This window comes from Balaenoptera ricei, chromosome 1 (genome assembly GCF_028023285.1).
Source record: "Balaenoptera ricei isolate mBalRic1 chromosome 1, mBalRic1.hap2, whole genome shotgun sequence".
In the NCBI taxonomy this organism is placed as follows: Eukaryota; Metazoa; Chordata; class Mammalia; order Artiodactyla; family Balaenopteridae; genus Balaenoptera; species Balaenoptera ricei.
In genome coordinates, this window is record NC_082639.1 from 8,823,628 (window position 1) to 8,894,152 (window position 70,525).

The following is a 70,525-nucleotide window of genomic DNA, read 5'->3' on the forward strand; positions in this document are numbered from 1 at the left end:
GCCCCATCACCTTTCCCCAGACCTCTTTTTCTTCTCTTCGATTATTGGCCCCTCTATCCTCTTCCCCCCATAAACTCACACTCACCTCCTGAACAGAACTTCAGGGAGAAGGGGGCTGGGGAGAGGAAAGACGCTGTCTTGGCAGAAGCTCGAGACTGAAGGAGGCCTGGGTCCAACCCAAACTATTCCACTGACTTGCTACACGACCTGGAGTCAGAAATTCATTCACCATGAACTTGGGCAAGTTTCCTGAGCTCTTTTGCATCCATTATATCCCATGATGAGCAATCGACCTTGAAAGTCATGGAAACAGGGATTGTTCATTCTATCTAGCATATGGCTCTCCAACTATATATAACTATATATATGACTAATTACCTAACTGTTACTTATAAATCGGTGCTCCACCTCAGCTGAAAAGATAATTGCAGGCGTATTATAGGCAGAGTTCATTATTACTCCCATTTTGCAGTTGAGGAAACTGAGTCTCAGAGAAATGAAGTGACTTGCCCAAGGTCATACAGTTAATAAACGACACATAGAAAAATCAAACTCAGTTTCGTAAATCTAGAACTCTTTACAGCACGCCCCAGTTCACTGGCCTCTGGGCATCCTGGAGAAGGTGAGATTAGAGGGAAACCTCTAATCTCTTTGGGTTGGGGCCAAACTCAGTGTGTTAGCAGACTGAAGAGGGAAGCACCTATAAATATAGTTACTCTATTCCTTGATGTGGGAACAATGGAGAAATTGCTTTAATCTACTGCACTGTTAAAAATAAACACCCCATCCATCACCATATACTCTTTCCCTTAGCTGCTCAAACATTTAGTGGGAGGACTTGATCTGCACACAGTACCCCCACCAGGGGTGGGGCAAAGAAGTGAGAGGTATTATGGTCACCTGTAGGTCACTCTTGCCCAACAGGCAAGAAGAAGAAGGAGGCGGAGGAGGGGGAGGGGAGGAGGAGGAGGGGGAGGGGAGGAGGAGGAGGGGGAGGGGAGGGGGAGGGGGAGAAGGAGACGAAGAAGCAGCAGCTAATATTTATTTAGAGCTTGGTTTGTGCCAGGCACTGTGCTAAATACTATTTTTTCACTGAGATTATCTCATTTAGTAAACTCTTTATAGCCACTACTGTGAGATAGGTACTTTTACCATCCCCATTTTATAGATGAGATGATTAAGGCTCAGCCAGGTGAAGTGACTTTCCCATGGTCACATAGCTGGTAAGGAATGGAACAGAAATATGGCTTTACTGGGAGTAGTGGAATCAGATGCTGGGCGCAGAGGCTCTGCTTCAGACATGGTTGAAGAGAAACTAGAAATAAAGGGATAAGAGCTAAGGACAAAGCAGCCCTTTATAGCTCCAACTTCTTTCAAAAGAAGGCCTTACAATTAGTCATGAAGACAGAACAGGGCAAGCAGCTTATCGGCACCAAGAGGCATTTAAATCAGACCTGGAAGAACTTCCAACAGACATCACTAGAGTGGGGGGGCCAGGGGAACGTAGAATCTCATTCTCTGCGGCCCTGCAGTTGGGTGGATCATTTGACTATCGGAGTCATCTTTAATTAACACCTGGAGGGAAAGAAGGCTTCAGGGAGGTGCCCCGAGGTTGGGCAGGGATCTCTGAGTCCAGCATTCCCAGGCCCCTGTAAGCAGGCATTCTCTCCTGCGGGCAAAACGTGGAGTAGAGGGCAGAGAGTCTGAGGCTGAGGCTCCAGGAGGGGGATTCTTGTGACTTCCCACACCGGCGCCAGCTTCCGCGGCCACCACCAGTTCCACTTTATGGCAGGCATATTTCAAAGGCCCAGTTCCATTTGCATTTTTAAAACCCCGCTGATGGCCTGAGAAAATTGCATGCTTCCAGTGTCCCTGGGTACCACACTCCCACCTCCTCCTTTACTCCATTGGGCCTCTGCCTCTGTACCTTCTGTTCCCAGAAGATCCCACATCAAGGGCTGACCAAACCCAGCCCCCACTGGAGATCATCTGGAGGCCCCAGGAGGCCAGGGAGGACTCCAAGGAGTGTGTGGGTGAGGTGGCCACAGCTATGACCAGCTAGACAGCATGAAGCTAGCACCCAAATGCGCTAAAACTAGTTCCCAGGGAAGTGAGGGCTGTGTCCCCAGGCATGGGCTGAGGGTGGCACATGGAGCACATCAATATCGCTCCCTGTGGATTTGTCCGACTGGGAGGAACAGGGAATGAGCCTTGGAGAACTTTGAGGAGGCTCCTGGAAGCAGCCTTCAAACCAACGGAAAAGAGTAAGCCATTCGCCTGCAAAAGAAAACCCTTTGCTCTCAGCTGGGCTTGGGAACACACTTTGTGTCTCCCTTATAAACAAATCTTCTCCTGGTTCTCCTTCCTCCCACCCTCTCCCATGGTGCCACGTTCTCTGCCCTCCCTCTGGGATGTGGCAAGAGAGACTAGACATTTGCAGGGCCAATCTGAGTCTGTCCCTCCGTGCGCATGTGTCAGATTCGGCCTCTGATCTGGGGGCAGTCACACACGCGCTCTCCACTTCTCGGGAAAGGTCTCCTGTCTCTCTCTCCGCTCACAGCTCAGGGAGACACCCTTCACACAGGAGCTGTCCTAAACCCTAACGTCTTCGAGGCCAGATGGGACCACTGGGAGTTCCCTGATAGATTTGGCCAGCCTGGCAATGGTTCCCACGACGATCTTGAGTACATAGGGAGTGAGTGCCAGGGTAGGGACATCGGCTCGGGCCATTTGCTTCTGCATAGATGAGCTCTCAGGGCATCCAGAATCATAAACGTCCATGTGTCCGGTTGGCAGCCAGCCACTGGGAACAGCTCCCAGGGGCTGCACACCAGAGAGACAGAGCAGGGATGCAAGGTGAGGAACAAACAGAAGCTCCACTCAGCCCTTCGATGTTAGAGGTGCTCCCAACTCAGTTCTCCTCTTTTAAAAAGAAGGGCTGCGGTACGGATTGAGCATCTGTGTGTGGGTATGGGGCCTGGTGCTTCATTTTAGAATTCAACCATGTTTCTATCTGCCCTATAAGCTGGGAACCTCCTAGAGACAGGGGTTGCATTTCGACCCCCTCTCTATTTCCTCTGTTCTGCTCTCAGCACACACTGAGGATGTATCATAAACTCCTGGCTCACCCCTTACACAACAGTAGCAATGGCCTCCCTTCGTTCTGGCTTCTATAAGTAAAACCCCTCCATCCGGCTGCTAGGGGCTGGCAACCGGTCCTCTTTCAAGACATCCCCCTTGGCTCTCCCTGGGTGACACCAATGCCAATGTCCTCTGAGTCTTTCTCTCCTGATGGAGAGAAATGAGCCAGGCAATAGCCTTGGCTCCCCGGCCCCTTCTCCTTGTGGCCCGCGAACCAGGGATATAGGCAGACCGTGTACTAAGGCTGGAGGGATGCCCGGTCCCAGGAGCTGGCATGGCTCTGGGCTCTGGTGCCAGAGAGATGAATGGAGATGGGAGGAAGGGACGGCGCCAGGAGCCTGGGCTTGGCAGCTCCCTCCGGAGGAGACCTGAGGATGCCCTCCAGTGTCCAGGAGGCTGGTGACCTGCCAAGGCTGGGCGGACGGGGAGAGGAGCGCGGGCTAGGAGAGAGGTGGGAATCTAGGAAAGGGGGGGCGGGGCAGGGGACCCTGTCAGGGCCGTTTGCAGAAGCGGGGACTGACCCACAGGGGTCGCTGCGCCCCTCGCAGTCCCCGCCCGCAGGCTTAGAGAGTCCGGCTATACCACAGCGCAGCTCTCGCAGGGGGTGCGGCGGCCGCCGTGGCGCCTGGCGGCGGGCTTTGGAGACAGCAGGGAGCGGCGGAGCGCCAGCCTTCGCCGGCTACTGACTCAAAGCCCGGCGGCGCGGAGGCCGGCGGCGCCAGGGTCTGGGGGGCGGTGTGGCCCCAGAGCCTGCCCTGCACACCCCCACGCCCCGTGGTAGGAGCCCGGACCCAAACAAAGGCGGGCGGCGAATAAAAGGCGGCGGCGGCGCAGCGAGCTCTCGGTGCGCGCTGGGGAGCGAGACACACACTTGGTCGAGCACTGTCTGTGCGCTCTGGAGCGGAGCGGGAACCCCGGCCTCCTGCAGCTCCGAACAGCTTCTCCCTGCGACTCCCGCGAGGGGACAAGTCCGCGCGGCAGGGTGGCCGCAGCCCTCGGCCCCTACGACGCGCCTCCCTCCCGCGCCCGCGGCTCAGCCAGCTCAGCTTGGCCAGCCGAGGTGAGTGCGACGGCCGCTGGGCGCCGTCCGGGTCGGGGCAGGGGGATGCATTGCTCGGAGGAGGGGGGCAAGTCCTCCGCGCCGCCCCCACCCCGGCCTGCGCGGCTCTGTATGTGAAGTTCTCCCGCTGTCCAGCCAGCCCGGGATGCGGGCCTCGGACCCTCCGGGAAAGCCGGCTGGTGGGGGGCAGAGCCCAGAGCTAGCCCCCCGCGGCCGAGCTCCAGCTCCGCACCAACTCCCCGCGGGGCCCGAGCAGCCTGGGTCTGCACCAGCCTGTTTGATGCCCACAAACGGCGAGGCTTCCGACCTCTAGTCCCCTGCTGGTCCCTGCGGATGGATGACTGATTCCGTAAAAGTTGAGCATCAGTGTGAAGCCGCCCGGGATCAGTCTCTCACCCCAGCTGGAGCTCAGGGAGGGGACTGGAAAAGATTAATGACCTCCTCTCCATCCACTTTCTACCTTAGCGCGCTCATGCTCTCGAAGGGACCTTCCCGGAGTGCTGGGGCCCAATTAACCTGGCAACCGGTCCAACCGGGCGCGCGGGAGCTCTGGGGCAGACCGGGTAGGCTTTGGAAGCTGAGCACGCACGAGAGGGTCTCCGGGCCCTGCTGAGAACGCTAGTGAGGGTGGAGATGGGGTGGGCAGCCAGCAGTGGTGGCGCTGAGGGTGTGGGGAAGATTCTCGGCGCGAGTGGCGCTGACTCCTGGGAGCAACCCCGCCACTGGGAGAACTTTTCCAAACTCCCTGGGGGGCCCGCAGCTGGGCTAGGAAGGCGCCTCCTAGGAGGCGTCCTTTCCTCGGCCCCTCTTTGCTCCACAGTTGGCCCCAGGTTCCTCTTGAGACTGGGCGCAGGTGCCCGCCCGTCCACGCCCGGGGTCAGTTCCGCGGACAGCACCTGGAGGCGGCCTTGGAGACTCACAACCCCCGCGCACGTGCCCACGGACCCAAGAACACACAGACCCCCAGTCCATGCACACGCTCACACAGGTCTACCCGCAAACCACAGACCCACAAACAATCCCCACGCAGATTCATAGTGCACTCACGCGATATACATCCACCCACACTCCACACAATCGGCACACGGAGGGAAGATCCACACGCACGTGAACAAACACAGATCTTCCCACAAGCACCAGCAAGCCGAGCAATACCTTCACTCAGGTCCTGCTGTCTCTGGACGTCTGACTGAGCCTCAGACTTCAGAGCTCACCTCCGGGTGCTCACAGGGATGCCCGGTGACTCACAGAACTGCTCAGGCTCCGTCCCTCAGCCTCAGCCCTCCTCGCCCCCCACCCCCCGCCCCCATGCACACACACCCTTTGAGGGAAGCAGCGGGTCACAAAGAAAACCCTCCCCCCACCCCAGTGCAGACTTGGTCAGGAACCAGGGTATCTGCCAGATGGAAGGAGTAGCCTGGCCCAGTGGAAGCGGCAAACAGAAGCCCAGCCTTACAGAATCTTGGTATTGGGCTCAAGAGTCCATTTTTCTCGGCTCACCACCCTCATGCCTGCTCCCCTTTCTTACTTCAGACAAAGCTCCTGCAACCAAGGTCCACATCCGTCTCTCTGCATCATTCTTTGCTTGCACTTTCTGTCTCTTTGTTTCCCTGCTCGGTTCCCCTCCCCCATGTTTATCTTTCACACACACACACACACACACACACCCCTTTTGTCTTTCCCAATTCCTCTTTCCCAGCTGCCTTCACTCTCTCCCCAACTTTCCTGCAGCCTGGGTCTGATCCAGTCGGTGTTTGCTCCAATGCGGCCACAGCTGACCCTTAGGGGGAGCTGACTTCATTCTCCCAGCAGAATCTACGCCCCCATACCTCTCTCTTTGGAAGTCTGACCTTCCTCCCCATGGGGAGCTTCTGCCCCCTCCCCGGGAAAACCTCCAGGGCCAGATGACACAGATCCCTCACAGTCTCTCCAAGGGGCCAGGATTCCTCAGTTCTGGAATCGCAGCAAGCCCCTTAAAATCCAGAAACTGAGCTGAGGAAGAGTCACAGAGTGATGTAGTGGGAGGAACACTGGAGTGGAAGTGGGGAGTGGGGAGGCAGGTCCTAGATTCAGCGTGGCCACAGGCTCCCAGTGTGTCCATGGGCAAATTCCCTTCTCTGAGCCTTAGGCTTCCCCATCCGTACAAGGACAGGGCTGGTTGAGGTGACCTTCAAGGGTCCCAGTTTGGCCCTAATAATGTGGGACATTGGCTTTCTCCTGAGTCTCTTGAGTGTGGGTGGGATTGAAAATTGTGATTCTAACCCCAGAGTTTATGGTACCTTTCCCCTTCCTCAGAGCACCCACCACCGGTGAAGGCATCCTGTCCCCTGAGCAACGGATGTTCAGATGATTTCCTTTATGGGACCAGAGATGTCAAGTAATTTCCTTGAGGTCGCACCACTGAAGTGCCATCTCCACTGGGGCAGGCACTGATTCTACTGTCAGTATATCCTCTGCATGAACCACTGGTTGTGCTGGTGGAAGCTTGGTGGATGAATGAATGAGTGAATGAATGAATGAGAGGAAGGGTCAGGACTAAAACCTGGATCCCCTGACCCTCGGAATCTTGGAATTATGGTTTAAGCCCTTTTCTCTGATAGTTTAGGCATGTTTCCCTTGTCTCCTCATTTCCCCTTCCACTCACCTGGTCATTCAAAGGCAGATGGAATTGTCTGAGTCCCTTCCTCCCTTAAGGCAGACTCTGGGCTGGTTGCAAATGACCACAGAGAAGGGACTAGCTGAGAGCAGCTTTAGAGGCCGTGCCTGGTGGGTAGAGGCTTGGCAGTCAACTCCAAGTCCCGAAGACTCTACCAAGTAGGCTGTCCACGGGCAGCTGGCCAGGATCTGCAGCCGGGTGGGAAGACAGTCATCGCTACCATTTGGCTAAGCAACCACTTCTCACAGCCCCATGAGCTGGGTACTGCGAAAATCACCTCTACAGATGAGCGAAGCGAGATGCTGAAAGATGAGGTGGCTTCCCTAAGGGCAAGCAGCCAGCCCACTCTCAGTCATAAAAATAGGTGCCCCCAAACGGTGGTGGTGGTGGTGGCAGCAGTGGTTGATAAAGATGTTATTGGTATTGATAATGATGTGAGCATCATGGTGCTTGGAAACTCAATGATTTGCCTCTTTGGTTCCCTTCCCCCTCTTTGAAATTGCTCCCCACCCAAACCTCTTGTATTCTTCCCCCCCCCCCATACTTGGAGAAACTGAGAGCTTGGATAGTGAGGCAGGGGTGTCTGATCATCTGTCACTCTTAGCCAAGGAAGAGGGCTTGTCATCTGAAAGCTTCCTTCTCTTGCCCACCCTTCCCACACCTGAGCATGTCTCCTGCCAGAGAAGCCTGGAGCAGTGTCAAAGTCTGTCAGAACACCCTTGCAAGCTGGGTTCCAAATGCAAAGCCCAGGGAAAATAAGTAAAGAGGGCAGTGCTGGCCCGAAATAGAAACATGCACCAACTCACAAATATGCATGTTTTCCAAAAGTCGCATTTCACGGCCAAGACAGCGTGGCTCACGTTCCAGCTGCTCGACTAAGGCCGGAAGCAGGTATGCTGCCAGGACTGGTCCAGGGAAGGTGGCAGAGCCTCCCCCGCCAGCTCACTCCCTGCCTGGCCCTGAGAGACCAGACGGCGCTCCGCTCCTCACCAGCTGGAAGGTACACAGTTGGGAGGACTGAGGTAACGTGTCTCTGGTAGTCAGAGCTCTTTGGAAATGGGCACCAAACAAGGCTGATGGCCTTGGTTCCTCTGCCTTACAATGGCAGCAGCAGGCTTGTAATAACAATCCTGATAATAATAGCTGCCATTTGTTGAGTACCTGCTATGTGCCAGGTACCAAGCATTTACACGCGTAAATGGAAGGGGTCACTTAACCTCGCAACCATCTCATGGCACATGGATTGTTATCCCCATTTAATATGAGGGGAAACCAAGGTTTGGAGAAGTCAAGAGGTCTGCCCAAGGCCACACAGCTAGAAGGGGCCAAGTTGGGGTCAGATTTCCACCTGAATGAAGCAGGAGCCCCTATTTTGCCCAGTACTCTGCATTGTTTCTGCCATTCATTCATTCAATACATTTTTTTTGGTCAAGAAACTCACTTATGTGATGGTTTTCAAAAGAATGTAAATTCATCTGCCGGCTGGGCCAGGGGTAAAGGGCAGACTTTAGCTCTGGCCATCCCAGGATCGGTACTCGAGGCTTCCAGGCTGGGGCTGGAACTGGGTGTCTTACCTCTGCATCTTGGGCTCTGTCCCCAACCATGAGAGCCCAGACCTGTCTGCCTGGCGGGGTGGGCTCAGGCGGGAGTCCCGCTGTGAAGCCTGGACTATGAAAAACAATTTAACTCCATGAGAGGTTAGGGCTGCGAGAGGCCTCTGCAGATGGGGAAGTTACTTCAGAGAGGGCAAGTGAGCTGCCCAGCATCACCCAGCATGTTGGTGGCAGAGCCTGAATCTCAGAATCCCAGGCTGGCGTGCCATGTGGCCAGGCTGGCCTCCTTGAGTATGTGGGAAGCGTCCACATGGCCCCAGTGAAGGGGATTGAACGGGTGCAGGCAGTAAACCTAACACTTCCCTTCCAAGCACAGAGGTGAGATGCAGCTGGTTTTCACTGCCAAGTCCTCTCTTCCGCATCCCCCCTTATATCAAGACTGACCCTGCTGACCTGCCCAGGTCCCCCCTTCGTCACCGTGAACAACAGCATTAACAGATACAGAACATTTGCCATGTGCCAGGCACAGTGCTAAAAGCTTGACGTGGCCTAATTGATGTAATCCCCACAACGACCCTGGAAGGTAAGTGTACTTATTCCACTTTGCAATTGAAGGACCCGGGCTTGAGAGGTTGACTCGCTTGCCCAAGGCCACACAGCTAGGAAAGAGGCATGTGGAGACCTGCAGAGCCCCTGCCAGCAGGTTTACTCTGGGGGTGAGGAGGGAGAAGGTTTGGAACCAAAGCCAAGGGGAAGGAGGAGCCGATGGGCAGCAGCAGGCTATTTATATCACACCTCTAGGCCTCGTCATGCTTGCTGGCATTGGTGCCAGCAGCGGCTGACCCTCTGCCAAAACCTGGAAGGAAGAAGCCCAGCGCAGGGTCCTGGGACCAGCCCCTGGGGGACACTAGCGAAGCGTAGGGTCTGGGTATGTTTCTCCCTGAACTCAAGGGAAAGAACCCGCTAGGCATGTGGGACTCCCAGAGATGCCCTTAGTCCTGGCATCCTGCTTTCTCTCTTTGCTCCTCCCTCTGAGGGAACTAGACTGGCAATCTGGGCAATTTGGAAAGGGCCGTTGGGTGGAAGATTAGGGTCTTGCTGTATCAGTGAACCTGACCACTGGGAATGAGGAAGTAGTGGTGACAATGGGAAGGACTGGCTTGGATTTAGGTACCAGCAGGTGCCATCCAGGTCTCTTATAGGGGGCACTCCCTGGAACTAGGGAATGGTGTCCTGGGATACAGCGTCCAGAGGCTTAAATCTCCTCTACCAGAAAAAGCCTTCTCCTTAATCCCGCATCCCACGAGTGTCTGCCTGAGCAGCCCCACTGTGTGCCAGGCATGAAGAAGTGGAAACGCCTCCGTCTCTGTCCTTGTAGAGCTCACCAGAGTCTCCCATCCCTGCCCCAGCACCCCCTACCTGGACCAGAGGTGATGGATGATAAGTAATAGCTCATCCAGCTCCCCCACCAGAAGTAGAAGAGGGACCCAGGTGCCCTCTGGGGCTCAGAGAACATGATCCAGGCCAGTGGTCATTTCACAGTGGGAAGGAAATTTCCTGTGGGTGGTGCCTGCAGTACACTTGGGTACCCTCCGCAGCTTGATGTCTTGGTGGGAGAGGGGGTACGGTAGGGAAGGCTCATCCCCGCTCAGCCATCTGCTTGAGCCATCCAACACACATACTGGCACCTGGACGATGCGTCCTTTGCCAAACCTTGTTAATAGAGGAGACATGACTGCCAGCTGGAAGCCACTCCTGTCATGAAGGAGAATGTGGCGATCGTGTCTCGGGGGAAGGCAGCTTAAATGGGGTCGGAGTTGGAACAGTTGTGGCAAACTGGAGTTCCTGGGATGTTTGGGGAGGAGCATGTGTTTCCCCCCCACCCCCTTCCCACTGGATTGGCCTTTGCACGGTCCTGGAGGATTTCTCTTGTTCTTAGTCAGGAAGGTTCTGCAGGGTGATCACCCCGATGATAACGATGATTATCATAACGGCCAACATATTTTGACTGTTTACTACCTGCTAGGCACTGGGCTTAGGGCTTTATAGGTATTATCTTATTGCATCCTCATACCTACTCTATGAGAGAGTTACCATTATTGTTCCATTTTAGAGATGAGAAATGTGAAACACAGACTAAACAGCTTGCCAGTAAGCCACAGAAACAGGGCTCAAACCCAGGCAAGCTGGCCTCAGTGCACGATCGTGACCACCATATGATGACTGCAGCTCGTGCTTTGGCCTTTATATCAACTTGATTTGGGTCCTTACAGATGAGTATGATTGAAATCAAACGACCTTTTGGATCCTTCAGTCATCTGGGTGATTTGTACATATGGGCTCGGTCTGCGTCCTGGTTGACAGGGTGACGTGGATTGACCATTTGCTCCTTGACTACCAAGCCACCGAACAGATCACTTTTTGGATATCCAGATGTGGGCAACATCTGGCAGACTGGCAGGGCTTTTCTGGCTTTCATCCAGAAGTTTCCCCTTTTCATCCCATGTAGATACAGCTGAGACTTGCATCCCTCTGGACATAATCATATGTGAGAACTTTCTGTTTGAAATATTATTTGCTGGTTTTATAATATCATCTTGTGACTTCACAAAGGCAGGATGCTGGTTTTGGTTCCTCTCTGCAATCCAGGCCTGGGAGACATTCAGCTAAGCTAGAGAGAAATCAGGCTTTGATCTCTCAGCAGCCAGAAGAAAAACAACCCCCTTCCCTTCTCCAACCAGAGAAGCTGGGAAGAGGCTGGCTGGTGAAGAGCATTGTAGGTTAGTAGCTGCTGCATGTTCCCTGCAAGGGTTCCTGACTTGGTGACCTGGTCTTCCAGAGGCTTTGAGTGGAAGATCCCAGAGTAACAGAGCCAGGAATCTGTGATGAACAGGGACGAGTCAGCCAGGAGGCACTCTTGGGCATTAATGCTCATGAGAATAGACCTGGGATGCGAAGGTTCATGGAGCCTTACAGAGGAAAGGAGTTCAAGACACCACAAAGTTAAGATAATGATGATTTAACAGAAAGTCCTTATTTTATATAGCAAGCACCAACAAGTGAATGAATGAAGACGATGAATGAATGAATGAGTGAATGAATGCATGAAAATAGAATTGTTGAATGGGGCCGAGAGACTTTGACAGCCAGGGCCTGGATTTGGCCGCACCTGACCCCAAGTACTGACAAGGCAAAGGATTCTTTTCTTGTCCGCTGGAACACCCTTCAGCTCAGAGGCAGGGAGACAGAGTCTGAATCCTTGAACCTTGCCCTCTCACTGCATATCCCATCCCCACCCCATTGTGCAGGGCCCTCTGGTCACCGGGCTCCTCTGGCTCTTGGCCGTGGCAGGGATTGGAACCCAGGAGACTGCCAAGCTGATGGAGACTGCAGCCCCAGTACCCTGAAAAATCTGCAACCCTCTTCACCTTCCCAGCTGCTTCCCTAGCCCTAAGCCACCCCGTCTTCTCTGTTATCACACTTCTGTGTCCTGGCTTTTTGAGGACTCCAAATGACAGAGCTAGGAAATACCTGAAATCTCATTGAGTCCAGCCCTCCCATTTTACAGAAGGGCAAACTGAGGCCGAGGAAGGAAGAAAGACTAGCCCAAGGTCATGAGCAAATAGGAGACTGAGCCCTATCATTGTGGGAGGATTTGAGGGAAGTTCCTATGATGCCTCGGATAACACTGCATCAGAGAGCAGGGTGGGGGTGGGACGGAAGGGGCCCGACATTCTGGAGCCCAGGTGGCTTCATTGGGTCTTTCCTGGCCTCTGAAGCAGGGCCAGGAGCAACAGTTCTGAGTTCCTGGGGCCTTGAATCTCCCAAGCATTTCATGGGAAAGGCAGCAGAGTTGGGGAGGGGTGCTACTTGGGGTCTGTTCTTCATCTTGGACCCTCTGCTCCAGCAGCTGAGCTCCAACCCTCTGTTCCTGTCTCTGTAGGCAGCTACACCATCATGGAGGGTGGGCTGAGGGCCAGGGTCAGACTCCCCACCCTGCCAGGGCCCTCTCTGCTGGCCCCGGCTGTGGAAGGGCTCTGAGTGCACCTCCTGGACTGACCCCTCCCTCCCCACTGTACACACCTGCACTGCCAATCAGCAGGGTAGCCAGGAAGCACTTCCCCGTGCAGGCGCAGGCACGGAAGGTGCATTTCCACCCGGCCAACCAAGATGATGAAGTTGGATGTCACCCCCTGGTGCTTTTTCTCTCCTCCTTTCCCAGGAGCCAGGGTTGTGCCTGTGGCCAGAATGACTCCTGGGGGCAGTGGCTGGGCGGGGGGATGGGGGGCAACATGTGCGAACACCAGTGGGGATTGGGAAGGCAGACTCTAGCACTGTGAGAGTTTTCCAACAGTGAGACTCAAAACCTAATATAATGAGACGAGTACTGAGCTTATCAGAAGTCAGGTTCAAATAAATCCCTTTACTTCTTTTAGCCTCAGTTTTCTTGCTTGCAAATTGGAAATAATTCCTAAGACTAGAAAACCTGTATGAAAATCACCTACAGGCTGTAAGTTGCTGCAGTGATGAAGCACCTTTCAATCCCTCAGGATGAGACGATCAAGGACAGGATCAAGGCTATGGCTTAGGGACACGAGAGCCCCAGCAGTCACCAACATCTCCTTGCTGTGCTGCTTTCATCTGGGGCTGGCCTCCTTGGCCTTCCACGAGTCCAGGCAGCAGGGGCTGGGGGAGTCCCAGGTTCTCAGAAGGGGAGATTTGTCCTAAGACTTCTCACTTTCTTTCTGGGCAGTGAGGCTGGGGATACAGCCTCTTTCTACAGCTCCATCCCAAACCAGCCGTGGTGGCCGGTCGGTGGGTTTGAGTACTTTGAGTGTCTGCTTTCTATCTTTCAGCTTCCAATTAGCCCTCAAGCTTCGCTTTTGTGGTATGGGGCCAAGAAGAGTCTTGGAACGTCCCCAGACCCACAGATGTGGTCTGGGTATGTGGGGGGAGAGGAGGGGTAGTGGTCTCCAAAGCGTTCCTCAGAGCTAAGGACTGGCAGGTTACCACCTGCTATGTCCCAGCGAAGCCGATGGCATCCAGCCAGCACACTTTATTTGGCTGTTCCTGCTTCTTGGCTTGATGATACATCAGGACCCAGCCTGGGTGTCCCCACCCCCACCCAGTTATATGTTAGCTTCTGAATAGGGATGAAGGGGAACACCTCCCCTTCTTCTGCCTCCCCCTCTTGGGCAGCAGCTAAGAATCAGAGGTGGAGAGTTTAGAGAGCATCTCTCACAACCCACCATCTGACAGATGGGGAACCACCCAACCAGAGATGTTAAGTGACTTGTTCTAAGTAACACAGCAGGCTGGTGGCAGGGCAGGTCCCTACTCCCAGCCTCCAGGGCCACTGCTGCTGCCCCCGGACCCCTCCCCCACTGACGCCTCCTCTCTTGTCCCTGAGCTTGAGCTCGCAGAAAGAGCCAGCTGGAGCCGGAGAGGAGATGCAAGGGGAATTGTTTTACATATTTGTTAATTGGGTCTCAGAGAGAGAGAAGGGCTCTGAGCTCATCAGCCAGGAAGGAATCCAATTTGGCTTTTATGGCCATTGTTATTGGTTGTATTTTGTGGGGATCTTTTTATTTTTTATTAATCCAGCGGTCTGGGGGCTGGGGAGCCGACCAGCTGCTGGGTCCCGTGGGCCCTCCTGCTCCCACGAATTCCAGGCAGCTCAGGACTTGGGACTGGGGGTGGGGGAGAGGTGGTGGGAAGGGGCGGCCTGGACAGGTTGACCAAGGTATGCAGTGAGGGTTTTCAGGAACCTTCTGATCCTTCGGGCGAGGGGTGTCAGGGGCCCTGGCTGTATTTCACAGGCTCTGCAAGTATCGCTGGGTTTATTAAGCTTTTTTTTTTTTTAAATTTATTTATTTATTTTTGGCTGCGTTGGGTCTTCATTGCTGAGTGCGGGCTTTCTCTAGTTGCGGCAAGCGGGGGCTACTCTTCGTTGCAGTGCGCAGGCTTCTCACTGCGGTGGCTTCTCTTGTTGTGGAGCATGGGCTCTAGGCGTGTGGGCTTCGGTAGTTGTGGCTCATGGGCTCTAGAGCGCAGGTTCAGTAGTTGTGGTGCACGGGCTTAGGTTGCTCCGTGGCATGTGGGGTCTTCCCGGACCAGGGCTCGAACCCGTGTTCCCTGCATTGGCAGGCAGATTCTTAACCACTGCGCCACCAGGGAAGCCCTTAATTTATTTTTATTTATTTATTTTTGGCTGTGTTGGGTCTTCGTTTCTGTGCGAGGGCTTTCTCTAGTTGCGGCAAGCGGGGGCCACTCTTCATTGCGGTGCGCGGGCCTCTCACTATCGTGGCCTCTCGTTGCGGAGCGCAGGCTCAGTAGTTGTGGTGCACAGGCTTAGGTTGCTCCGTGGCATGTGGGATCTTCCCAGACCAGGGCTCGAACCCGTGTCCCCTGCATTAGCAGGCAGATTCTCAACCACTGCGCCACCAGGGAAGCCCCCCTATTAAGCTTTTATTGCCTTTTTCTCAGAAATGCAAGACTGCTTGGAGGGCAGGCCTGATGGGTCTGGGCCGTGAGGCCTGAGTTGTGCATGCGGAACAGGGTGGGGAGGGGGGGACAAGAGTGGGTCAGTGAGTGGAATTCCCTTGGGCAGTGGAGCACAGTGGCTAAAAGGATGGGCTCTGATTCAGGCCTGCAGAGGCTCAGATCCCAGCCCCACTCCTGCTGCCTTGTAGAGCTGAGGCTGGATCAGACAAGGTGTAAACAAGTAAAGCACCAGTGACAGCACGCAGCAGTGCTCGGTGGATGGGAAGCCCCTTGCGTAGGGCCTTCTATTTTCTTTCGCTGCCTGCCCCACGAGAAAGAGCTGGATGGCAGATCTGGACGGCCTGTGTGTGTCCTTTCTCTGGACATAAAGTACTATTCCTGGCCCAAATGGCATCATTTCTCCCCTCCCCATGGCTGAAGGAAGAGGTGCTTGGAGGAGTGGGCCCTGGCCAGAGATCCAGGAGCCTGAGTCCATCCCTAGAGCTGGCGGGGGGGGGGGGGGCGTAGGACAAGCCTGAGGAGAGGCTAGTGTGAGCCCCAGCAAGGGGAAGGCCAAAGGCAAGGTCACCTGCTGGAGGAAGCCACTGGGAATAGGGGAGGGTGGCCAGGGCAGCAGGGTCTTTCACAGAATAGTCCTGGAGTACCTGCAAAAGAGTCACCTGGGGAGGTGGTGTAAATACAGATTCCTGGGCCCCATCCCCTGAGCATCTGATTGACGGGATCTAGTGTCTGGCCCAGGAGTTTGCCTTTTAACAAGTGCACCTGGTGACTGATCCATATTAAAGTCTGAGGGCTGATGTAGCAGAGAATAGAAAAGTCAGCTCCAGCCGACTTGTAGACCTGGCCACGAGCAGGGGCCAGGTTTGGGGCTCTTCCCATCTTTGAAGCTCATCATGACAGTACTAGCTGCTGTGACTTAGCCAGCAGGGTGTCACCACCCCATTTTTCAGATCAGGAAACTGAGACTTGCCCAAGGCACCCCGTTAGTGGCAGAGCCAGGGTTTGAACCCAGGGCTGTCTCTCCTCCTTCCCCCCAAAATCAGGCCCTGGTGCTCTTAATACCTGACATCCCTCTTAGTGTTGGGGGACCAGTTCTGTTCCACTGAGCCCACCAGAGAGAGAACACACAGAATGGGGGAAGCTTAGGCCGTTGTGACCATTAATGTTGGGTTCCTCTGGTGCTGGCTGGGATGTTTCCCCGGGTGATATATTGATGAGATCAAAGCTTGTTTGCCTGATACATATCGAGCTGTTGGGCTTCTGAGTCAGTGCCCACAGTTTCCTCACCAGCTGTCAACCTGGGGAGGCCAGCCGTCCTTCATGTGCTCCATCTCCGCAGCCTGCCCTTCTCTGAGAAATGGGGCGCCTGGACGGGCTCACCACAGAGCCCCTCTCCCAGATCCCTTCCCTCTCCCACCACACCTGGGCTCCCAATAAATAAGCCCAGACTTTCTTTGGGGGGAGAAGTGGTCGTGTACATCCCTCTTCCTGCCCTCTGTTGGCAAATTTAGCCGATAGAATGGTATTTCTTAGGGGGCAGGAGGTCTAATGGGGGGTAGGTGCAGGTGTTTGCTTCAGCTGCAGCTGTGAAGCCAGATTTCTGCAGGGCTGGGGCAGGGAGGATGGGGGTGATAGATTTAGGGTCTTCTTGTTGAGGAGAAGGCTCAGAAAGCCACCCAGCCACACTCCTTCCTCCGTGGATTTGAAGGGCATTCCCTGTCTCTGTTGCCATTTTCATCTGAGATTCTGGATAGGACTTGGAGCTTCTTGAGAGAAGAGTCCAGGAGGATCCTTGGATCCAGCTGCTGGGATGGGGCTCCCTGCTTCACCCCCACTTTCCCTCTGGGGAAATTATATTAGTGGGGGTCCTCCAGAGAAACAGAACCAATAGGATGTTTATTAGGTAGAGAGAGAGAGAGAGAGAGAGAGATTGAGAAGAGTTGAGGCATCCCGATATCTGCAGTTGGCAAGCTGGGACCCAGGAGAGCTAATGGTGTAGCTCCAGTCTGTGTCCAAAGGCCTGAGATTCAGGAGAGCTGATTATGTAAGTTCCCGTCTGAAAGCCAGCAGACTCGAGACCCAGGAAGAGCCAATGTTTCAGTCCGAGTCTGAAGACTGGAAAAGACCAATGTCCCAGCTCAGGCAGTCAGCAGAAAGCGTTCCCTCTTACTCAGCCTTTTTATTCCATTCAGGTCTTCAACTGATTGGATGAGGCCCACCCACACTAGGGGAGGCCATATGCTTTACTCAGTCTGCACATCCAGAATCATGTTTGGTCAAATGTCTGGCATCCCATGGGCCAGTCAAGCTGACACATACTATTAACCGTCACATCCATGCTTTCCTTGAAGGGAAGGCCAAGCATCCAAGGCTGGTGGAGACTTCCTTTGCATCATGCCCTGAGCTGCGTGTCACCTACTAAAAGCAGAATTGCTGAGACTTGCGTGCTTTCAGATCTTACGGGGAGGCTACAGGCTTGCTAAAGGGCAGTGGGTTTCCTCAGTGAGTATTTACATCTCAGCTCTCAAGGAACTCAAAGGCTGCTTGGAATGGTGAAAAGAACATAGGCTTCGGGATTAGTAGACCTGAGGTTCAAATGCTAGTTCCATGCCTTATTAGCTGTGTGACCACAAGAGAGTCCCTTAACCTCTCTGACTGTTTATTACTCTGTAAGATGGGGATGCTTATATAACTCCCTTGCAGAGCTGATATATGAGAGAGGGTGCTTGCACATGGTAGGTGCACAGCTAATTATTATGTTATGATTCTCTTCCTGGGTGTCAGTTTCTGCATTGAGCTAGCTGGGTTTCCGGCTTCATCCCATCTGCGTGATTTTGACCCAGTTTTATCACCATGTCTCCAATGTATCTGCAGCCTCCTGGCCTGAGATGGAGTACTCAGGTATCCAAGAAGAATTTGGAATTCTGGATAGCAGGCACATAGTTGGGGCATATGGAGGCTGGCAGACTCTTAGAAGATGGGGTATTAGGATTTAGGACAGTGACGCCTGGTAGGGACCAAGCCCTCATCTTTCCTTTCCTCTCTTCTCCACCTCTGATGAGCTAAATTCACCAAAGGGGTAGATCCATAACCAGAGAGTGGAGAAGGGCACAATGTCCCCACTGCAGCACATCAGGAGGAGATGGAGCTGTTTGACTCAAAATATCTCATTTTGAATTTCTGCCCAAATCTCTTAGCCCAAGAGTAGGAAAATCAAAGACCCCAAGATGTTTCCAAGAACTAGAGCTGAACCAGGGAGGCAAAACACCCCTAGACAGGAAGAAAAAGCTGATTAGCTCCTAATTACCATTAAATTATATATACATATACATGCTTTAAGCCGAATCTGCAAGGCTAATGTGATTTTTTTATTACATTTTAATAGTCTGGCTGGGATGGGGAAATGAAGAAGGAAGCGTTCTGTTACCCTCCGTTAGAAGGAGGGAAGTTGTAAACAGGGATACAGGCAGCTCAGGCATGGGGCCACATCCTTTGGAGCCTTTCTGGAGAAGAGCAGGGCCCAGTGTGGGGCTGAGGGTGTCTGAGAAAATACCGCCTCCCACCAAAGCCCCGTTCTGTCTGGATGGGGAAGTCCATCTGGCTTGTGACTTGAAGAATACCTCTTTCCTCGACCTTAAAAATAGCTTCCCTATGTTGGCTCTTTGGGTCCCCATATCATCTTCCCCAGGCCTGGTTGTTCCCTAGGGCTGCCAAAAACTGCCTCCAGAATCTGGTGATGGAGCAGGTAGAGCACTCCTTTGAGCCAAGTGTCCTGGCTCTGCCACTGAAATATGACCTTGGGTAAGACTCTTCTCTGGGCTTAGTTTCTAAGCTGTGAAATGAAGGAGTGGGATCAGGTGTGCTCTGATGTCCCTTCTGAGTCTGATAAGACAGGATCTACTTCCTGGTCATTTTAAAGACTCCTCTGTCCATCTCAGGGGAATAGAAGATTCCACACTCACTCACTCATTGGGCATTTGCCACCTCCCGCTCTCCCCAGGTCCTTCTGCTTTCTAACCAGGATCTCTCTTGCTGCAACTCTCCACGTTGCCTCTCCTTGGAGGACAGAACCCTCCCCCCTCCCATGCCTATTATAGTAACTCCTCAAAGAGTCGAAGGCTGTTAACAAAATCCCTTCTACACACATACACACATGTTCTATTTTTAAATAACGTTTATTTCTGATTCTAAAAGTCCAGCTGTACCTGATCATTGTAGAAAAATTGGAAATAGACAAGTATAAAGAAGAAAATAAAAATCACCCATAATCCTCCCAGACAGAGATAACCACTAGTAATGGGGTTTTTTAACGCATATATATGTAGATTTTTTTTTCTGTTATAAAATTGGGATAATGCTGCAAATGTGGCCTTGGGTTGCCCCAAGCCTGGCCCTTGAAATTGGGCCAGGTCCTTTCTTCTGAGGCTCCTCAGGGTCTGCTGTTCCCTTTCAGGCTGCTGTCTCATTTGCTTTTCCCAAGAGGAGGGGAACCATGTTCCATGGCTGTGTGTCCACCTTGGTTCATGGGCCCCCGGGAGGCCCAGAGTTTTGACTGTCTCTGAGTGTGTGTGTGTGTGTGTGTATGTGTGTGTGTCAGAGACAGATGGAGAGGGAGGGAGAGAGCAAACATGTCCGTCACTGAGCAGGAACAGCACCCTAATGGGAGATCATGAAGGCAGGATGACGGGCCCCCGTGATCACAGCCCTAATGGGAGATCATGAAGGCAGGATGACGGGCCCCCGTGATCACAGCCCTAATGGGAGATCATGAAGGCAGGATGACGGGCCCCCGTGATCACAGCCCTAATGGGAGATCATGAAGGCAGGATGACGGGCCCCCGTGATCACAGCCCTAATGGGAGATCATGAAGGCAGGATGACGGGCCCCTGTGATCACAGCCCTACTTTGGGCTCTTTGTCTGAGTCAATGAGAGGTATTGAAGGAACCATCCTTATCTCCTTTCCATGGTGCAGCTGGAGCTCTGCACTAAGCGAATCAATTCCCATAATCTGAGAAAGGAAAACAAATTTGCGATTTGCTGCCCATCCTGGGAGGGGCCGCTGAGGACAGGATTGCCAGCTGAGGCATTGGTGTCTGACCCCAGCTGCCAGCCGGGCCTCCCTTGGTTTGGTGGAATCTCTCAGGTTGCACCCACCCCCCAGCCTTGGCCTGCAGAGTAGCTCTTCTCAGAGAGTCTGGAGGTGTCACAGCTGGAGGGACCTGGGCTTTTACCATCCCACTGCCAGATGGGAGAGACAGGGTACCAAGAAGGGATGGGACATGCCCAGGGCCACACAGAAAGTTGGAGGCTGAGCCGGGTCTGGAGCCATGTGTAATTTCCCACCTGGCAACTTTCCTTTTCAGGGGTAGACTGAGAAGGCGGACATGGTGGTGGAGGTGGGGAGGGGAGTGCTAGACAAGTCATCAGGTCCACTTCCTCCTCATCCATCTCATCCTCTCCAAGATCCTTCCCACCCCAGGCAGAAGAAACCATACTCTCTGCCCTACGCTTATACTGTTTGGTGTCTGACTGTCCTCTGTCCAGGGGAAAGTTCTACCTAATATCAAACCCAGCTTCTTCAGAGATTCCCTTTCCTTCCTTCATTTAACAAATATCTGCTAGGCACTAACCTCCCTCCCCAGAGTATTTTAGGCCACAGGAACACAGCAGGGAACGCGACAGCCAAGTCCCTGCTTCCTTGGAGTTCATGTCCACCGAGCTGTGGGGCTCTCACTGGGAGGCAGAATGAGTCACTTAAATCTAGCAAGTACAGTCTGCAGGGCACAGGGTCACACATATGCGACAGGGCTCCACTGCAATTGTTCAGTTATTGTTGCCATGGAACAAACTATCCCAACACTTAGTGATGTATGACAGCTGATATACTATGTTCATGGATTCTGTGGGTCAGGATAAGGCACAGGAGAGGGTGGCTTAGCTCGACTCCACAGTACCTGGTCCTCAGCTGGGAAGGCTAGAAGGCAGGGGGTAACTTGATGGCAGGGGGCCCAGAATCACTGGAGGCATTTTCATTCATATGTCTGGTGGTTGATGCTGGCTGTCAGCCAGGTTGTCAGCAGGAGCTCCTACATGTGGTCTCTCTGCATGGGCTAATTTGGGCTTCCTCACAGCATGGTGGCGGGGTTCAAGGATGAGTGTCCCAAGACAGCCAGGTGGAAGCTGCATCTCCCTTTTTACCTAGCCTCAGAAGTCACAGGGCACCGCTCTGCTGTGGCCACAGCCCACCCAGACTCAAGGGAAGCAATGCAGACATTACTTCTTGATGGGAGAAGTCTTAAAGTCACATCATGAGAAGAACATGTGAGGTGGGAGATACTGTTGTGGCCATCTTTGGCAAATACAATGGGCCCCATGGGTGTTTTAGGAGTTCACAGACTTTGGGGAGAAGCAGAGTGTAAAAGAATAGTAGCTGTCATTTCCTAAGCACTTACACCTACCAGGCACTGTGGTCGGCCTGCTCTGTATATCATCTAGCAACCTCGATGGTGAGTACTGTGAGCCCCGTTTTGCAGATGGAAAAACTGAGGCTCAGAAATGCTACACTGTCTGCCCTAAGTCATACAGCTGGGATTTGCACCCAAATCTGTCTGCCTCCAAAACCATGGCTCTTAACAATCTGCTACACTGCCTCTCCCTCCCTGTCCCTAAGTAGTTTTTACCCCCAAAGTGTGGTGAGAAGCTTAGACAAGTAGCTTGGGGGTTGGGGGTAGGGGGGTGTTCAGATCTGGGGAGGCTTCTTGGCAGAGGTGACACTTGAGCAAGGCCTTGAAAGATGTTTTAAACTTGGACATCTGGGGAAGGGAGTAGCATTCCTGATGGAGTAGCAAAGGGATAGAGGGATCACCCAGGGAGTGCTGACTTGACTCAGAATCCTGGTCTTAGGCCCGCTCACACACCAACACATTGTAAACTGTACCCTGGGCAAGGCAGGCTGAGGCTGGAGGCCAGTGGATGAACTTAGTCCCCAGAAAAAAAATGCAGAATTGGCCCCTGTCCCTTTCCACCATATTACTTACCATCAGCTTCCTCCTTCAGCGGCTGGGAATGGGGTGGAGGTTCCCCCAATCCCCCACCTCCACATGCAGACCTGGGTTTGCCCTTTGGAGATGGGGTGAGTCTGAGCTGCCTCTGGTTCACTCCCACAAGTTTCTGCTAAAGCAAATTGGGCCGCAGTGCAGGTAGAATCCCCTTGGCAGGCTTGTGTTAGGGCCTCAGAAATGGGAAGTTAAATGTTTGCATCCATAGGAATCTCGAATATTACAGAAGCAGTTCCCGCCCCTTCCAGGCCTCTCTCCCTTTCAAGTCTTCCTCTCCCACCCACCCTCGGCACCCCCTCCCTCCTCTTCCGTCCCCTAACTCCACTCTCCTGTCCCTCTCCAGTTTTCATCTTTCTCTGTCTCGCATCTCTCCCAGGTCCTGTCTCTCAGTCTCTGTTTCCCTCCTTCTCCTTGCCCTCTCTTCTTCACTTTCTTTGGGCTGAGGGCAGCCCCCTCTCTTCCTGGACAGACAGTCTAATTGAAATGGAGCATTCTAGAGAATGTTAATAGGAAAGACAGCATTAATTAGCCAGAGCTGGCATAATTAGCTTCCCCTTCTCACTGCCTGGCCTCTAACTGGATAATGTGTCTCTCTCCGTCCAAACAGAGGGCAGGCAGGACAAGGGGACAGGCCATGCCCGGGGATGCCAGAAGGCCTCTTGCCTTTGGACCACCCTGCTGGAGTCCTCAGGCTGCCCTCTCCTGCCAGGCCCTCCTGCTGCTTGTGCCCACATCTTGGGGAGACAGATGCCCGGCCCCTGTCTGTGCCTAAAGGTTTGACGTCCCTGGAGCTGCATATTAAGTGGTCTGAGCCTGACAGACAGTGGCCACAGCTGCAGTGTCCCAAAGAGGGGGTGGGGAGCTATTGAGAGTTCTTGAGCAGAACTATGACAGGCATCTAGCCCTGGCAGAGCCGCATGGGCAATGGCTGAGCACATTACAGTCCCCAGAGAGGAGCAAAGAAATCTGTTCAAGTGACAGATAATATACTACACAGACTGAAAGTGCTTCCACCCTTGACACTCCCCGCAGTCGTGTGAGGCAGGAATGGCCACCTCTATTTTATAGATGAAGACTGAGGTTCAGGATGCAAACTAGGGTCTGACTCCAAAGACCATATGCTCTTTCCCTTCTACCCTCATACTTTTGGATGCCTTTATAGTTGCTCGTTAAATAAAAGTGATTGCAGCAAAGTCACACCTCACATTGGCTTTGAGTTCTAAAATCAGAGGATGCAGCAAAAATTGGGAAATCATACATCGTCAAAATTCCCCTCGAATATCCCTTACACAAGGAGGAATATCTCTTCTGTTTGCAACTGGGCTGTGATTCTCCTTTTTCTGTGACCTTGAAAGCCCTGATCTAGTTGGGAGATGTGATGGGCAAATAACAGGATTTTTCTTTCTGTTTTGTGCACATGTGGTTGAATTCAGTTAAGTGCCTGCTTGATGCAATTCCATTGTAGTATTTGTCTTGGTTATGAGTGGGCAGGGTTAACACGCAGGGTGGGCGACTGCAGCTACAGGGCACCATCCTCTCCTTCTCTGCAGCCTGCTGACCCTCTCCCTCTCCTGTAGGCTATGGACTCGGAGGATGACCCCTTGCTGCAGGATGTGTGGCTAGAGGAGGAGCAGGAAGAGGAGGAGGAAGCAACGGGTGAGGCCTTTAGGAGGGCCCAGAAGCCGGGGCCCCAAGCTGGCGCAGGGGGGCAGTGTTGCTGGCGGCACTGGACCTTGCCCTCCCGGCCCCCAGCGTCAGGCTTCTGGAATACACTGGGCTGGGCCTTCACCAATCCGTGCTGTGCGGGGCTGGTGCTCTTCCTCGGCTGCAGCATCCCCATGGCTCTTTCAGCCTTCATGTTCCTCTACTACCCACCGCTGGACATTGACATCTCCTACAATGCCTTTGAGATCCGCAACCATGAGGCCTCCCAGCGTTTCGACGCCCTCGCGCTGGCGCTCAAATCCCAGTTTGGGTCCTGGGGGCGCAACCGGCGCGACCTGGCCGACTTCACTTCTGAGACGCTCCAACGCCTCATCACAGAGCAGTTGCAGCAGCTACATCTAGGCAATCGCTCGCGGCCGGCCGCCCGGGCCCAGTACCAGGTCCCTGCGGCGCTGCAGCTTGGCCCAGGATTGTGGAACACCTCCACCGCTCAGAAGCCAGCAGCCAATCGCAGCGGGCGTCTTCGGCGAGAGACTCCACCCCTGGGGAGCCTGGCAGCCAACCAGAGTGAAGCGCAGGTGAACCAGGGGCTGGACAAGAATGGGCGGCGCCAACCCAGCGCCCCGCCCCCCACGGCGGCTGCGGCCAATCAGAGCCGTGCCCGCCGCGGCGCCTCGCGTTGGGACTACTCGCACTCCTATGTGAGCGCCAACACCCAGACGCACGCGCACTGGCGCATCGAGCTCATTTTCCTGGCGCGTGGCGACGCAGAGCGCAACATTTTCACGAGTGAGCGGCTGGTCACAATCCACGAGATTGAGCGCAAGATCATGGACCACCCGGGCTTCCGGGAGTTCTGCTGGAAGCCCCATGAAGTGCTGAAAGACCTGCCGCTCGGCTCCTACTCTTACTGCTCCCCGCCCAGCTCGCTCATGACCTACTTCTTCCCCACTGAGAGGGGTGGCAAGATTTACTATGATGGCATGGGCCAGGATCTGGCCGACATCCGGGGTGAGCAGCCCTGGGTGTGGGTGGGGCGGGTCCTGTAGGGACCAGGTCTGAAGGAGGCTGGAGGCGGGGCTTGTAAGGGGTGGAGACTGAGGGTAGGTGGGGCTTGTAAGGGAAGGGGGTGGTTAATGAGGCTGGGAGCGGGGCTTGGAGGTTAAGGGAAGGCTTGATTCTTGACTCAGTACTTGACATGACAGACTGGTCGGAGGATGGGGTCGGTATTGGCTGTGAGGTAGAGTCAGGCTGGAGCTGAGTGCTGGGCGGGCCTGGGGGCCATCATCGAGGAAGGGCAGGGAGCTGGGTTTGGGTGTAAGATGGGATCTGAGGGAGGCAAGGAAGGAGGTTTGTGTGCACACCTGGATTGAGGGAGACTGGGAGTTATGCTGTGGCCAGAGTTAGGCTTGGGGTGGGGCTTGGGCATGAGGTTGGTTAGAGGGAAGGTGGGGTGTGGTTACAGAGAACTGGGCATCTGGAGAGAGGCTGGGGTTGAAGGAAGCTCAAGGTGCATTAGTTTGAAGTACATTAGGGATGGGACTTGAGAAAGGATGGGGAGGGGCCAGAGGCTGGCTGTGGAGGCGGGGCTTGGGTTTGCCTTTTAAGGGGCACATGGGCGGGGTTCTAAGCAGATGGAGGCGGGACTGGGATGGGAAGGAGTTACAGGACTGCAGAGACTGAGCCTTGGAATTAGGTGAGGTTCAAACTGAAATGAAGGAGTAAACTTAGTGGGAGCCGCCTGAGCATATCTGGGGGGCTGCTCCCCTTGGACAGCTGTGATTTCTCTAAGCCATCCGTTCTATTAGAGACAGTTGGAGGTAGCCCAAGCTGGGACAGTTTTCCATTTCCTTAGAAAGGGGGTGAGGTGTTGAGGAGGGCAGGATGACCCTGGTGGAGGGTTGTTGGGAACCGACCCACTGAGCTTCTTGGACCCCTTGACCTCTGTCCCTGCAGGCTCCCTAGAGCTGGCCATGACTCACCCGGAGTTCTACTGGTATGTGGACGAGGGCCTCTCTGCAGAAAACCTCAAGAGCTCCCTCCTGCGCAGCGAGATCCTCTTTGGAGCACCCCTGCCCAACTACTACTCGGTGGACGATCGCTGGGAGGAGCAGCGGGCTAAGTTTCAGAGCTTTGTGGTCACCTACGTGGCCATGCTGGCCAAGCAGTCCACTAGGTATGCAGTCCAGCTGCACCCGCTGTGTGCCTGGCCTGTCCTTGTTTGCACCAGGAAAGGGCTGTATTAGCGTAGGGAATTGGTTTCCAGGTGGTTCTTTTCTCATGAGCCCCAGATCCCCTTACCTGCAAAGCTTTTCCCTAGGAGGTCTTTCTTTTCAGATCAGGGGCAGAGCCAGATACATCCTCATCAGCACTCTGACAGATGAGAAGACGTTTTTCCTGATCAGTGCTGATGGTTTAGTGAACATGACAGCTCTGGAGGAACTTCTGCCCTGGAGATCTTTGGTATTGATTTTCTCCTGAGGTGGTGCTAGGAGGCTTTCTGGAAAGAGTATTGACCAGGGTATAAGGAGTTCCTCTCTGCTTCTACTATCCAGGGAGATAGTGGGCAAGTCACTTCACTTCTCTGGGCCTCTGATACTGGTAAAACAGGGATGATGACTCCTGCTACCCTTCTGCAGTCATTAGGAGGAGACGAACTAAGAGATGTGAAGGAGCTTTTGGGCACTGGGTGCTCTGATCGTCCTCCAGCCCTTGGGATGTGTGTCTGAGAATACAACTGGGCCTCTCCCCACCAGGAAAGAGCATTGGATAGTTCATCTGTCAGTCCTGCAGGGCAATAACTCCAGTGCCTCTTGGTCTTCTGCCCTGACAAGTCAGCCCCTGGCACAGGAGGAATGATTCTGACTGAAATACCCTTGTTCCTTTCTTGAGCAACTACTGTAATAATCAGAGCTAACATTTACTGAGTGCTTACCCTGTGCCACACACTGTTCTGAGCCTCTTATACACACCATCTAACTTAATTCTTACACCAACCCAGTGAGGGAGGTGCTGTTAAGATTATCTCCATCCTACAGTTGAGGAAACTGAGGCACAGTACAATTAAGGAAGCTGGCCAAAACTTTAAGCCTTGTAAGTGGTGGAATGGGATTAAAATCCAGGGTTTCTAATTCAGAGTCCTCGCCCTGTGTGTTTTTACAGCAGTTGCTTTGCTAAGAGTCTTCTCGCAGTCCTGCTTCACTGCCAGGCAAACCCCTGTTCATCCACTGAGATCCAGCCTGGACAACTTTTACTTGAGGCTTCATTAAATGACCACGCTACCTATTTCCACAGTCCCTTTCCTTCTCCATAGGGAGGCAGGAAAGAGCATACACAGGCTTTGGAGTCAGATATATCTGGGGTCAGATCCCAGTTACTCCACCTAATTGTGGGAGATTCAGCGAGCTATTTCACCTCTGAGCCACAATTTCCTCAGCACTTGTCACTCTGTATTTTGGTTTTTTAATTCCTTGTCACTCAAAGTACAACTGTTGAATCAGCATCACCTGGGGACTTGTTAGAAATGCAGAATATCAAGGCCTTTCCCAGACCTACAGGCTTTGCAGGTGACTTGTTTGGATATTAAAGTCTGAGAAAGTTCTGGTTTAATTATTTCTCAGTAGAGTGTGAGTTTGTTGAGGGCTGGGATTGCTCCTACTTCCTTTCTGTAGGCCTGGCCCCTAGCGCAGTATCAGGAATATCTTACTAGGGATTTGTCTGGGGAATGAATGAATGGATAGATGGATGATGGATGGATGGATGGATGGATGGATGGATGGATGGATGGATTGGAGGTAACTCAGGGAAAAGTACTTGGCTGGGTTGGGAATCTGGGAGGGACTCGCTGTAGAAGGATCTTCAAGGTTTTAGATACCAACAATTACCTCTGCTTAATATGTTCAGCTGCTGAGACAAAACCCCTGTCCTGGGTAAAAAGAAAACTCTCCTCCCCTTACCATCTCCCCAGAGCTTCATAGGAGTGGTGACAACCAGGGCCCCTGTAGACTTGACTTTAGTGCTTTCTTTTGGATTAATAAAATCTTTTTTATCAGTCTATTTTTGGTTACCCAAGAGATGGCAACATGCACTTTGACTTATTACAAAGAATAATACAAATTATCACTTTTACTACTTCCCTGATAATACCAGAATCCTAGAACTCATTCATTGCATTTACACCCCTGCAGCCTTTTGCATTTTTGTTGCATGCATTTTAATTCTATATACATTTTAAACCTCATAAGACATTACATTATTATTTTACTGAGTCAGAATCCATTTATATTTACTCACATATTTACATTTTCTGTTGCTCTTCATTACTTTCTACAATTTCATGTTTCCCTCTGGGATCATCTTCCTTCTATCTGAAGAACTCTCTTTAGTATTTTTTTTTTTTTTAGTGCAGGTTTGCTGGTGATAAATTCTCTATTTTGTTTGCCTAGAAGGCATCTTTATTTTACTTTAATTTTTGAAGTGTATTTCTGCTGGTATAGAATTAGAAATTTGCAGTTATTTTCTTTTAATACTTTAAAGATGTCAATCCATTGGGTAATGACTGCCATCATTTTTTTGGGAAAAGTCAGCTGTAAATCTTTTTGTTGCCTCTTTGAATGATTGTCTTTTTATCTCTGGCTGCTTTTAAGATTTCTATTTGTTTTTGGTTTCAACAGTCTTACTATGATGTATGTCAGCATGGTTTTCTTTGTATTTGTTCTGCTTGAGGTGCACAGAGCTTCTTGAATCTGTTGGTTGATAACTTTCATCAGTTTTAGGAATTTCCTGGCTATTATGTCTTCAAATATTGCTTCTACTTCAGTCTCTGTCTCCTCTCCTTTAAGGATTCTAATTACACAAATGTTAGATATTTTCAGAGTCCCATGTGTTTTCTTTTTTTTAATGAATATGATAATAAGAGGTGGGAGCTGGAAAGGTAAGCTGAAGAGTCTGGGTAATTGGCATGCTGCTTTCTTTATTTTTTAATTTAATTTAAAAAATTTTAATACAATTTTTAAGGTTACACTCCATTTACAGTTATTGCAAAATATTGGCTGTATTCCCCATGTTGTACAATACATCCCTGTAGCCTAACTTACACAAGTTCCATGTGTTTTCAATGCTCTTTTCCAGGCTTTTCTTTTCTTTCTTTTCTTTCCGTGTTTTGGTTTAGATATTCCAATTCGCTGATCCTGTCTTCTGTTGTATCTAATCTGCCATTTAATGTCTATTGAGATTTCTATGTTAATGTTATGTTTTTCTGTTGAGAATTTCCAATGATTCTTTATTATAGATCTAAATCTCTGGTGAAATTTTTCATCGTTTAATTTATTTTGTCCATTTTCTCCTCTGTGTTCTTAAGCATATTAAGTTATTAGGTTATTATGGATAACTTGTGGATTTGTTTCTATGGTCTGTTCTTTCACTTGGTTTTTGGTCATGTGGTCCTGCCTGTGAGTATGCCTGGTAATTTTTACTGAGTGATGAACATTATATATAAAAACATTGAGGTCCAAATGATGTTATTTCTTCCAGAGAAAGTTTATCCTTCCCTCCACTAGGCAGATGGCGTTGTGACTGATCACCTTAAATAGTCAGCAGTTACACGAAGTCGAGGCAGGTTTGCAATACTGAAAATTCTCAGCCTACCTCTAGTTTGCCCTTGGTTCTCTAAGATGTTCAACTGAGAGCCCGGAGTATTCTGCAGAGCCCCTTCCCTGGACAGGTTTCAGACCCTAATCTTTGTCTCTCAAAACTGCTAAAAATATCTCTACTCTGGTTTTTCAGAGCCTTTCTGCTTAGGTTTGTAGCCTCATACTCCACACGGCCCCAGTATTTGGCAGAAGTGCTGAGGAAGAAACTGGCTTTATGCTATGCTGCTCTGCAAGTCTCTGCCCAAAGCTCTGCTAGTTTTTCTGACTCCCTGCCTAGATTTTTAGCCTCATGCCTGTGTTCAGAATCAGCAAATACCTCTAGGGTAAACACAGCTGTAGAAGGGAAGCTTACCTTTTGTAGGTTCTTCACTTTCTGGCGTCTTAGCCCTCTAGTTCTCATTGCTTCAGGAAGTCTCTAATGTCATTAAACAGATGATTTCTCAATTTTATCTGCGTTTTCAGTAGCTCTAGGCAAGAATATTGTTCTTGCATGAGCTATTCCTTTCTACTTGAGAGTAAAAGTTTGGGCCCATGTCTTTTTATAGCCAGTAACTAAGACAGGACCTGGAACCTAGAAAGCATTCTATAAAAGCTATACAAATGAATGAATGAATAAACAATTGATTGAACTTTCAGTTTTCTACTCTAATGAAAGATCAATTAATCCATTTACTTCAACAAAGTAGATAATCCAAAGATCTTTTCTACTTGGTTTTTAAATGTCCTGTTTGGTTTTTTAAACAACTTTATTGAGGTATAATTGATATACAACCAGTTGCATATACTTAAAGTTTACAATTTGATTAGTTTTGACCCATGTATACACCGTGAAACCTTCACCACAATCAAGATAATGAAGAGACCCATCACCCCCAGAAGTTTATTTTTTTAATAAATTTATTTATTTATTTATTTTTGGCTGTGTTGGGTCTTCGTTTCTATGTGAGGGCTTTCTCTAGTTGCGGCAAGCGGGGGCCACTCTTCATCGCGGTGCGTGGGCCTCTCACTATCGTGGCCTCTCTTGTTGCGGAGCACAGGCTCCAGACGCGCAGGCTCAGTAGTTGTGGCTCACGGGCCCAGTTGCTCCGCGGCATGTGGGATCTTCCCGGACCAGGGCTCGAACCCGTGTCCCCTGCATTGGCAGGCAGATTCTCAACCACTGCACCACCAGGGAAGCCCACCCCCAGGAGTTTATTCATGTCCCCTTGATAATCACTCCATCCTGCCTCACCTTGCCTTCCCACTGCCACCCCAGGACCACTTTCTGTTTTTTATCACTGTATATTCATTTTCATTTTCTAGAGTTTTATATACATGACATCATATAGTATGCACAATTTTGATTGCTCTCTTTCACTCAGCCTAATTATTTTGAACTGTATCCATGTTGTTGCATGTGTAGATGGTTTATTCTTTTTAAATGCTGAGTAGTATCCATTGTGTGGAGATGCCACCTTTTGTTCATCCACTCACCTGTTTATGGGTATTTGCGTTGTTTCCAGGTTTGGCTATTGCAGATAGAGCTGCTGTGAACAAGCCTTTGTGTGAACAAGTGCTTTCATATGTCTTAGATAAATACCTAGGAGTGAAATGACTAGATCGTATGGTAGGTGTGTGTTTAACTTTTTAAGAAACTGCCAAATTGTTTTCCAGATTGGTTGTACCATTTTGCATTCCCACCCAGTGTATAAGAATTCCAGTTCCTCCACAACCTCTCTAACACTTGGTATGGTCAGTGTAAAAAATTTTAGCCATTCTGCTAGGTGTGTGGTGATATCTCATTGCAATTTGGATTTGAATTTCCCTAATTACCAGTGATGTTCACATGCTTATTTGACATCCATTTATCTTCATCGGTGGCTATTTAGACCTTTTGATCACTTTAAAACTGGTTTTACATTTAGATCTGTGATATTCCATTTTTAATTAATCTTTGTGTATGGTGCAAGGCATACACTATAAACACTTTGTATATATTGTAACGTGCCGATATTTATTTATTATTTTTATATGACTATCCAGTTGTTCCAGCATCATTTGTTGAAAAGATCATTTTTTCTTCACTGAATTGCCTTTGCATCTTGGACAAAAATCTTTTGTCCATATATATGTGAGTCTGTTTCTGGATGCTCCGTTCTGTTCCATTGCTCTATTTTTTATTTGCACACCAGTATTACACTGTCTTGATTATGGTAGCTTTATACCATGTCTTGTCCAAGTGTTAGTCTTCCAGGTTTGTTGTTCTTTTTCAAAGTTGTTTTAGTTATTCTAGGTCCTTTGCATTTCCCTATGAATTTTAGAATCAGCTTGTCCATTTCTCCAAATAAAAGTCTCCTGGGATCTTGATTATGATTGTGTCAGATACACAGATCAATTTGAGGGGAACTGACATCTTAACAATATTAGTCTTGTGACTAATGAATGTGGTGTATATGATGTCTTTCGTCAGATTTATCCCTATTTCATATTCTTATGCTATTGTAAATGGTATTTTTAAAAAAATTTAATTTGGCTATTGTTAGTTGCTAGTATATAGAAATATAATTGACTTTGGGTCCTGCAACTTTGCTAAGCTCCCTTGTAAGTTCTAGAAGATTTTTCGTAGATTACATTTGATTTTCTACATAGTTAATTATGTCTTTTGCTAATAAAGACAGTTTTACTTCTTGCTTTCCAATTTGGATGCCTTTTATTTCTTTCTCTTGCCTGAATGCACTGGCTAGAACATCCAGTACAATGTTGAATAAGTGATGAGAATGGACAACCCTGTATTATCCCTGACCAAAGTATGTAGGTTTTTTGTAGATGTCCTTTATCAGGTTAAGGAAGCTCCATTCTATTCCTAATTTGCTGGTGTCTTTTTTTTTTCAATCAATAAGGAATATTCAGTTTTCTCAAATGTTTTTTCTGCATCTAGAGAGAGATCATACAGTATTTCTTTTTTAGTTTAATATGGTGAATTACATTGATTGAGTTTTTAATTTTAAACCATCCTTGCATTCTTAGGGTAAATCCCCCTTGGCCATGGTATATCATACTTTTTATATAGTGTTAGATTCTATTTGTATTCTTTGTTCATTGGTATATGTTCATGATGGATACTAGGCTGTAGTTTTCTTGTAATATCTGTTTGATTTTGGTATCAAAATGTTTTACAGAATGAGGTGGAAAGTATTCTCCTCTCTTCAGGTGTCTGGAGAGTTTGTATAGAACTGGTATTATTCTTCCTTAAATGTTTGATAGAATTCACCAATGAAACTGTCTGGATCTGGAGTTTTCTTTATGGGAAGGTTTTAACTACAAATTCAATTCTTAAATATACATATAGGGCTATTAAAGTTATTTCTATATTCTTGCACAAGCTTTGGTAGTATATTTCATGAAATTTGTCCATTTCATTTAAATTGTCAAATGAAATTGTCAAACTGTCAAATGACATTTCATTAAAATGTCAAAGTGATTCATAATATTCCCTTATTATCTTTGAATATTTATAAAAACTGTAGTGATGTCCCTTCTTTCATGTGTGTTTTATCTCCTTTTTTCATGATCAGTCTGGCTAGAAGTTTATCAATCTTATTGATCTTCTCAAAGAACTAGCTTTTGGTTTCATTGATTTTTCTTTAGTATCTTTCTGTTTGTTTATTTATATATTTATATATTTATGCTCTGATCGTCATTATTTCCTGTCTTACACCTACTTTATATATAATTTTCTCTTGTTCTTTCTTGCAGTAGAAGCTGAGGTCATTGATTTGAAAGCTTTCTCCTTTTCTAATATAGGTGTTTATTGCTATAAAATTACCTTTGAGCATTGTTTTAGCTCATCTCACACATTTTGACATATGCTTTCATTTTCATTCAATTCAGAATACTTTCAATTTTCCCTTTTGATCTCTTCTTTGACCCTTGTATTATTTAAAAATGTGTTTGTCTCCAAATATTTATGAATTTTCCAGATAGTGTTTTGTTGCTAATTTTGAATTTAATTCTATCATGGTCAGAGAAGATGCTTTGTATGACTTAAGTTATTCTAAATTTATTGAGTTTTGTTTTATGGTCCAGGGTATGGTCTGTCTTGCTAAATGTTCCCTATGCACTTGAAAAGAATGTATATTTTGCTGTTGTTTGGTGGGGTATTCTATAAATGTCAATTAAGTCAAGTTGGTTGATTATGTTTTTCAAGTCTTCTATATCCTTACTGATCTTCTGTCTAATTGTTCTAGCAATCATTGAGAAAAGGGGTTTTGAAATGTTCAACTATAATTGCAGGTTTGTCTATTTCTTTTTTCATTTCTATCAGTTTTTGCTTCATGTATTTTAAAACTCTGTTGTTAGGTCCAAAGCATGTAGTATTGTTGTATTCTTTTAACGAACTGAGCCCTTTATCATTTTTAAATTACTTTCTTTATCCCTAGTAATATTCTTTGCTCTGAAATTGATTTCATTTGTTATTAATGTAACCACTCCAGCTTTCTTTTGATTCATGTCAGCATGGTGTATTTTTTTCTGCACTTTATTTTTTTAAATTTTTATTTATTTATTTATTTATGGCTGTGTTGGGTCTTCGTTTCTATGCGAGGGCTTTCTCCAGCTGCGGCGAGCGGGGGCCACTCTTCATCGCGGTGCGTGGGCCTCTCACTATCGCGGCCTCTCTTGTTGCGGAACAGAGGCTCCAGACGCACAGGCTCAGTAGTTGTGGCTCACGGGCCCAGTTGCTCCGCGGCATGTGGGATCTTCCCAGACCAGGGCTCGAACCCATGTCCCCTGCATCGGCAGGCAGATTCTCAACCACTGCGCCACCAGGGAAGCCCTGCACTTTTGTTTTTAACCTATTTGTGTCTATATTTAAAGTGAGTTTCTTGTAGGCAGCTGGGTCTTGATTTTTTTAAAATCTAATCTGACTGTCTCTGCCTTTTAATTGGGGTGTTTAGACCATTTACAGTTAATGCATTGTTAATATGGTTAGACTTCAGACTATTTTATTTTATTCTCTTTGTCCCATATATTCTTAGTTCCCTTTTTCCTCTCTTCTGCCTTCTTTTAGACTGAGAATTTTTTATTATTCCATTTTATTTCCTTTGTTTTTTTTTAGCTATAAATATTTAGTTTAGTGGTTGCTTTAAGGTTTGTAGTATACATCCTTAAATTATCAGTGTATCTTCAAATGATGTTAAACCACTTCATGTATAGTGTATACTATATATGAATAGTATACCACCATTTCCTTCTTCCTGGCCTTTATGCTATTGTTGTCATATATTTTATCTTCATATATGTTATAAACCCCATACCACATTATTATTATTTCTGTTTAAACGGTCAGTTATCTTTTTAAAAGATTTACATAAGAATAAGAAAATTTTGGACATTATTCATGTGTTACCATTTCCAGTCCTTTTTATTCCTTTGTGTAAATGTATATTTCCATCTGTAATCATTTTCCTTCTGCCTGAAGGACTTCCTTTAACATCTCTTGTAGTGCAGGTGTACTGGAGATGAATTCTTTCAGCTTTTTAAAAAATTTATTTATTTTTGGCTGCGTTGGGTCTTAGTTGCTGTGTGCGGGCTTTCTTTAGTTATGGCGAATGAGGGCTATTCTTCATTGTGGTGCGCAGGCTCCTCATTGCGGTGGCTTCTCTTGTTGCAGAGCACAGGCTCTAGGTGTGCAGGCTTCAGTAGTTGTGGCATGCAGGCTCAGTAGTTGTGGCTCCCGGGCTCTAGAGTGCAGGCTCAGTAGTTGTGGTGCACGGGCTTAGTTGCTCCACGGCATGTGGGATCTTCCTGGACCAAGGCTTGAACCCGTGTCCCCTGCATCAGCAGGCGGATTCTTAACCACTGTGCCACCAGGGAAGCCCCCTTTCAGCTTTTGTATACTGAAAAAGTCTTTATTTTGCCTTTGTTTTTGAAATATATTTTTCAAGATATAGATTTCTGGGTATAGAATTCTGGGTTGACTTTTTCCCCAGTTGGTAAAGGACCTTGCTCCATCATCTTCTCACTTGCATTGTTTCTGAAGAGAAATCTGCTGTCATGCTTATTTTTGTTCCTCTGTGTGTAATGCATCTTTTTCCTCAGGCTGCTTTTAAGATTTTATCTTGGTCACTGATTTTGAGGAATTTGATTATGATGTGCATTGTTGTTGTTTTATTCATGGTTTGGGGGGCTTGGGGTCCCTTGCTTGAGCCTTTTGAATCAATGGGTTTATAGTTTTCATCAAGTTTGGAAAACTTTCAGCCTCTTTTGAAAAGTCACTAACCCATATATTAGGCTGCAGTGAAGCCTGGAAACTCTCTCAAGCCAGTAAGGCAGAGTAAGCATAGGGTCCATTTTGTTTCTCACCTCTCAGAGATCACCATTCTTTGTTATCTCATGTCTCATGTATTTTCTTACGTTTTTCATTAGTTTCACTGGGAAGGTAAATCTAGATTTCATCTTGTTACTCCATCTTGGCCAGAAGCAGATCTCACTCCTGTTTGTATTTTTAAACTCAACTTGACCAGCTTGGTTAAGTTTTTCTTATTAAGAATAACTGCTGTTAAATGCACACTAGCAGTGTAAAACAGTGTCTGGAAGCTGGTGTGAATTTAGAATTTTGCTGTGAATAACTGAGAATTGGAAGATGACATAGAATTTGGCTATAATTGATTATTATTTGTGTAGAGCAGTGGTCTCAACCTCACTGATAATTCAGTCCCACCCCAGACATTCTGATTTCATTTGTCTAGAGTATGGCCTGGACATCAGGATTTTTGGAAGTCCCCCAGGTGATCATAATGTACAGCCAAGGTAAAGAGACACTGGTGAGGTGGATGGCTCCCAGTCCTCCTCTATCTCTGATCCACTCCGTCTTTCCTCTCTCTGTGTCCTCCCTTCTTCAGCAAAGTGCAGGTTCTGTATGGGGGGACGGACCTCTTTGATTATGAGGTTCGCAGAACCTTCAACAATGACATGCTCCTGGCCTTCATCAGCAGCAGCTGCATTGCCGCCCTCGTCTACATTCTCACCTCCTGCTCAGGTAGGGTTTCTTCAAAAGCCCCGCGTGGAGTCAGCCCCTTCTCTTCTTCCAGTGTGCTTCTCTCTGGACAAAGCCTTCCTGCTCAGGAATGCCAGAAATGGTCTTGAATCCACTATGTCAGAACTGGTGGGAGGGGTGCTCAGACATCACCTTCTAACCCCAGGCAGGTAGACTGAGGTTCAGAGGCAGGTTGGGCCATGCCCAAGGGCCCCCATCCCCATGACCTCCCACAGTTGAACCTTTTTCCCTTTGACCATCATTTCCTTGCCAGTAAACTTGCTGATAAGTTTTGGGGAGTCTGGAGTATTGGACACCTTATGAATTATTCTGTAGCCTGTTCTATAGTGCCAGTCAGCTGCCCTTTGTACCCCAGTTTACTTTTCCACCACCATCTCCCCATATACCCTAGCTGCTTCTTTCTGCATATACAGTAGGTACTCTCTGTTGCTCAAGTGAATCATACCTTCAAAAATGGAAAAGAAATTCATTCGTCCATGTAACAGATATTAATTGGGCACCAACTATGTGCCAGATGCTCTAAGGTGCCAGGGATCCAGACACATGGTGAACATCACAGACACACTTCCTACCCCCATGGAACCTCTAGTCTACTGGGGTGACAGATGTAAATATATAATAATTCCCTACTAGCACTTGAGACAAGTTCTGAAAAGATGAGGGCCCATAAACAACTTGACTTACTCAAAAATGGCTTCATTTGCCACTCAGTCCTCCTGCCCAGCCCCTTCTCTGGGTGCAGAAAACTGTGCTGGGCTCAGATGGGGTGGTGGAGGTACTCCCTGGGGGTGGGGGGGTGTGAGGCAGGACCCAGCAGGGGTCAGGGACACTGAAGAGGTGTGTTCCTCTGGGTCCCCCCACTCTATCCGTCCCCTGTGCCTCTTGCCCTGCCCAGTGTTCCTGTCCTTCTTCGGAATTGCCAGCATTGGCCTCAGCTGCCTGGTGGCACTCTTCCTGTACCATGTGGTCTTTGGTATCCAGTACTTGGGCATCCTCAATGGGGTGGCTGCCTTTGTGATAGTGGGCATTGGTGAGTTGCCTCTGTTGCCATGGTAATGGGCCTTGGGAACTTGGGAACTCTGTCCCCAGAAGGGCCTTCTTCCAGGAGGCAAAGCCTGGCTTCCATGGGGGCTCCAAAAAGTCCCCTTTCAGACCTCGGAGCCTTGGAATTGGGGTGGTGGGTGGGTAGGATATGAGTGGTGGGTGATCCTTGGCATATGATGGGTGGAGCCCCCAAGGGGTGGAAGGAATGGGTAGCTATTCTGGGTGGAGGTTAAGAATGGTGGGAAAGGTGGGAAGGGGGCTGAGATTTGGAGGAAAGGGCCTGGTTCTGGTGGGGGCGGGGGTGGGGACCAAGGAGCATGGAGGGTGGGGCTTGGGTTCCTGGCCCAGGTTGGGTCTGACCATGGACACAGCAGAGTGATCCTGAGCCCTGCTGGCCCGGGACTCCCTCCCGTAGGCGTGGACGACGTCTTTGTGTTCATCAACACCTACCGCCAGGCCACCCACCTGGAAGACCCGCAGCTGCGGATGGTCCATACCATCCAGACGGCGGGCAAGGCCACCTTCTTCACCTCCCTGACCACGGCTGCCGCCTACGCAGCTAACGTCTTCTCCCAGGTGGGAGCCCGCCCTCCCCCCCGACCTGACCTCCCCGTCCCTCCCGTGCACATCTGGCCCCTGGTCTCTGCTCTTCCTACCCGCCCCTTCTCTTGGGGCCACGCAGCCTCTGCCTCAAGGTTCCTGCCACGTCCCTAGAGTCCATTTTTTTCTCATTTTTAAAAAAATTTTTAATGGAGTATAGTTGATTTACAGTGTTGTGTTAGTTGCTGGTGTACAGCAAAGTGAATCAGTTATACATATACATATATCCACTCTTTTTTAGATTCTTTTCCCATATAGGCCATTACAGAGTATTCAGTAGAGTTCCCTGTGCTATACAGTAGGTCTTTATTAGTTATCTATTTTATATGTAGTAGTGTGTATATGTCAATCCCAATCTCCCAATTTACCCCTCCCCCGCTTAGAGTCCATTTTTGCTACTAATCATCATTACCAGAACTTAACAAATGGGAGAATTAAAATAATACAAATAGTGTTTCTTATTGATGCTCGTTAATGATAATCCAACCTCTGTCCTGAAGGGCGTTTGGCAGTTTCCAAAGGTCCCCCAGCTGGTAAGTGGTGAGCCTGCCTGGTCTCCTGACCGGGGTCCAGGGCCCTCTCCACCCACTGGCTTCACACCACATGGTCATTCCTCACACTCACTTTTCTCTCGCTGGCCCCACGCTCCTTCACGTCTGAGTTGGGCTCAGGAGAAGGATCTTAGACCAGGTCCTTGGTGTCAACAGAGCCTATAGGACAGTGAGCCTGCCTGAATCTGAGAGGTTTTATGACCTGGGCTGAGGATCCCGTCTAGAAACCACTAGGTGCTTTGGGATTCTCCAGGCCTTCCTCGAGAACCACATCCAGAAAACAGGCAGAGCTGGGTTCACATCCCACCTCTGCCATTTTCTGGCTGTGTGACCTTCGGCAGGTTGTTTAACCTCTCTGAGCCTCGCTTTCCTCATGTGTGGATCATCAGGGACTGACATGAGATGACTGTGAAAGTGTTTCACAAACAGTGAAGGCCTGTCTGCTTGTTGGCTACGGTTTCCTTCTGGCTGCCACACCCTGTGCAGGGAGCACACCCAGCCTCCCTACTCCCATCACAGCAGCTTTCCCTCCCTTCCCCCTCACTGACACGTGGCCTGCTCCAACAGGGCGTGTCTTCCTCTGTCCTTCACGTAATGACAGTTATGGAGCGCTAGCTCTGTGCTGAGCGCTGTTCCGGGCAGAGGTCTGCAGTGTGGACCAGAGGTGGGACTCTTCTTCCCCTGCCCCGCCCCTGGCACCAGCCCGGCCCTCTGACACCCTCCTAGGCCAGTGCCTCTGTTCCAGCAGCCCCGGCCTCCTCATCCTGCCTCCGTCTGAGGGTGGTCGGGGGTCCTGAGTGCCTCGCTGCAGAGTCCCCAGGCTCCCTGGGCTCCAGGCCTGATAGTCCCACATCCCCCCTCTACTTCCCCATTGCCAGATCCCGGCCGTCCACGACTTCGGCCTGTTCATGTCTCTCATCGTGTCCTGCTGCTGGCTGGCTGTGCTCTTCACCATGCCTGCTGCCCTGGGCATCTGGAGCCTTTATATGGCACCGCTGGAGAGTGCCTGCCAGACCAGGTGAGCCAGGCAGCGGGTCACGTCCTCCTCTCACAGAATATCTATAGCAGGCCCTTGGGGGGCCATTCAGCACACCCTCCTATCTCCCAAGAGCCTCGTGATTCACCATTGAGCACCTTCTGTATGCCCAGTCCTATGCTGGGCACTACTGGGGGAGCAGAGGAAGAAGAGAATCCTGTCCAGTAGTTACATCTGATCACCTACTATGTGCCAGGAAGTGGGCAATGAGCTTTTGTACGAGATCTTACTGCCACCCTCCCCAAGGACCCTGGCAGCTGGGTCCTCTTATTTCACCCATTTTATAGACAAGGAAACAGAGGCTTGGAGCAGTTGGGCAACTTTCTCAAGGTTACCCATTTAATAGGCAGTGGAGCTGAGATTTAGACCACATAATCCAACTCCGGATCCCATGCTCTTAGCCACCACGTTAAATGTCCTCAAGGTTCTCATCTTGGGGGAGGAACAATATTTAGGTGCAGTGAGTGGTGTGCAGAGCTGAATGGATCGGCCCAGAGCCGCTGCTGAAGGTCTAGGGGTTGGGGTCTCGTGGGCCAGGTGGTCAGTGGCGGGGGCGGGCGGGGACAGTGACCAAATGGAATCCAGCCTGGGTGGCTGCCTGGGTTGGGAGTCCTGAGGAATGATGGAGGGTCTGGGCTTGGGGCAGGGCATGCAAGGGCAGGACTGTCAGGGGTCCATGACAGTGCCCACCTGACCATGGTGAGCCCAGGAGGGGCAGCGAGGGGCTCAGACTCAGGCCCGGGACGCACTCCTCAGCTCTCCCACACACACCCACTGCTTCAGGGCCGCCATGTATGGTGGTACGGGTTGGGCACTGAACAAGGGCACTCTGGCTGAGGCACAGCGGTCTGCACTATACGTTCAGATTTGACTATTTTTCTGACAGTTTTGTGACATAGAAGCAAAGTGTCTTGGGTAAAGGGCTCCTTGTTTCTAATCTCTACAGAGACACCAACTAAGCCTGCCCTGTCCCGCCCCCCAGTCTGGGGCAGTGGACGCAGCAGTCTTCCCAGTCCTGGGCTCCAGCCTCAGCCTCTTTGCCTGGCGGCTGTAGACCCTTAGATATGTTACCTAACCTCTCTGCATCTCAGCTTCCTGTTCTATAAAATGGGTACACGTAACCCCGTGAGGATTGATGAGAGAATCTCGCTCACTGCCTGGCACGTAGTATTCCTGGCACATTCACCGTGTGCATTTTTCTCGTCCCCAGTCCCTAGGGTGAGCCTTGTCTCCCTCACATTCACTCCAGCCGAGGCCTCAGCCACGTCCTCAGCCCAGCCCCGCTTCCCCGTCCTCCTGGTGCCAGGGCCCTGGGCGCACGATGCGGGAGCCATGATTCCCCTGCGTTGGTCACCTTGATGCTTGGGCAGCTCCGAGTCATCATCCCCTCTCCCTGGGTGATGGCTGCTGTCACCATTTGTGTCCCCAGAGGAAGAGTGGCACCCAAGGGCCCCAGGGGAGATGGCGCTGGAGAGAACTCAGGTGCAGGCTCCTGGAGACCTGTGATGCGTGTCCTGTGTGAGCTGTCGGCAGCATGTGATACCTGGGTTCACATGTAGCCGGACCTTCCCCCGCTTCCCTGGACACCCAGGGCTCACCCCCTCCTCCCACTGTCTCCACAGCTGCCACCAGAAGTGCGGCTGCAAGAGCTCCCTGCACCTCCCCGGGGACGTGTTTGCTGCTGCCGAGCGGGCTGGGGGCAGCCCTGCTCAGGGCCCCATGCCCTACCTGGACGATGACATCCCTTTGCTCAATGTGGAGGAGGAGCCAGGTGAGAGCTGGTGCGGGCCTGTCCCGCTGAGCCTGCCAGGACCCAGGGGCTGCCTCGGCCAGGGGAAGTAGCCCTTGGCGAGCTGGTGTGAGGACAGGCCGGTCCTGAGGGGGGGGCAGGACGAGATCCCCATCGAGTGTTTGGGCTTCCCTGGAGAGGGCAGGGACCAGGGTGGGCTCTGGCCCGCTTCTGGGCCAGCCCTCTGACAGGCCGCTGCTCTGCCCCGGCAGTGTCGCTGGAGCTGGGAGACGCGTCCCTGGTGTCTGTGCCCCCCAAGGGCCTGCAGCCAGCCCCCGACGGGGGCAGCCGGGGGCAGCTCATTGCCCAGCTGCAGGAGCTGCTGCACCACTGGGTCCTGTGGTCGGCCGTCAAGAGCCGTTGGGTGATTGTGGGTAAGTGGGCTCTCCACTCTCCTTCCCCCCATCTTGCAGCTTCTCCCAGGGCCTAAGGCGTGGGGGACAGACCCCGCCCCGTGCAAAGAACATGCAGGCATTGGGAGCCCGCCCCAGTTCCCCAAATGAGCTAGAGGTCAGAAACCTGGGCTGGTGTCCCTCGCTCTCTCGGAGCTTTACCCCCTTCCTGCGTAGAATAAAGCTGGTTCTGCGATAGCTGTTGCTTATTGAGCACCTACTACGTGCCAGTCATGACGCTGGGCAGCAGAGCAGAGCGCCCAGTGCTTGGGCTCTGGATTTAGACCAGCTTGGCTAAGTTGGAACCCTAATTCTGCTGTGTTCTAGCAGCGTCACCTTGACTGTGCCAGTTAGTCTGAGCCTCTGTTTCCTGTCCTATAAGTGAGGGTAAGAATAGTATCTATCTACTAAGGCAGTTGTGAGGAAAGCCACAGGGTGTGTAAAGAACTTAGCCCAGTGCAAGGCATGTAGTAAGTGCTCAATGAAAGTTAAGTGCTCCTATTATTATTATTATCATTATTATCATCATTGACTGTATTTAGGTCTGTGTAAGATCAAGTGGATATGCTGGCTCTTTATAAACTGTTAAGGGCTCTAAGATGGGGGCTGGTTCTTGTCCAGGAATGTGAGCTTATAGCTTATAGTCTGACCACCAGTGACACATGTGACAACCGGCCCCTACCTCCAAGGGACGGACCCCTAGCAGCCTCACCCACAGGCTGGCACGCTGGGCCTTTGCCTGCTCCCTTGGGATACCTGCCCCCCTTTCCCCCTCCCATCCCCATAGAGGGAGCAGCTCTTTCCCAGGGCTCTGGAAGCCCCGGCTGTGCATGCCCCCACCCCCGGCCCCAGCCCTGCCTAGCACAGCATCCTTTCCTCGCAGGCCTCTTTGTCTCCATCCTCATCCTGTCCCTGGTGTTCGCCAGCCGGCTCCGCCCCGCCAGCCGGGCCCCGCTGCTCTTCCGGCCGGACACCAACATCCAGGTGCTGCTGGACCTCAAGTACAACTTGAGCGCCGAGGGCATCTCCTGCATCACCTGTTCAGGTGAGGGTTTCCTGCCAGGGTGTCCCCTGTGGGCCCCTGCCCCTTTTGGAGTCCACGTCTCCAAGACGAGAGATGTGAGATCCAGGCTCCCCATCACAGTATGACCTCAGGCAAATCACTCCACCTCTAAGCCTCAGTGTTTTCACGTTTCATTAAACGAATACTTACTGGGTGCCAGCTGGTGCTGGGGAGGCCGCAGTGGGCAGGACAGGCTTCTTGAGCTCAGGGAGTTCATTCCACTGCTGGGGCAGGCCATATAATAGTAGATCTGAGCTGTGGTGGACTAAAAGGAGGGTGGCTGGGGAGCTCAGCATCGTGGAAGGCTTCTTCCTGGAGGAGGGAATGTCTAAGGCAAGACTTAGCCTGCCTGGGTGGGGGGAAGGAGGGAAGGAGTTGGCCAGGCTGGGAGAGGAGAGGAGGGAAGCGGTGTAGGCAGAGGGGAGCACCAGAGTGGGAAAGACCAGGGCCAAGTCTGATGGAGGTAGTTGCAGGAGCTAAGGCTAGCCAGATGGGCTGGGCCAGGGCCTGCTGGGGTACAGTGAGGAGTCTGGATTGTATTGTGATTGACACTGGAAGCTAGTGGAGGGCTTTAAGCAGAGAAGCTGCTGTGTGGTCGGAGGGCCAGCGTGGAGCGTGGCTGGGAGCCCAGGCGGGAGTCTCGTGCAGTCATCTAGACAAGAGACGGTGGGGGCCGGAGCCAGAGTGGCCGATGGTGACAGTGAAGACAAGAGGTTTTTAGGAGGTGAAACCCACAGGACTTGGTGATGGAGCGCGTGCCGGGGATGAGCTAAGAGGTGAGATAAAGACGTCTGCTGGCCTTAGAGTTAGTCTGATCCAGGCCCTCGTCTTACAGAGGGGAGCCTGAGGTTGGAGTTGGGGCGGGGGAAGTCGACCCAAGGTCATACAGCTTTGCCGGGTGGTTAGAAACCGAATGAGAAGAGGCTTGGGTGAGTGCTTCCGACTCCTGGGGGACGACCCGCTGACTGCTGTAATTGCCTTCATGTAATTACGGTGGTGTTCAGATTAACCTGGCCTTCCCCTTGGTAAATGGCGTTAGCCAAGTGCATGATAATCGGCTGCAGCTCAGAGAGGTGCCCGAGGAGCCCCTCCTAAACTGGCCGCGTCCCTGCTCCTCTCCCACCTGCCTGGGCATCGAATTTCGCTCCAATGTCACTGCCGCTGCAAGGCCTCCCACCATCCCTCAGGGCCTGTCTGCTCCCACTTCACAGATGGGCAAACCCTGGGATGATCCCGAAGTTCCTGCAAACATCTGGAGAAGGGCCAGGACCCCAGCCAGAGTCCAGCCCCAGCCCCTTGTATCTCTTAGCCTCTGAACTGCCTCTTAAAGGGGCCCTTCAGGCTGTAGCAAGAAGATTTTCGGCTTTAGGGGCAGACAAGACCGATCCTGATGGGGCTCTGCCTCTCACTTCCCCTGAAGGTCATGTAACCTCCCTGAACCTCTGCTTGCTTCTAGGTCAAATGGGATTAATGATAACGACCTCCTAGCATTATCATATTAGTTTTTTGAAGGTGTAAAATTTCTCTCATTAAAAAACAAAAACAAACAAACAACTCATCTGCAATGCTTGGGGCAAAACAGGAGGTCTCCCCTGTCTCTGCTAGTTGATAACATGCCGTTTCTAATTATTCCTATTTATCAAACGTTCATCACGAGCCAGACACGTTGCTAAGCGCATGAGATGCAGCACCCCCTGTTGTCCCTCAGCCACCCTCTGGAGGTACCCTCTGGGTGTCGTCCCATTTGACAGAGGAGGGAAGTGAGGCGTGGTGAGGATGAGTAGGGTAAGCTGCCGAGTGTCTTTCTCTGGATGGGGCTGGCAGCTTCCTTTCCTTTGCCTTAAGATTCTTGTAAAGTCAGCATTTGGCCTTTCTTCAGTTCCATCTAGTTTCTTTCAGACCCCTGATACCACCCCCTTCCCAAGCTGAGGGCCCTGGGGCCCAGGTCCCTCAGGTCGTCTCTGTCCCAGCCTTGGCCGGGCCCAGCCAGGGAGGCCCTGCTGCCTGACACGGTGCGGTGGGGGGGTAGGTCTGTTCCAGGAGAAGCCCCACAGCCTGCAGAACAACATCCGGACGTCCCTGGAGAAGAAGAAGCGGGGCTCAGGGGTGTCCTGGGCCGGCCGGCCTGAGGCCGCCCTGCAGGGTCAGTGGGGAGTGTGCACTGGCTGGGTGGGGCAGTGGGAGGTGCTGGTACAAGGGTGCAGGGGCCCTGTGGGGAGAGCACGTTAAATCCATGCTTTGATTCTCCTTCGGGAACAAAAGCCTGTGTTCTTGGGTCACCGTGGAAAGGTCGGTGCGGGGGTGAACCTGAGGCCCTTGCCCGTCGTCCCACCAGCTCTCTTCAGCCAGAACAGGGCGATCCCTTCCTGCCACCACCCCAGCCTGGCTTGTGGTGCACGGTGAACCTGCCTTGTGTGCCAGATCCATCCTGAGTGTCTGGGGGAGGGCTGGGGTGTCCTGAACACTGGAGGCTGGCTTATCCCTGCTGGGGTCTCCATCAGATGTGGGATGCCGGGATGCATGTGGGAATTAACCCCCAACCTGGGGCAGTTGTGCGTGTCCTTGTCACCACACGGCCATCGTCACCCCTCTGTGCCCAGCATCCTCATCAGCAGCACACCTCCACCGTTCACACCATGCCTGGGGCATCGTTGTTGGTGTCACTTCCACTACCCTAGTCCCTACTGGCACATCACACCATGGCTCCCACCATCACTGTCATTCCCTCTACCCGTGCTGCCACCCCATTCAGTGTCCACCACCACCTCCCCCTCCATCTATACCTCCACCACCAACAACCAGTCCCCCATCATTGCCATGGGCTCGGTCCAGTAGAGAGGAACAGAGCCACCATTCAGAGAGGACCCCAAGGTCAGGCTCAGCTCCTCAGTCAACAGAGCAGAGGCTGGGCTGTTGCAGGGTTAGGGGAAGCCAGTCGAGGTGATTGTCCCTCCTCCTCCACCCCTCGTTTGTCCCTAGACTCCCCAGGCACTGTGTACGTCTCCAAGGTGAAGAGCAAAGGCCACCCAGCTGTCTACAGGTTCTCCCTCAACGCCAGCCTGCCTGGCCCTTGGCAGACCGTGTCCTCTGGGGACGGGGAGGTGCCCTCCTTCCAGGTGAGCCTGGCTGTCATTAAGGGAGCTGCCACTATCAGGGGAGGGGGCCCTCAATGCCACACTGGTGGGCACTGGCCACATGGGGGTGGGGGCAGGGCCTGCGAGGATGGAGCTGCTCCAGGCAGGTGAGGACCCTCTCCCACCGTTAGCCAAGCCTGCGGCAGGGACCTGCAGAGTGGTGAGAGCATGGGCTGCCGAGTCAGCCAGGCCTGGGTTCGAGTCCTGGCTCTGCCATTTATAACCTGTATGTCTTTGGGAAGATTATGTAATCTCTCTGAGCCTCAGTTTCCTCATCTGTGATACGGGGACATGAAAGGCACCAGCCAGGGATGTTGGAGGTACATGAGGCAAGGCCTGTGCGTTCTGTAACATCTGGAACGTAGTAGGTGCCCAGTAAAATGGGAGCTGTTAGTTAGATTGTTGTTCTCAGCCGTCTGTTCTAGCGCCCCAGAAAAGGGGCTCCCAGGGCCAACCCAGACCTCTGATTTTTCCCTCTCAGGAATCATTTGTGTTTCTTTAACATGTTACACCTCCAGGGTGACAGTTACACATGTCAACTCATTTGTTCAGGGTTTATATTTCCATTCGAAAGATGGGGTGTGTGAGGCGTTCCCTGGCTCTGACCTTTGCACTGCGGTTCTCACTGCCGGGAGGGCTTTCCTTCCAGCTTCATGCGTGGCTGGCTCCCCGTTCAGATCTCAGCCTAAATGTCACCTCCTCCTAGGACCCTATCCTGGCCATCCTTATCAGTTTGGCCTCCTCTTCCAGTGCCCCATTCGTCCTGTGCCTTATCGTCCTAATATTTAATTCAAAGCCCTTAAAAGAATCTGAGGCCATCGTAATTGGCAGCTCCAGGAAGGAGGGCAGGGACCAAGCCCGTCTGGCTCGCAGCCGTATCCTCAGAGCCCAGCTCAGGGCCTGGCTTGGAGTAAATCCTCAGTTGAAGGAAGGACTGAGGCTCAGAGAGGTAGGGAAGGATTTGCTCCGTCCTTAAACTTGAACCCAGGCCTCCTGCGCCTCTGCCCAGGGCTCTACCCCCTGACTCTGGGGGCTGGAATGGGGGCGGGGGGCGGGGAGCACTCCAAGGAGGGAGGGGACCGAGCCTGAGGCTGGGCCCAGGCCAAGGCAGCCTCCCAGAGTCACCTGTCTTGTCTCTGTCAATCCACTGCTTAGGTGTATAGAGCGCCTTTTGGTAACTTCACCAAGAAGCTGACCGCTTGTATGTCTACAGTAGGGCTGCTCCAGGCGGCGAGCCCCTCCGGCAAGTGGATGGTGACGACCTTGGCCTGCGACACCAAGCGGGGCTGGAAGTTTGACTTCAGCTTCTACGTGGCCGCCAAGGAGCAGCAGCACAGCCGGTAACAGAGCCTTGCAGATAAGTCGGTTCCCGCCGGCCCGGCCCGCTTGTTTGCCCCGCTCGCGACACCTTGAAGAAACCCCTGTCCATTTCTGCCCATCTGTTCAGATGTTCCTCGCCCGGGACTGGGGAGTGGGGGACACCAAGACGCCAGGCCCGCAGATCGCTCCCCGATCTGCTGCCTTCCCTCTGGATGGCTCCCGCGGGAGGCGCAGCGGCCGTCTGGCCCCTCAGCCCGCCAAGCAGCTCCCAGCTCAGAGCTTTTGCATTTGCTGTTCCCTGGGCCTAGGATGCTTTTCCCTAGCTCCTCCTGGGATTGACTTGTTCTCAAGATTCAGGTCCTTACCCAGATGCTTACCCACCCCCAACAAGGTTTCCCTGACCAGACCGCCCTCCCCGGCGAAAATAGCCACACCCGCCTCTCCCCATACATCACCCGCTGCTCTCTTTCTGGCTTCTACCACCACCTGGAATCACACTGACCTACTGGTTGATTACCTGTCCTTGCTCAGGAGCACGCAGGCATCCTGCCGTGATTAGCTTACTGTTCTGTGCTGTATCCCCTCACCTAGTGCTGTGTAGCGGGTGCTCAGGAAGCACTTGCTGAGTGAATGAATGAATGCATGAGTACACTCTGCATTCCTCTCCAAGGCAGTATCCACACTCTCAATACCTACAGTTAATTCAGAAAAAAATGATTTAACGTTCCCCCTCCCTCAGACTGTAAGGTGATGGGAGAGAGCCCGTGTCTGTTGTCTTTACCTACTGTATACGCACGCCCTACCTAGTGCCTGGCATGAAGTAAGTGCCCATGAACACCTAATGATCAACTGCCCTCTGTGCCTCGGGGCTCTCCGAGCCAGCTGGGGCCATCTTTTCCCAGGTTCCCCCCGTCACATTCTGACCATTGAGGCTGTGTCAGCCGAGGGCCTTTCTCTCATCCATTCATTCATTTAACATTGAGCCCCGACTGTGAGTGGCCACGGGGCTAGTGCTGGGGATGGGAAACAAGACAGATGTGACTCCTGCCCTCGGGCTCACTAGCGGGAGACAGCAGCTAACAAGTCAAGCACAGCATCATTACAGATTACAATACGTGCTCTGAAAGGAAGAGCCCGCTGCTGCTGTAGCCCAGAGAACAGCAGCGCGGGGCCTGCACCGGTGACACCGGGTCTCTGACAGGACCTGGCCTCAGGACATTGAGCACCCACACGAGGCTGATGCTTGGGGCAGGGGGATGACCAAGATGGGCTCACTGGGCCCTTCTGGCCTGGCACACCTCGGCTTGGGGGATGAGGGGGGGGTGTCCCTCTGCCTCCCCTGCAGGGTCGGGCTCACGCTGCACATATACAGTAGCCACTGGGGTCAGGCTGCCTGGCTGAGCTTAGAACATTCTAGAAAGAGCCTTGAGCTACATCAAGTCCAGCGGTGAATAAGCTAACCGTGGAATCCTTTCTTCAAACAGAATCTTGAGGCTCTGTCACTGGTCAGGTTAAAGTGGGGCAGGGGGCTTCTGAGCACCGACCCCCAGGGCTAGTCCTGGTGCCCCTCGAGGACCATTTGGAAGCTGCTGGTCTCTTCCACCCCTCCCGCCACAGGCGAGGAGACACATGCAGGGAGGGGAAGTGCCTTGAGCAGGACCACAGGGTGGGCCTTGGCAGGGGCGGGACTAGAACAGGTGTCCAAACCCCGGCCCTGAACCTAAGATTGAATCCCTGTGCTGGGGGAGCCCGAGTCCGTGCCCTGCGCTCTTCCAGCCCCAGCACACGGCCGCCTGTGACTCTCCCCTGCCACTGCTCCTGGCCCTCCTGGCCTCAGTCCTGGCCTCGCCTCCTTTGCCTCCACAGGAAGCTGTACTTTGCACAGTCCCACAAGCCCCCTTTCCACGGGCGTGTGTGTGCGGCCCCTCCTGGCTGCCTGCTCGGCTCTAGCCCCGATGGGCCGACCAAAGGCTTCTTCTACGCGCCCAGCGAGAAAGGTACACGCGGGGAGGCTCTACGTGCCCAGCGAGAAAGGTACACGCGGGGAGGCTGCGGCGGGGCCTTGGGAGGCTGGGCCCCGCCTTCCCATCCAGCTGTGGCTCCCTCCGCAGCGCCCAAGGCCCGCCCCTCTGCCACCTTCGGCTTCAACCCCTGCGTGAACACGGGCTGCGGGAAGCCGGCGGTGCGGCCGCTCGTGGACACGGGGGCCATGGTCTTCGTGGTCTTTGGCATCGTTGGCATCAATCGCACGCGGCAGGTGGACAACCATGTCATCGGAGACCCGGTACGCGTGCCCACTTTGGGCAGATGCCAGAGGGCCCGGCTACACCAGGCTTGCGAACTAGCGCCAGCCCAGGGGCCGCCGGCGCGGCTCTGCACACTCCCCCTCGGCTCCTTGGCTGCTCACCCGGCCCACAGGCTCCGCTACGTGGCACCATTTCTCTTGAGGACTGAGTAGCGCTGAGCTCTTAGAATGGCCCAGGAATCTGGGTACGGTGGGGCCTGAGCCAGCCACCCCGCATCATTAGGGGTGGAACGGAGGTGAGGGCAGTACAGGTGTGCAAAGCCTCCCTGCCCTCCTCCTCCTGCACGGGGCCCTCCCTGTGCCCACCGCCCTCGCTGCGTGCCTCGGCCATGGTGCCCTCCCTCGGGGTGGTTTCCCCGCCTTGTACATGTTTGTGCCAGGGCTGGGCTCTTGGGTGTTGGAGGGGAGCGGAGCTGACACGGAGCTGTGACGAGGTCTGTGCCTGGCACTTGGTGGGTACTGAGACACGGTGGGAAGGACTGTGGACGTCGGTACCCTTGGTCATGACCCCTGCCTTGGGAAGTCAGCCTGGCTGGGTGTACAGGGTTTCAGACAGAAAGAAATTCAGGAGCCAGGTGGGGTCAGAGGAGATCTGTCCGGTCTGGACCGGGAGTCCGCAGGTGTTTGGAGGAGGGGTGGGGAGGCAGGGAGGAGAGGAGGCCGACGCTGGAGGACAGTTGGGACAAGGCTGTGCCGAGGGAGAGGGGAAGGCAGGGAGCCCAGGTGAGCGCGTTGTAAGATCAAGGAGGGGAGGCTGGGTTGGCCCGTGCGGGTGGGCAGCAGTGGGAGCAGAGGTGCTGCCGGGGGCAGGGCGGGGCAGGGCAGAGCAGGCTTGGGCAGGACCGCAGGTGACCAGGCAGAGGGCTGCAAGTGCTGGCGACGATGGTAGCAGGAGCTGCCGGAGGTTCCTCCCTGGGGCTGGGGCCCAGGAATGAGTTCCCGACTCACTGAGCAGTCGCCCTGGCTTGTGTCTCCTTGTGAAAGGGCAGCGTCATCTACGACAGCAGCTTTGACCTCTTCAAAGAAATCGGGCACCTGTGTCGCCTCTGCAAGGCCATCGCGGGGAACTCGGAGCTGGTGAAGCCGGGCGGGGCCCAGTGCCTGCCCTCAGGTGCGTGCGAGGGACCCGAGGGTGGACAGCCCCGAGGACGCGTGTGCCTGGCGTGAGGGCGTCTGCAGACACGTGTCCGAGCTTATGTGTGTCCACACTAGGGTGGGGAGCGTGCGAATCTTCCAGATGAGAGCGGGCTCGTGCCTAAAGGTGAACCGGCGCAGAGCCGCACGGGCGTGGGGAGGTGTGCGGTGTGTAGGGCGCACCTGCAGGAGGAGCTTTTCCAAAACTGAGAGCGAGGCCGGGGGCCGGCCCGGATAATAACCTGGGTCAGGCCAAGGCTCTTCCTGAGAAGGCACAAGATGTCAGTTTCTGCCCTGCCGGCTAATGGGTGTTGTAGGTTTCCCGATGGCATTGCCAGTGGTTCCAGACACCTTTTACACTAGGAGGTTGGGGGAAGGGCGCGTGCCCCTGCGCACACACACCCAGATGGGTAAGTGCGCGTGCGCAGGCAGGATGCGGGAAGAGGTGCTCCCTTCCCGGGTCCCCGCCCCGACCCACCTCTCCCCTCTCCCCGCAGGCTACAGCATCTCCTCCTTCCTGCAGATGTTGCACCCCGAGTGCAAGGAGCTGCCTGAGCCCCACCTGCTCCCAGGGCAGCTGTCACACGGGGCCGTGGGCGTCAAGGATGGCCGAGTGCAGTGGATCTCCATGGCCTTCGAGTCGGTGAGCCCCGGCTGGGCCACCGGGTGCGGGGCAGTGTGCTGACCTCACAGAGTGCGTTGTCACCACGGATCCCCGGACCTCATCCCGGAGCAGAGCTGAGTGGTTGTTCTTCAGAGGGGAGGCTGAGGCCACGAGGGGTGAAATTGCTTGCCCAAGGTCACGGGGTTAGTGGGCGTCAGCGTCAAGTGCTAAACCAGGCCGTCTGACCGCCAAGCTCGGCCCTTCTGCCACACGGGACGCCACCCACCTCCCACCACCCTCCCTCCCTGGCAGCCCGAGGTCCACATCATTTTACGGGGGCAGGTGACAGTCCAGGACACTCCCCTCTGCCACTGTGAGGGGGCAGGTTTGGGGCCACAGAGCCTCCGTGCTGGGCCCCCCAGGAGAGATCGGAAGACAGGGGACCAGCCATTCGACACTTCACTGCTTCCTCTCTCACCCCCTAGGCTCTGCCAAGGAGACACCCACGCATACACACCCATGCACACACATGCGCACACACATATGCACACTTGCACACACGCACATCCCCGACCTGGGCATTGCGGGCCTGGCCCTAGCACTGGGCACTGTGAAACTTGCCAGGTCTGCCCCTGCTGCCTCCGTGCTGAGCCCCGGGGTCCAATCCTGGCTCTGATCCTGCTGTGCTCTGTGTCCTTGAGCAAGACACTCGTCCCCTCTAGCCTCCAGTTCCTCCTCTAAAGATTAGGGTTACGGCTCCCTGCCCGCCCTCTGGCAGTCATCGAGAAGCTAGGGTAGGTCAGTCACGTGAAGGTGTTGGGGAACGAGAATTCACATGACAAGGGCGATTCTTGTTCTTTGGCCCCAGCCCTGCTTTCTGTCCCACCACCTGTGCCACTCGCTGCATGAGCAGCCAAACCCCTGGCCACCACGAGGAGGACCCAGACCCCCTCCAAGCCCTCAGTGAGCCCCAGGCTAATGCAGACACCACTTCAAAGCCCCACGTAGTTTTTTTAAATTGTGGTAAAATATACATAATAAAATTAGCCATTTAGGGGCTTCCCTGGTGGCGCAGTGGTTGAGAATCTGCCTGCTAATGCAGGGGACACGGGTTCGAGCCCTGGTCTGGGAAGATCCCACATGCCGCGGAGCGGCTGGGCCCGTGAGCCACAACTGCTGAGCCTGCGCGTCTGGAGCCTGTGCCCCGCAACGGGAGGGGCCGCGATGGTGAAAGGCCCGCGCAACGCGATGAAGAGCGGTCCCCGCACCGCGATGAAGAGCGGTCCCTGCACCGCGATGAAGAGTGGCCCCCACTTGCCGTAACTGGAGAAAGCCCTCGCACGAACCGAAGACCCAACACAGCCAAAAATAAATAAATAAATAAATAAAGTAGCTATAAAATTAAAAAAAAAATAAAATAAAAAAAAAAAAAAAAAAAAAAAAAAAATTAGCCATTTAAACCATTTTTCAGTGTATAGTTCAGTAATATTAAGCATAGTCACAATGTTGTGCAACTATCACCACCATCCAGCTATAAAACTTCTTATCTTGCAACACTGAAACTGTCCCCATTAAACACGGACTCCCCAGGCACCCCCTCCAGCCACCACTCTGCTTTCTGCCCCCATGGATTTGACTACAGAGGTGGAATCCCACAGCACTGTTCTTTTTGTGATTGGTTCGTTTCACTTAGCACAACGTTCTTCACATCCATCCATGTTGTAGCCGGCGTCTGAATTTCCCTCCTTTTTAAAAAAGGCCGAAGCCGCAGACAGTTGGAGGAGAGAATCCCTGCTCAGGCTCCTCCACATAACAGGACGTCACTTCCCAGCTGACGCCCACCAGCACGCAGACACACACGTGCACACAGACACGCTGTAAGCTGGTTTGTGCTCAGGGAGAGCAGAAGTGGACCAGCGAGGTAACATATATAAAAGTTCCAGAGCTGGCCGCCATGGACCAGACAGGTCACCTGCCCTCCCGGACTCACAGCCCAGCCAGGAGAGGAGGGGCAGGTTGCCGGGCAGTGACGAGAACTGCGATGGGGGAGCACCGAGGACTTGCAGAGCCCAGAAGATGACCGTCTTGGGGCATCAAGGAAGGCTTCCTAGAGGAGACGGAAACCTCCTGAGGCTTGAAGGAGGGGTGGGAGCAAGCTGTGCAGAGGGCAGAGGGACAGCGTGGGCCGAGGGTGGGACGCGGAGCTGGGGGGCTCTGGAAGTTGGAGCTGGTTCTGTTGGAAAGGGACAGGGACTTTGCTTGAATGGGGACCTGCCGCCGCTGTGAGAGTCACACGTGCACCCAGAGGCTGGTGGGAAGTGATCTCGGATGGGCTCACCTTTCACACAGCGCACTCTCTTTGCAAGTGGCCAGAGGCCAGCTGCAGCTGTCACAGAGCGGCCCAGCTATCACCAGGGCAGCAGCATGGGCCACAGCTGCCCGCCCGTCTCACTGGCTCATGTGTCCGCAGACCACGTACAAGGGCAAGTCCTCCTTCCAGACCTACTCGGACTACCTGCGCTGGGAGAGCTTCCTGCAGCAGCAGCTGAAGACGATCCCCGAGGGCTCAGCCCTTCACCGCGGCTTCCAGACCTGTGAGCACTGGAAGCAGATTTTCATGGAGATCATAGGCAAGTGGCAACCCAGCCCCCCGCCCCAGGGTCCCGGTGGGGTGGGCGGTGGCATCAGGGACACGGGGAGGTGACCTGGAGCAGGAAGGGCACGGCCTGGCCTGTCTGAGCCACACTTGTCTTCTCAATTCTGGCCGAGAGCCCTGGAGAAACTGGGATGACACAGTGGCCGGGAACACTGATCAGAGACCAGAGTTTGGGTCCCCTCCTGCTTGGGTGCGTCTGGCCACATTCTCTGATCCTGAATTTGGCCACCTAGAAAGTAATGGTAATGACCCTCATGGCAGTGGTCTCTCATTAGGAGCCCTTCTTGATGCCAAGCCCTGGCTGAGGCCTGACCCGTGTTATCTCTTTAAACTCCTAATGAGGCCTAGGGAGTAGGTACTATTATTACCCCATTTTACAGATGAAGAAATGGGGGCTCAGAGAAGTCAAGTGGCTCACCCAGAGTGACACAGCTAGCTGTGACGGTGCCCATCTGCATAACCCCAGTACCTCTGACCCGTGAGGGCGAGGGGACTGCGGGTGCCCCACGGTGCAGCCCAGCTGAGGGCCCTCTCCTCTCCCTCCCAGGGGTGCAGAGCGCCCTGCATGGCCTGGCCCTCTCCTTGCTCATCTGCGTGGCTGCCGTGACCGTGTTCACCACCCACGTGCTGCTCCTGCTGCCCGTGCTTCTGAGCATCTTGGGTAAGTGGCCCGGGGGCCAGGAGCGGGCAGGGGTCTCGCTGCTGGCTTCCGGTCAGCAGGTTTCTCTCCACCCTTAACTGTCCCGTCTTTTCAGTGAAGGTTTCCCGACTCCCCACCCCAAGCAAAAAGAGCCTCTGTGACAGTTGTTCCTAGGACCGTGTGCTCCCCGAGGGGAGCCAGGTGTCACCAGGTGGTAGCTCTCGTCCCAGCGACATGTTGCTGCACTTGTCCCCTCTTTCAGCCCCCCCTCCCCCCCCCAGCTCTCTCTGGCCCCGTCCCTACTCATCGCACCTGTCACCAGAGCTGGGGGCTCCACCGTAGACCTTACCACCTTCCCCAGGGGCCCTTAGAATTTGTCCAGCAACCCTCCAGGACTGTACGGGTGGGACCAGGTCCACGCTGCCTCCCCGCCACCTCCCGCCCCCCCAGGCATCGTCTGCCTCGTGGTGACCATCATGTACTGGAGCGGCTGGGAGATGGGCGCCGTGGAAGCCATCTCCCTGTCCATCCTCGTCGGCTCCTCCGTGGATTACTGCGTGCATCTGGTCGAGGGCTATCTGCTGGCCGGAGAGAACCTGCCCCCGCTCCAGGCCGAGGTGAGCACCCTGCCTGCCCCACCGCTCCCCAACAAATCTCCTCCCCCCTCGGTGCCAGTGAGGACCCCCAAGGGTAGCTGGACACCCCTGGTGCCCAGCGCCCAGCCAGGATGTGTTCCAGGAGGCTCAGTTTCCAGGGCCACTCTCCACGCCCAGGGGACTCAAGTTCTAAGGCAGCTCCACCCAACCATCGCTGTGGGCAGTGGGCGGGCCCACTCGCCCCAGCCTCTGTCTCCCTAAGTGAGCATGAGGGGTTGAACCAGGCGATGTCCAAGGGCCCTTCCTGCTTCTCGGTTCCCTGAGTCTAAGTCTCATTCTGTAGCCCGGGGAGCAAGTCTGAGCCCTTCTAGTCGTGACCTTGAGGCCACCAACCCCTACCCCCACTGGACCTCGTGGCTTAGGGAGGACATACCCGGGTACCAGTGCCAAAACTAGCTCTGGGTCTCGTAAAGTTTTTGGTTTTTCTTAGTTTGGAATTGTGTTGGTGTGAAACATTCATAAATATGTAAATTAAATCGGTTATACATTTAGCTGCTCTTGGTCAAAAGAAGGAAATCAGTTCCAGTCACGGCTCACATGTTTGAGGACCTACTGTGCAGATCATCAGTGTTCTGGCTGTCATAGCCACACTTAATGCGCCCCTACTGTGTGCTGTACACTGTGAGCTGCTGCGGGGGAACCGTTTCAGCTTCACGCCAGCCCCAGGGACCAGGTGCTGTTACTACCCCCATTTACGGAGGTGGAACGAGGAGCCCGTGAGAGCAAGGCTGGCCTTGGACAGCGTTACGTGTTTATCCAGGGTCCAAGCCCCCTTTCCAAAGCCCCAGGCAGGGAGGCACCCCCTCCTGCGTCTGGGGCCCCAGCTCTCTCTCACCCACACCCAGGATGCGCACTCGCGGCGCCAGTGGCGGACGCTGGAGGCTGTGCGGCACGTGGGCGTGGCCATCGTCTCCAGCGCCCTCACCACGGTCATCGCCACTGTGCCCCTCTTCTTCTGCATCATCGCCCCGTTTGCCAAGTTTGGCAAGATCGTCGCACTCAGCACTGGGGTCTCCATCCTCTACACGCTGACGGTCAGCACAGCCCTGCTCGGCGTCATGGCGCCCGGCTCCTTCACCCGGACCAGGACTTCCTTCCTCAAAGCCCTGGGCGCCGTGCTCCTGGCAGGGGCCCTGGGGCTGGGCGCCTGCCTCCTGCTCCTCCAGAACGGCTACAAGATCCCCCTGCCCAATGGGACCTCCCTATAGCCCTGGCACTACGTCCGGACTTGCACACCTTGGGTCCAGTGGGTGGGGGACGAGATGTTCATTCTCTGACCCCAGAGGCACTTTGTTCCCAGCTTGGCTACAGCTAGTTATGTTCCCAGGCCTGGGCCAGACGTCACTCACCTGTGTGACCCACACTGCCTTCATCACAGTGCCAGCCACCGCTGGGTGGTCAAGCTGGCAGCCGCCCTGGCCTATGCATGGCGGTGGAAGAGACCAGCCTTCCTCCTGTGCCTGGTCACCATGAGGGTCAGGTGATTTTTGCAGGGGGTTTCCCTCTCACACTGCCTCAATGCTCACAAGAACTTTCTGATGTGGGTGTTACAGTTCCCCCATTCTACAGATGTGAAAACTGAGGCATCCGGAGGCAAAGTGACTGACCTGTAGCAGCACAGCCAGAGCTGCCTCCCTCGGGGACTTTGCAGGAAGAGCACAGTGGGTTCAAGGGCAGGGCCTCGCACTCCCTGCCCCCTCCTCCCCATCAGTTTTACAGCGGCCAGTGCTGGGTGGTCCTGTGATCTTCCCCAGGCCTTTTAGTCCTGGCCAGGGAGCATGGGGGAACCGGCCTGGGGTACTGCATGTCCCACCCCTGGCCCCAGCCCCAAGGGGCTCCTGCTCTTCGGAAGCCATGGGGCCCCAGCACAGCCTTCCTCACAGATCTGAGCCCCTACCTCCCCCACCTGACTCTGGGGGTGGAATTTGGGGGAGGGGGCAGCCCCTAGGAGGGGGAGCTGGCCGTGCCTGCCGCCTGCTCACAGTAGATGGTTCTTATTAAAGTGAAATGAAACTGCAGACCGCTGCCATTAACACGAGCATTTTAAGCATCGCTGGCTCCATCGTATTCTTAAAATTGAAATAACTAAGTGTTCGCATGCCGCCCGGCCGGAACCTGGCACGAGGGGTGGGGCCGGGCCTGGAAGGAGATGGAGGTGGGGTGGAAGGTGCCAGACCCTCTGGGGAGCAGGGTCACAGAGTGCTCTGCAGGCTCAGGAGGAGGCTGGGTACCACTGGGGGAGCACCGTGGGAGGGGGCCCATCTGGCTCCCCACAGGGACGTTTATCAGCCCCTTCAGCGTGTCTGGTATTGTGCTGTGACCTTCTTCCTCGGGACAGATGTTGGCCCCTGGGCTTTAGGAAGCTGGACACAGACTGAGCTGGGACTAAACCCTTAGGGCGGGGAAGACATCCCTGAGAGTTGTCTCCAGGTCAGCTCGCCTGGTCACCTGTGAATATGGACCGGGGTCGGGGGTTGCTGGGCGTGCACAACAGACACGCAACACCGCGTCCCCACCCGGTGCATGCCTGGCGCCCAGCAGGTGCTCAGTGCTTGCTGAGGGAGCATCAGACAGACACCAAACACGCGATTAATGGTACAAGTGGACACATAGCACTTACTGTGCCAGACGCCCTTCTCAGGGTTTGTATTAGTCTGCTTGGGCTGCCGTAACAGAGTGCCCCAAACTGGGTGGCTTATAAGAGGAATTTATTCTCTCACAGTTCTGGAGGCTGGAATTCCAAAGCAAGGTGTTGGCAGCATAGGTCCTTCTGGAGGTTGGTCCTTCTTCTTTCTTTCTCTCTCTCTCTCTCTCTCTCTCTTCATTCATTCATTCATTCATTCATTCATTTATTTATGGCTGGGTTGGGTCTTCGTTGCTGTGCGTGGGCTTTCTCTAGTTGTGGTGAACGGGGGCTACTCTTTGTTGCGGTGCACGGGCTTCTCATTGCGGTGGCTTCTCTTGTTGCGGAGCACAGGCTCTAGGCACACGGGCTTCAGTAGTTGTGGCTCGCGGGCTCAGTAGTTGTGGCACACGGGCTTAGTTGCTCCATGGCATGTGGGATCTTCCCGGACCAGGGCTCGAACCCATGTCCCCTGCATTGGCAGGCAGATTCTTAACCACTGCGCCACCAGGGAAGTCCACAGCTCATGGTCTTAATGAGCTTTTGCCAAGCGTTAATGAGATGCCCTTCATTAGCTCAGGCACAGCAGTTAGCTTGGGGTCTGTGAGGATGTGCAGGCATTTGGTGGGCTAAGGAGGGGCAGAGGACAATGAGGGGAGCCCACGGAGAGGGACCCCTGTCACCTACAAAGGTTCCCTGAGCCCTTGCTTCTTTCTGCTTCACTTGGAAGCCAGGAAATCAATGAGAGCCGGGTGCTTTGAAGTGCCGGCCATGTCCCAGGCCCCATCCATGCATTCTTGGGAATTCTCACAGGGAGTGTTTTTGTCCTATTTCACTGCTAACAAAACTGAAGCCCAGAGACGTGAAGTAACTGGCCTGAGGTCACACAGCTTGTGAGAGATAGAGTTGGAATTCCCACCCAAGGCTGATGGCTCCTGAGTATATGCTCGCTCTCTGATACAGCCTCTCCTGCAAGCAGATTTGACTCGCAGAAGCAGCCAGCCCCAGGCCAACTGGGCAACCAGGGTCCTCCCTCCTTCACAGTCACCCACCTGTGTGCTACTTGGAGAGGAAGTCTGGGTTCCAGCCCTGCCTGGGTGACCTAGAGCAAACCACTGCACACTGATTCAATGCCCTGGAAAGTGGGGCAGGGGACAACGTGATGTCCAGGGCTCTGCCTCCTTCCACTGCTATGCTGCCAGGATTTGAGTCTCCTTAAATCAAGCTGCCCCAGTGCCCACCATCGGTGGCTGTCTTCTCCTGTGAGTCTCTCCTGTTCTCGTCATGTTCACATCCAATAAGCAGGAGGAGGCCCACTGGAGCTGTCGTCTGCTCAACAACAATTTATTGAACACCTACTATGTGCCAGGCACTGTTCCAGGCCTCAGCCATCCAAGAAAACGCAAAAACAGACCCAGACCTGACCACATGGACCTTACAGTCGAGGTGGGGAAAATCTTTAATAAAAGAACCCCTCAGATATTTAACCACAAACCAGAGAGCTGTGAGGGAGAAGAGTGAGGGGTAGGGGCACAAAGCCCTGTGTCTGGGGCTGGCAGAGGGGTCCCTGCCCTGGGATTGAAAGGGTGAGGACCACGTATACATATAGCTGATTCACTTTGTTGTACAGCGGAAACTAACACAACATTGTAAAGCAATTATACTCCAATAAAGATGTATAAAAAAAATAAACAGAAGGTTAATGCCTTAAAATAAATACATAAAATAAAGGATGAGGACCAGTTCCCTTGCCTCTGGTGGCTTGGTCCTATCAGACACAGGCCTTCTTGAGCCGCAGGACAGCCTACCGCAGGCTGATGCTAAGGCATAAAAGGAGGGATTCCGTTGTATCTTAGGGGACAAGGCTGGAGCTTCTGGGGGCAGCGGACAGGGAAAGCGGCGACACACTGGGTCAGGAGAGAACATCTGGCTGTTCTAGAAGCTCAGAGTCGCACACACACCCCACCCAGTGACCCGAGAGAGAGGCATAGAGTGGCCTCTGCACGCAGTTCTCAGTCCTGCCTCGGTCACCGCAGAGAAAGTTGCCCAGATAGAACCGAGTCTCCTTTTCCTCCTGGGGCCTCCAGAGGAGTTCAGAGTGGCATTCATGTTCTCTCCAGCAGGCTAAATACCATTGCCTTTGGCATTCAAGGCTCAGTGGAGTCATGTGAAAACCCAACCACTCCAAACGGACTTAAAATAGGAGCCCAGCAGCTGGAGGCGGTGGGTCCACACACCACCGTGCCTGGAGGTCTCGGTCTGGCATAGGGCCTGATGTCTTTGCCCAGCCCTGCCCTCCAAGGCTGCCTGGATTTGCCTGAGACTAGCTCTGCAGTTTTCACCTTGGGACCCGGTTGCAGCAGCGGGTGGGGTGCGCCTCCCGGCCACAAGGAGGCGCTCAGGCCCCCGCACCACACCTCCAAGGGAGGAGCTCAAAGGGAGCCTCTTCTAGTTCCCTCATCCTCTTCCTGAACTTTACAGCCTCTGCTTGGGTTTCCCCACCTTTAATTGTCTCCGATATAAGCCCATCCTTCCCTCTTCTGGTCACTGCACCTTGATTTTTCTTTGGGGATCCTCCCCCAATCCAGACCTTGTGATGCAGGTGAAGCTGAGGCACCCTCGCCATACACACTCCTCCCATTACCCCCTTACATTATCCCTCCCCCCTCCTCCACCAGGTGGGTAGGCATGTGACCCAGACCCAGCCAATCAGTGCATTCCATCCTCCTGGCCATAGTGATTGGTTGAGGAATTGACACCTGACCCAAATTAGTCCCATGAGCATCTTCTTGGGAAAGATACACTCTCTTTTGACCTATATTTCTAGGCTGTGGGGGGAAAGACTGGAGCCTGCCTGGGAACGAGGCAACACAGAGGAAAGCAGAGCCAAGGGTGAAAGACAGATTTCTGATGACATCACTTAAGCCCCTGGATCCAGCCATGCCTGAAGCTAATGTATCCCTAGATTATTTTCATAAATAAGCCAATAAATTCCCCTTCTCCTTAAGCCACTTTGAGTAAGATTCTCTCTGACTTTAAGTCAAAAGTCCTAACTAAACATTCCCTCCACCCACCCACTTCACACACCCTCTCAAAAGCCTTCATTGTGCTCCTATCACAGGTTAAATCCCCAACTCTCTCTCACGTGACATTCAAGGTCCATCGTGACCTGGCCCCGACCCCTCTCCAGGCTCATCTCCTTCTAGGTCCTCCAGCCATCCTGGGCTCTTCACCCTCCCCAGACATTCCCCATCTCCCTTGTGGTCTACACCCACACATCCCCCTCTCTTTTCCCCCACTGACACCTGTCAAACTCTGACCTGTCCCTGAAGGCTCAGCTTAGATGCCACCTCCTCCCTGAAGCCTCCCTCCTCTTTCTCACTGCTCTTTGCTGGAACACTGAGTCCCATGCTCTGGTTGAGCTGTGTCTACATCCATCTCCCAGGCTGGGAAAGAGCCCTCGAGAAAGAACAGGGCTGTGCTCACCCCCGCACTGTCCAAGGAAGCTGGACTCTGTGCAAGGGGGATGGGGATACAGTGAAGGGTTTTTAAAGCAGAAGACCATCTTATGCCTGTTCAGTGGTAAAAATCTAAACGTTTGGTAACACCCTCTGTTGACAAGCCTACATATGCAAACAGGCTCTTATACGCATTGCTGGTGGGAGTTTAAACTGGCTCAACCATCGTGGAGGGGAACTTGGCAGTAACTATCACAGTGGCACGATCCTTCTGATTCAGCAGTGCCGCTGCTGAGAATTTATCCTGCGGATAAACTTCCACCGGGCAAGTTATTCACTGAAGCCTTGTCTAGTATATCAAAGGACTGGGAGCTCCTAAACGTCCATCAGCGCAGTGACCGATGAAATAAGTTATGATCAGTCCATTCAGACAATAGGATACCCTGTGGCTATAAACGAAGACTAAGGAAGCTCTCTAAGTGCTGATATGCGAAAAACCACCAAGCTATATTAAAAGAGAGGAAAGTTGCAAAAATGTGTGTAAAATATGTTGAAAAAATGGGTGGGAGAGAGAATGTATGCTCATTTTGCTTGTATATGCATAAAGAAACTGAAGGAAACGCAAGAAAAACTAAGGCAGTAGTTACCTGTGGGGATTGGGAGCAGGGTTGTGGGGGGGACTAGGCAGATGGCATACAGCCACGGGAGGAAGACTTTTATTACAAATCTTTTCACACTCTTGGATTTTTTGACAGCAGGAATATATTATCTGGATTTTTTTTTTTTTTTTTAAAGCAGAAACGAGACATGGTTTTTGTTTACTCCTTAGAAAGCTCGCTCTGACTGTGGGGCAGAGGATGCACTCAGGAGGGTGGAGTGGGGCAAGGAGAGCAGTGAGGAAGGAAGGAAGGGGTGCCCCCCACCCCGAGAAGGCATCAACAAGCATCACCTGAAGTGCTCTAAGCCCAGGCACTGCCAGCATCCTGTGGGGCTAGCAACAGCCTCCCTGCCACCGCATCTGAGTAGAGATGTGGACCATCACCCGCTCTGGAGCCAAAGAGATCAAGAGCCTTTGGAGTGATCAGGAGTGTGGCATTGCCCGATGCCGCTCCCTCGCCTCCTTGTAGTTGAGCAGGCAGAGGGAACGCTTGGAAGAGGGCAGCACAGGGTAATAGGAAGAGGCTGCCGTTGGGCTCTGTGACCCTCCTGGTGTGGAGTTCCAGAAACTGGGTTTTAGCATCCTTACTCTGCCTCCATTAACTGTGAATTAGGGCAAGTCATTTCCTCTATTTTAACCCGTTTTCTCATCCGTTAAATAGAATAACAATATCTATCATGCATGGTTGTCGTGGGTTTTTTGTTTTGTTTTTTTGCTTTTTTGTTTTGTTTTTTCAGCCGCACCGCACGGCAGGCAGGATCTTAGTTCCCTGACCAGAGATCGAACCCACACCCCCTGCAGTGGAAGCACGGAGTCTTAACCACTGGACCGCCAGGGAAGTCCCTGGCTGTTATGTTTTATTAATAAATGAGGTAATATATGCCAAGGGCTTGGCCATAGCAAGAGCTGCTAAACCATCGTAATTTCTGTTATCATTGTTATTAAAATGGAGTTCTCCTAACTCAGGATAGCATTTAGGTGCTTGGAGTAGCAAAGCGCTTCAATAAATAGGAACTACTCCCTCTCTGACTAGTTTCTCTCTGACCATGGGTGGCATATGTCTTCGTGTCCCATCGATGTTGGGTCTGGCCATGTGACTTGCATTGTCCATTGGGATGTCAGCAAGAGTGAAGCAAACAAAGGCTTGAAATGTGCCTGTCCAAGGGGACTTGCCCTCTGAGCTTCTTCCTCTCCATGGGAAGAGCATGCCCCAGGGAGCCCACTGGTTCCAGGGAGTTGAGAGACACATGGAGCAGACTTGACCCAAACGGTAGCCTGGAGCCAAGCCCAGGTGGTCTTGGCCTAGCCCACTGAACTCTCAGCTGACATCAGTTAATGATTGTTTTAAGACACTGAGTTTGGGGAGATTTGTTATGCAGCATTATTGCAACAATAGCTGATGGAAGCATTGCTCATTACATCCTGTGCCCTGTATGTTTAATGACCTCCCACTTGTCTCTCTCCTCACGAGGGCACACCCCGTGAAGGCAAAGCCCGGGTATCCCCAGTTCCTGGCATATAGTGTGTTCATTGTAAATGCTTATTGACTGAATGGACTTCCTACCCCTTCAAGCCTCGATCTGCCCACCTGTTAAATGGGGATAATCACATCAGAACTGGGGCAGAGCGATGCCTGTGCCTTGTTTCACTGCAGGGAAGGAGTTAGCAGGTACCTCATACTCTCCAGCCACCTGCATCCCCTCCTTGCTTTCAGACTCCTCCCCTGCTTCTTCTCAAAGGGACTCGAGGTGAAAGACATGTTTCGTCAGCGGAAGATCAATGGAGCCTTTGTTCTGCACAAGTCTATCTACCTGACAGAGATGCTGCTTGTACTTACTTGGCTAGCTCAGGGAGAGGAGATGGGTTTCTGACGGCTGTGCCCACTCACTCCCCTCTGCCTGCTTGAGCGCCTTCAGGACTGACCTGCCTTGTCCTGGTGAGGACAGCCAGAAACAGGGCAGGGGAGGGAAGGATGGAGGGAAGGAAGCTGAGATGTAACTCAGTCTCTTCCACATGCTTTCTCTCCACCCATGAGCTCACTTCAACCCCACCACCCACCTTGGAAGGAAGGTGTATCCCCATTTCTCAGAAGAGAAAGTGACTCGCCCACCTTCACCCGGCATTGGGAGTCTAACCCAGGCTGGCTGACTCCCAAGGTCAATTTCTACTACCTGTAACTGCCTCCACAGGGAGCCATGATCCCGAGCACCTCGGTGTTGCAGGTCGTATCAGAGGGGACAGAGAGCATCAATGACATTATTACAGTAAAAACAGAGACCCCCTAAAATGTGTACAACCCTATGCAATTCACAGAATCTCATGGGTGCCTCGCAACTTTGCAAGGCAGGCTTATTACCACCACATTTTACAGAGTAGAAAACCGAGGCTCAGCAGGGTGAAGTGACTTCTCCCAGGGTCTCAAAGCAAATGGTGTAGCTGATGTAAGACTCCTCCCACCTTGTCTCCTGGGTCACTGAATTCCAGAGGTCCCACCTGGTGGGGCCCTTGTCCCAGGGAGACTTTGAGGAATCTGACACCTTGGGACACATCCTTTCCCCGTGGTGTGGTAATCAGACCATCAGCCTGCCTGGGTGCCACCTACAGCTGCTGCGTGACCTTGTGCAAGCTACATGATCTCTCTGAGCCTCAACATACCAGTTATTTCTTGCCATCTAATAAACCACTTCAAAATCTAGTGGCTTAAAACAACAACAATTTATTTAGCTCATGATTCTGTGAGCTAATTAAATTAAGCTGGGCTCGGCTGGGTGGTTCTTCTGATCCTAGAGGGCTACAGCATGTGTGTGCAGTCAGCTGTGGGTTAGCTGAGCGGTTTTGCTTTGGGGGCTGGGCTGGCTGTCAGGCTGAGGGAACAAGGGTCACAGGGCCACGTGTCACTCACCAGGCTTGTTCACAAGGCAGTGTCAGCTTCCTGGAGGATGAGTGGCCATGCACGAGGCCTCCTGTTATGACTTGAATTGTGTTCAACCCTCCTGTTATGGGTCGAATCCCAGAAGACAGGATTATTCAGCTTTGTTTTAGAAAAAGAGAGAAAGCAAGGGGGTGGGGGGGAGGGAGGAGGAAGGATACACACATTTGCCAACCCCAAAATGCAATTTATAAAATGAAAATCTAGTGTGACAGTCAACTAAATTAACAATTTATAGATAATTCACAATGCTCATACCATTAAGCAAATGCACTTTAAATTGATTTCAAATTAGTAGGCTAATGATTTCCCCCAGGTCCAGTCTCTGCCAGCCCCCAGTGCAATGTTTTTAATAAGAGGTAGGTGTGCAGTAACCGCCTCTTTATTCCATAACTGAAGCCATAATTGAACTTGAGGGCATATTCAAGGGCCCTATTGATCTACATAAAGAAGGAAAGTGCTGACAGTGGCCATCTTCAGGCCAGAGGGGTGGGGTAGCCACGGCAAAATCCTGCAGCTGCGGCAGATTTGGAGATCACTTCCTGTACGACTTGCAGGTAGCCTAGATGGCTGATGGGAATGTTAAGTAAACTTGAGACAGACAGAGCTCTCAAGCCCAGGCCTGCAGGGACTCCCTAAAGTCATGTCAAAGATCTATGTGACCCTCCAAGATTCCTAGAGCCCCAAGGTGAACACTGCACCCTCTCTTGTCCCACCATGCCTATCTGACCCCCAACTCTCCAGGCCAAGGGAATTCAAGCCAAGGTACAACCGCAAATGTGTTCTACTTTCCCTCTTCATTCCAAGTATCAAGTCCTTTAACCCTCAGCCCAACCAAGAGCTCCCCAACCCCAACTCAGAAAGGCAGGGTGGAGGGTCTTCAATTCTTGTTGGCATAGCCCTGACTGCTATCATTTCATGAGGCACAAACCATTACCCATCTCTACTGCTGTCTCTAAAGGGGCCATGAGAAGCTTTGACTCCATCTCAAAAGAACATTAGAGCCTCATTTTATTCTCCACCAGCCATCTTGGCTGTTCTGAATCCAGAGACCTTTTCTCCAAAGAGTATGCCATACAAGTGGAGGTTGAAGGAGAAAGAGAGAGAGAGAGAGAGAGAGGAATTGATTTTACAGGGGAGTAAGTGTGGATTGGGAAATCTCATGACCCCAGAGTCAGAGAGAACAGTCAGAAGGGTGAGCAGACTGTGGGCACTTAGTCTACTGATGGATGGATCGATGTCTAAGACAATCTGTAAAGTGCTCCATGTGTGCCCTTGAGGTCGTTGAGCTGTCTATAATACAGTCCAAATTTGAACCCTAAATTATCTAAACACTATATATTAGCAGTAGATATAATGCTCCAAAATCTCATAAAGACTCATAAAATTGGGAAAAGGCAAGAGGGGAGAAGAACAAAGGATAAGGGGCTTGCTCTTTTCCCTGCTATCTGTCCCTCTCCTATTCTTGGAGCACAAAACTCCTTGCAGATTTTCAACTGGGCTTTGAATGTGTGGAGCTCCCAGGATTCCTCCACTGGCACTGGGGGTAAAATACCATGCTCCTAGCTCTCCTTGGCCAGATTCTTCTCTCAGACATGTTGCAGCCTGGGGTGTGGAGGAAGGGAAGATTATTCATTCTAAACTCTGCATCATCTCATTCAGATTCCATTACAGGAATCAGTCATGGTGATAACCAAAAAGAAGAAAGGTCTGAGGGAAGAATGTCTCTCGTTTCTAGAAAGAGATTAGTCGGGAATAGTCGTCTAATCAATATTGATCAATAAAGTGTCCCAGAAAAATCTAAAGCCACATTACTTAAGCAGACCCTCCCCAGAACATCTCTGTTGATTCAGAGAATGCAGAAAAGGCAAAAACAGGAAGGAGGGATTCGTTTTTTTAAAAAATGACTGTAAAGTGAAACAACCACTTTGGAAACATGTGCATACATTATGGCCAGCAGTTCCACTCCTGGGTACATACCCAACATACTCAGTGCTTTGTCCTCAAAGGACGTGCACAAGAAAATTCATGGCTTTATTCATAACAGCCTCAAACTGGAAACAATCCAAATGTCCATCAGCAGTAGAATGGATCAATAAATGGTGTTTTATTCACACAGAAGATTACTATACAGCAATAAAGAAGAATGAACTACTGACACACAACAACATGGATGAATCCCAAGACACAATGTTGAATGAAAGAAGCCAGACACAGGAGAGTGCCTACTGAATGATCCAATTTATATGAAGTTCAAGAACAAGAAAAACTGGTCTATGCTGACAGCTGTCAGAAAAGTGGTTACCCTTCGTGGGAGGTGGCACAAGGAGGTGGTGCTGGAAATGTTATGTATTTTCACCTGGATGGTGGTTACACACACACACACACACATGCACGCATGCACACACACACTTTTAAGTTGTATACTTCAGATTTGTGTACTTTATATGCTATAACTCAAAATTTTTAAGAAATATTTTTAATCTGTCACTCCAAAATTTAAATCATCATGTGTCATTCACTTTTTGAGGGCCATGATATGCACAGAGTTTGTGCTTTACTTTCTGTCTTGAGGGAAATGGAAGCATACCTGCCCATAGCACAAATGAGGATACTGAGGCTTGGAATGTCCAGGTAGAGGCACCATTACAGACCACGCTGTCTAAGGTTGGACAGACAGGTGTCATGGTGGGTGCAGACTTTTATCCGTGATCTGTGGCACCTCTATCATTTCTCGTGGCATTATTGAGGTGGTTTGCAACGCCTGAGGCTGGACACGTCCCTCCAAGTTACCAAAAGGGCTCATCATCCCATAGCCCTGCCGCTCTCTCTAGAGCAGAATAGGATGGTTACTGCAGCAGCTCCAGGATGAACTTCAAGAGATGCCAAATGAAAATTGAATTAGAGACCAGCCTTGTGGTTTCCAGCAGCTGTTATCGCAGTGTGACCCAACTATGGCAGGACATGGGGACCACATGCTGCCCGGCAGCTGCCAGAGGCTGTTTCAACACCTCGGACAGAGATGCCCCTGCGTGAAGCTCAGGCTCCCGGCTGAGCCTATTGTTTCAGCACCAGGGACAGCGGCTCATGCATTAATAGACTTCATGAAATAGACTGGGAGAACAAAACTTATTTGTGGAAAGCAATCTTCCCACGGTTTGCTATTTACACACAACACTCTTGCTTCCAGCTTTGTATAACAAATTAAATTCTGACAGCATTAAAAACGTATGTGTGATGAGAAGATTGTTTTGGAAAACACGCAACATTCACCTCCTTTCCACCTCCACCTCCTTCCTCCGATCCAGGAGTTCCCCAACGGACCTGCACTTCAGGGAATGCCCAGGTAAATGGGGTTTCTCATATTTAGAATTGTCAGTGGAGTACCTGAGTAGAACAGAACCCCTGGGACCCAACTTATTTTCCTTCTGAAACCTAGATGCAAGAATACCATCCACTCTGAGAGAGTGAAAAGGGAGGTTATTTAGAAATCTTTTCTTCAAAGTATGGGCACCAGGAGTTCATTCTTGTGGAAATGCTAATACTTGTGGAAAGCCTACTGTGTGCCAGGCCTTGTGCTAAGCACTGGAAATACAATGATGAACCAAATAAATTCCCTGCCCTTGTGGAGTCTACATTCTAGTGGGAGGGAACAACAATAGACACATAAACATATCAATAACTAGGATAATTTCAGTTCGTTGTAAGTTCTATGAAGAAAGCAAGTAGAGTAACAGGCTGTATAGTGAGTGGGTGAGAACTACATTAGCGAGGATGGCCAGGAAAGGCAGCTTTGAAGAGACGGTGTTTGAGCTGAAACTTGAACAATGAGAAGGAGCCAGACTTGTGCAGATCTAACAGAAATGCATTCCAGGAAAACGGTGTGGCACCTGCAAAGTGCTGAGGTGGAAACAAATGTGGCATGTTCAAAGGATGGAAAGGAGGCCAGTATGGCTGGGGTATAGAGCATGAGGGGAAGACATGGAGGAAATAAGCCTGGGGAAGTAGGAGAGGACCAGATCACGTGGGTCTTGCAGGTCTAATAAGGAGTTTGGGTTTCAAGCAAAGGAGTGATATGATATGATTTATGTTTAAAACAACCTGCTTTTTTAGCTGCTATGTGGAGAATGGGCTGGCGAGGGATTGGGAGGAGAAGCTGGAAGACCAAGTTGGGCTGCTACAATGGTCCACTGAGAGATGATGGTGATGGCAACCTCTCCTTACCTCCCTCCACATGTAATTTATCTCCCAACTTAAGGATGCATTTCTCTGAGTCATCCATGCTCCCTTCCTCCAGTCTCTCCTCTAACCAATGCCATACATTTGTGAGATATTATGAGAGAATATGCACAGGGTCACATGTTATGTCCTATTTACTGCTGCAAGAATGAATGAAATGATGACTTCAGAGCCACTTGGCTCATCTAGAAATGGCTCATCTAGAAATGGAATCTATTGCCTCTTTATGCCAATTCTTCTCAAACTCTTTCAATTAATGGGCTACGACTTGGGGAGGAATGGCACGCAGAGCACTTAATCCACTCCTCATGGCTCGTCATCCCAGAAACAAACCTCACTTGATGGGATGCCAATGGGGGAGACTATACGCTATGAATTATGCAGTGAACAAAAGCATCAACGTATATGATATTTAAAGCATTACTAAAACAGGGACACCCCTTCCCAGACTAGCCAGAAGACCCAAAGAGACCACAAATGCATAGTGGGCAAGACCATTTGTTACCTAACTAGGCTCACTAGCCATAAGTGCCTTGGGAATTTGTACCTATATGACCACCAGGAAGGGAGCAAACTGAAAAATGAGGGGAAAAACAAAAGTCACTTGGCTTAACATCACAGCCCCTGGTACTTGGTTTCATCTCATTCACTAACTCACTCAAGGATGTCAGGCAAATCTCTTCCTCTCCCTGGATCTAGTTTTTCTCAACTGTAAAATGAGGGGGTTTGTTTGAACTCCATGATCCTCTGGCTCTAGCAGTCTGTAAATCTGTAAATGGCCTAGGACATGCATTTCCCACATTTTCTGTATCTCCTTTGGTCCTCCCAAAACCCCAAAAAAGTATAGAAAATACATATCATGGTGCCCACTTTTCAGATGAGATCGGGCACACTCAGGGTGGTATGGCCATAGACTGTGCCCACTTTTCAGGATGGGAAAACTGAGACCTCAAGATCACAAGCACTAATCACAAGTTTACAAATTGAGCTAGAGGGGGTTATATTCCATTACAACTCATTCAGGTAAATCCTAACTCTTCCAGAAGCATATTCTGCAAGGGCTTACTCCCCGGCTCTCCAGATACCCCCTTCCCCCACAAACAGCCCCTTCAAGCCCCCGTTAGGCCCTGGCTCTCCTGCAATCTCTCCGGTCATCATCAGGAGGTGTGCTGGGACTACAAAGATGGCTGTGCTCCACACGGCCTCTCTGTATGTATTGTTATTTCAATTTCAAGGCCATTGGCAAATCCCATCATGGCCAAGCCCTTCCACTGGACTCATAATTGGAATCTGTCAGCTCATTAGCATGGGGAAGGGGAGGAAGACACACTCGGCTTTATCCACCAGTCCTGATTTAGTAGGTGTTCC

The 70,525-nt window shown here is 52.0% G+C and overlaps 1 protein-coding gene across 1 annotated transcript; it reads left to right on the forward strand.

Moving 5' to 3' along the window:
- Positions 1-4,070: 4,070 nt before the first annotated feature.
- Positions 4,071-56,693, forward strand: DISP3 (dispatched RND transporter family member 3). Its single transcript, XM_059894952.1, has 21 exons — positions 4,071-4,201; positions 23,552-24,650; positions 25,596-25,815; positions 36,172-36,308; positions 37,222-37,356; positions 37,786-37,946; positions 39,400-39,539; positions 41,180-41,328; positions 41,559-41,720; positions 42,622-42,783; positions 44,831-44,944; positions 45,781-45,917; positions 47,091-47,275; positions 49,122-49,252; positions 49,367-49,539; positions 50,545-50,671; positions 51,192-51,337; positions 53,769-53,928; positions 54,502-54,615; positions 55,045-55,211; positions 56,096-56,693. The coding sequence occupies exons 2-21, from the start codon at positions 23,555-23,557 to the stop codon at positions 56,456-56,458; spliced, it is 4,179 nt and encodes a 1,392-aa protein (XP_059750935.1). The 5' UTR covers positions 4,071-4,201; positions 23,552-23,554; the 3' UTR covers positions 56,459-56,693.
- The last annotated feature ends 13,832 nt before the right edge of the window (positions 56,694-70,525 follow it).

Bases quoted from the DNA above. Each gene is read 5' to 3' on its own strand.
- DISP3 (XM_059894952.1), top strand. From the start codon at position 23,555: ATGGACTCGGAGGATGACCCCTTGCTGCAGGATGTGTGGCTAGAGGAG. The intron at 41,329-41,558 runs GTGAGAGCTGGT...CTGCCCCGGCAG, and splicing joins CAATGTGGAGGAGGAGCCAG to TGTCGCTGGAGCTGGGAGAC. The intron at 45,918-47,090 runs GTGAGCCTGGCT...TCCACTGCTTAG, and splicing joins GGGAGGTGCCCTCCTTCCAG to GTGTATAGAGCGCCTTTTGG.